Source organism: Leptosomus discolor, chromosome 5 (genome assembly GCF_034619465.1).
Source record: "Leptosomus discolor isolate bLepDis1 chromosome 5, bLepDis1.hap2, whole genome shotgun sequence".
Taxonomy (NCBI): domain Eukaryota; kingdom Metazoa; phylum Chordata; class Aves; order Leptosomiformes; family Leptosomidae; genus Leptosomus; species Leptosomus discolor.
In genome coordinates, this window is record NC_141395.1 from 69,333,977 (window position 1) to 69,385,254 (window position 51,278).

General features: G+C 44.2%; 2 protein-coding genes across 2 annotated transcripts; both read right to left on the reverse strand.

Annotated features, from left to right (window-relative positions):
* Positions 1-8,006: 8,006 nt before the first annotated feature.
* KLHL38 (kelch like family member 38) lies at positions 8,007-13,153 on the reverse strand. The gene is made up of 3 exons (XM_009950493.2): positions 11,804-13,153; positions 10,272-10,377; positions 8,007-8,293 (listed from the first exon to the last, which is right to left on the reverse strand). Exons 1-3 carry the CDS (start codon positions 13,151-13,153, stop codon positions 8,007-8,009), a joined length of 1,743 nt encoding a protein of 580 aa, XP_009948795.1.
* A 7,989-nt stretch (positions 13,154-21,142) lies between these two features.
* Positions 21,143-45,020, reverse strand: ANXA13 (annexin A13). The gene is made up of 12 exons (XM_086465718.1): positions 45,006-45,020; positions 43,233-43,307; positions 32,504-32,582; positions 30,222-30,316; positions 28,351-28,521; positions 27,672-27,705; positions 27,512-27,591; positions 25,738-25,806; positions 25,418-25,519; positions 23,416-23,491; positions 22,466-22,578; positions 21,143-21,262 (listed from the first exon to the last, which is right to left on the reverse strand). The coding sequence occupies exons 1-12, from the start codon at positions 45,018-45,020 to the stop codon at positions 21,143-21,145; spliced, it is 1,029 nt and encodes a 342-aa protein (XP_086321844.1).
* Positions 45,021-51,278: the final 6,258 nt, after the last annotated feature.

The following is a 51,278-nucleotide window of genomic DNA, read 5'->3' on the forward strand; positions in this document are numbered from 1 at the left end:
TCTTCAGATGTTCTCTGCTCCTACAGCTCCAGGGCAAATGACTCATGCTGTTTGCAAGTGCCATATCCCACTGAGCCTGGCAGTACCACGATTGTGCTAGCAGTGTGTCTGCAGATTTCTACTAAAACCTGGGCAGGGATCAACCTGATCAAGCTGAGCTCACCAACATCCTGCGGCCACAAAGCACTATGTTGTATTTACGTGAAAATCCATGTATTTGCATTAGTCCAGCCACAAATCAGCAGAGGAGAATGTATTCTAGAATCAAACAAATATGATAAGGGCAAAACCCTATTGATCCATGTATTAATTTCCCCAGCTGCATTTCCCTTCCCTGGTGACAGTCCTAGGAAGGTCAGTCTGCACTACCTATCATCTTTGAAATTGCTTTGGAAATATGAAAGGGAAATGCTGAAGTATTTTCGGATAATCTAAATGGCTTTTATAGTTTGTTCCTGGAAACCAGAGCCCTGAGCTGTCTGAATGTTCTCTCCTCATTCTATATATTCTGCTGTTTTTAAAAGCAGAAGGGATCCACTTTCCCATTTGTGTGCCCATTCCTGGTGTTGTCCCAAACCTTTTGCTATGTTTCCTGGGGAAGGGGAAAATTTAGATGTTGAAAACTAGGGAAAAACCTCTTCTCCTAGGTATGTTTTAGTATAATGATGCCCTTCTGGTTATAGGGCACCTGGGGACACAAGAGGTTGGTGTTAGACAGCTACTGCCCATCCACCACGTGTTGCCTGAGTTTCCAGGAAGCCCTGGGCCTTGGCACTTGTTTAATCGCATTTGTGTGCTGATCTGTGGGATGGACTGTGGACCAGGGAGCCCCAGGGAAGAGCTGATTTTTTTTTTTTTTTTTTGAGGTGTACTTCAGTTACCCAGGTTATGGTTTAAGGTGTTGCTCTTGCCTAGCAAACAAGCTGGATGCTTTGAAACTCCAGCTGATGATGCTCTGAGGGTCATCTGTGTCCTCTGCTCTGAATCTCTCATAAGCTCAGGACCCCTGTATTTTATGCTGCCATCACAAATGACGGACTCTCAGCTTGAAATTCATGATTGACTGTGCATGTCACATTTCATGCCATTAAAAACATAAGCTCAAGCTTGGAAGGGCAAACGTGCTTTTGGCTTCTCTGCCATTTGTATTTCAGTCTGCAGGCACCACTTCTTTCACTGTGTGTTGCTGTTTTTCTCTTGAGAAAATTTCCAGAGCCTGGAGAAGAAACAGATTCTATTTACTGACATTTGTTCCAAGTTATAATGAGCAGAAAGACAACTCTTGTAGGCTCTAAACAGGATCTCTCAGCTAGAAGCCTTCAGGACTTCAGCCAGCACCTCCCAAGCCCAAAGACTGCTTTCTTTTAAAAAGGTCTGAATTATCATTAAATATCACAGCATCTTAAATAATGTCCATAGGACCTCTCTGCTTTCCTCCTTGGTTAAGGCTTGAGCTGGTGCACAGTTAAGCTGCTGGGAGTCCTCTCCTTAGGATGCCATGGCTATGTGTGATTGCTTGCACAAGCATGGGTTAGTTCACGCCATGGGTAGGGGGGATTTGGGATCCCATTAATGGCTAATTCAGGTGCAAGCTCCACTGCAAGGGAGTCCCAGAGCTGAAACGTGGCCTGAAGCATATGGAGGAACCATTGACACAGCCTGGGTGATAAGGAGCCTCTCCATGCTTTTGCACAGGATGAACCCTGGGTCAACACCTCAGGGAGGAATCATCCTCTGCTGTCGGCTTCCTATCTGCAAACCTCAGATCATGGCAGGGGAGTCTCCTCTGGTGGCTCATTCCTTTGCACGTCTCAAAGGGATGCAGTCCTGCCAGGTGGCAGCAGGCAATAGCCCTGCATGCTCTGATCCCCTGGGCTGGCTTCCCATGCCACACTGGCTAATGGTCCTCATACCAGAGACAAAATTTTCTTAACAGGGGCCATATTCTGCGGTGCTCAGGCTGTCTCTAAGAGTAAGAGCCCTACCCAGGGAACAGATAAACAGAACAGTGTTTGAGCCTCTGGTACTCTTTAATGTCATTTTCAGGGAAACATATTTGTCATAACAACATAAAGCAGGCATAGTTCCCTTGCTTTCGTTCTGCCTGGTGCCAGGGTCCACGTCATTTCATCATCAAAACAGATCCAGCGAGTTTGTGGTAACTTTGCTCTCCCAAGAGCTGCTTCTTTTGCCCCCTTGGTTTGTACTTGTCTCTTGTCTTCCAGCGGCCTTCTTTGCCCCTGTCAGGGGATGTCACATACTGTTATGTTTAACATCTAATTTTCACTGGAAGCCCTTGGGAATTGGGCCCTTATCTCCACATACCATACACATCAAAATGGTTTAATCAACCCTATTAATTCCAGGGCTTGCTGCTGAACTGGATAAAACAATGCACTTTCCCAGCACTGAAGCTCTGTAGCCAAGTTTCATGTTGTGGCACTCTACATAGAGTTTGTTCTCTGCTCCTTGGGGCTGGACATGTTCCCCTGCAGTTCCTCAGTTCTTACAGAGAGGTGTCAGGGCTCTGCTTTAAGGCTCAGATTGGTTTTGGCTGATTTACCAGACCAGGAGCAGCTGCAGAGCACATCTGCCCAGTTGTTTGGCCTGAGAAGATGTCCCAGAGCAGGGAGAAACTTCAGTGACTCATCAAGACCAGCGGATGTCATTACAGCTGTGGCACTGGGGGACCTGAGGAAGGGGACATGCCTTTTCCCTTGTCCCAGCATGCCTACTTTAGGGAGGAGTGGAGGGACATGGCTTATCCATCAGAAGACACAGCCTGATTGAGAAACAAGCTTCAGAGGACTAGACATGGGAGAATTAGATATAGGATGATGGTTTATAGACATCTTCCTGACCAGCTGAAGAAGTGGACCAGATTCTGCCACCTTTTCCCACCTCCAGCAGTATTTTACCCCGTGGCTAAAGCCACATGTCTCCAACAGCTGTGGGGATGCCTCGTGTTTAAAGCAGCCACGAGACATCCACCTAATGATGCGGGGCTGCTGGAGACGTGCTGCTCCTTGCTTTTCTCGGAAAGTGTTCTTGCAACATGAAAGAAGTGCAGGCAAACAAAGAGCCCCAGGGAGAGAAGTGACAAGCAGCAGCTGGAGCCGGCGGGTGACTTGCCGAGTGACAGAGCAGTTGGGCTCCTCGCTACTCTGCTACTATTTTGGAAACGTCAATAAACAGAAGAGGCCAGATCAATCTCTCAGTGCTCCAGCACAAACCCTGAGGAGCCCCGTTGACTTCAGTGGCAATGGCAGCCTGAGACAGCAGTTCCTCTATATGCACTGTGCTTTGTTTGGACCTTGGGCAAACTCATCAGAAATAGCCACTGAAAACGTTATTAGCAGTCCACTAATTAGCAGGTCTCAGCTCCTTTCCTGGTGCGAGCTTGCACCAAGGAATTCATGCTCATTTGTGCCATGGAGATTATGACTGTTTAACTTCTGTGGGGGAGCTTTCAAGCAGCTGGAAAAAAAGTATGGATGTTTATATTTTTAAAAAGGGATTGTTTTTGCTGCTGTCAATTATTAATGGCTCTCAGGTCAGGGTAGGGAACAATGCCAGGGATAAATTACTCTGTATGCTATTCATATATCTGCTCTCCCCAATTGTTTCCTTCTCAGCTAGAGGATTCACCTCACAGTGAACTTTTTGGCGTTTGGAAAAAAAGGACTGACGAAGCAATGAACTCGGACTGCCCGTTCATTTATGCATCGACATCTTTCCTACTTTGTCAGGTGTGTTTAATCAAAAAGAAGCAGGAAATGCATTCTAATTATAAACATATTACCGCACAAGAAAAAGGCTGCCCTTGGAAAGTATTGTATTGTTTGATAAATGGTTACAGTGAAAAAACACAGGCTTAACCTACGAAGCTCTTTGCTAAGATCAAAGCAAAGCTGCCTGCCACCACAGGCTGCCTGTGCAGCAGGAGTCTGATTTTGCAGCAAGGGAAGTGGAAGAAAGTTAAAAAGAAAATGCAATCTCCTCCTTTCCCTTTTTTATTCCCTGAAACTTTTCCCCTAGTATAAAAAATGACTCAAACATTAAATATTTTCTGTTAAAATTAATGGAGTTAGTGATGAACCCAGCTGAGAACATAATCATTAGGGCCTAGTCCAAAGACCCTTGCTGAAGCCCATGGAGAGATTTATTGTTTTCAACGGGATCTGGCTCAGGATCCTGGTGAGCCAAAGCAAAGATGGAGTTACGGCACAACCCTGGGAGATCCTGGATCTCCTGCAGTCTTTCCATGTGACCTTCCCAAACTTCCAAGTATTCCTTAATCCCGAGCACAGCCGAACCTGTCAGTAATCTGCTGCTGCTCCAAAAAGCAAAAGTCCTTCTGGGCTGTGAGACTGGGAGTGCTGTAGGTAAGATGTAGAAGGGGTTTGTTGCCCTTCCCAGCACTGAAAGGCTGAGCCACGGCCCTGCACTCAAATACAAAAACAAGCTGGAAATTGTCCAGAGGAGAGCTACAAAAATTATCAGAGGTCTAGAAAACATGACTTACGAGGAAAGATTGAAAGGGCTGGGCTTGTTTAGTCTACACAATTTGAAACATACTAATAAACTTTCAAGATATAAAAAAAATATGGTATCAAAAAGGGTAATCGATTGCCCTTTAGCTCTGTGGGGATGGCAGAAAGTACAGCAAAGATTTAGGAGAGACAGTATTAAAAGCTGTGAGGTTAATAATACATACAAGTACCTTACTTAGGCAGGGAGCAGAGTGTCTCTTATGGGAGATATTCAATGTGTTGGACAAGTATGTGCCATGAGGGACTGGGTAACTCACTGTCTCCTGGAGCAGGCTGTTTTCAGCCATGTGGTCTTATGGTTTCTGTCTTGGGACACTCAAGAATGAGACCTTGGAGGTGATGAGCCTTCACAGCACTTCTTGATTTGAAAAAAGCAGCAGGTGCTCAGCCCTTCTAAAAGGTGACCCCCAAACCAATGACCCTTTCTTAAACCCCTCTTTTCCTTGGCTTCCATGGTTATTAAATAAAGAGCAACAAATTCCCACCTGTTCATGGGGCCGTCATTGTATTTGTGAAGTACTTTGCTGCTCTCCTATGGGGGATTCCCATCTAAGTGAGCACTCAAATGCTTGGATATTAGGATGATGATACCTCTGGAAAAGCATGTGGTGACTCAGAAAGTGTTCCAGTTAGTGGTAGCCTTGCAGATCCTGCTCAGGAAAGTCCCCTCCTGACACTGGAGAAAGGAGTACCTTGGTCAACCTTTGCTACAAGTGCTGTCATCCATAGCACCACTGGGTGCGACAATTGCAAAGCACTTGGGATGGTACTCGGTATTGCTCTCGGTGGGCTAGGTGGTGGCCAGCACCTGATTAGAAAGGAAGCATCACTTCTCCCCATAGTGTCTGCCGTGGGGCTGTGTATCCCCTGCCCTGAAGCTGCATGTGCTGCTGCCTCCCTGTGACTGAGTGACTGCCAGCCCTCGTCTGCCTCGGTAAGGCTCAACACTGTGCTCTGGTTTCAGCCCTTTTTGCAAAGGGCTCCAAAAGCTTTGGTCAGAGTTTGCATCAAAATTAACCGCAAGACAGAAGTCTGTCAGAAACCAGGCTTCATGTTTACTGTCCAGCAAACTCAAATTCCTCGAATTATGGGCATGAGGTGAGGAGTTTGTGAAGGGAAGGAGCACATGCTTGCAGCCAGAGCAGAGCTGGCCATAGCCCTTGGCATCTGCAAGGACTTGGGGGTGGTGTGAGGGCTCCCTGAGGACTGGGGGAAAGATGCTGTGCTCAATGCTGCTGCGACCATGTCTCTTCTCTGCACTCCCCATTTCCTGCCCAGCTACAGCAGTGCAAGGTACTGTTTGGTCCCTGAATGAATGCTGAGAAAATCACTAGTTATATGATACGGGAATTAAAAAAATCTGCTTCCAAGTGTAAACCAATGACTGTGGCAATGGTTTGCAAACATAGGGTTATGGCCCCAAGTCAGCTTTTTTTCCTCGGTTCTGGGTACAGTCACGAGCCTGGCAGGAATCCGTGTCAGCTAAAATGCATGGCAGCAACTGGCGTCTCCTGGAGTTTTGGAGCCGAGCAGGGTGACAACAGGAAGGAGTTTGGGAAGGCGGCACTGCGCGTTTAGGAATAAACATCTCCCTGGGGCAGACTTCCCATAACTGGCCATGACAAGGCTTCTTTCTCCAGAGAGCTGGAGCTGGCCTGTGAGAAAGCAGAATGAATCACTGCTCCGGTCCAATTTGGCAAATGCCATGATTTAGCCCTGCTTTGCACAGGGAGGAGATGATGATATAGACTGAAAGGCAGAAGAGAAATGTAGCCAAAGGCTTCCGAGCTGGGAGATGAGTTTGGGTTCCCACTCATTTTTTGCAGGTTTGCTCAGATCCTTAGAAGGAAACCCTGGCAAAAAACACTGGTACAAAACAAATTCCCTTTATCAACAATGCAGAGGGAACAATGGGGACTCCTCAACACAAAGCTCATACAAACAATAATAACTATTTTATTTCACATTGTTAAAACAGCAGTTGATAGGCAATTCTTCCTTCCAGCCCCCCACTTTGTTAACTATTTCTGTCACCCTTTTGCTTCCAGATACAGATTTATGGGAGGGGATCTTAGTGTTTGGAGTTGGTGTCCTGCAACATGGTGGTGAGCACATGGCTGTGCAGCCTTCTGTGAAGAGAAGGGTTGAGCGTGGTTTCCTCATGCCACCCTGTATCATTGGAGAAGTCCCACTTTCTTTCAAATATGAGGAAAAAGGGATATTTTTTCTGCCATCCTTCCTCTGGATGGGGGTCATCAGTGCTATCTTTAAAGCTCCTTGCTATCTCAGCAATCTTACCAAGCCTGGTGACCTGACAGCAGTTCACAGCCTGTTCAGTATCTGATGATTAATCCCCTCCCTTTAAAAATATGCACTTAGTGGCAGAACCCCACAAAAATATTGGTGGAGCCGGAGCTGCTTTGCCAAGTGGCAGACTGACTTGCTCTTCTTGGAAAGCTGGTTTCCTGTCACTGACTTTCTCTCATCACTGTTTTCCAGTGGTTTGGAGAGAGGAGAGAGGGAAAAAAAAATGTTCCGCCCAAATACCTCTTCTCTTTTACATCGCCTTTCCATGTGCCCTCTCTGCTATTCCAGATTTTAGGAATTCCATCAGCCAAAGGGCTTCCTAACTAACTCCAGTGCTATCACTGATGCAAAAGGAGAAGTAAGCTCCCTGCAAAACAAGATCCCTCAAGAAAGAAGAAGCAGACAATCTTCATTTCCATCCCACCTTCTCCTGCTCCTTCAGAGAGCAGGCACATGGAACAAAAATCTTTCCCTTCACTGTGAAAATGTGGTAGCTCGAAAAAGTCAAATCTGCATCTTGTCACAATGTGACAGTTCAGATCAAAGCATCAGTCTTTTGCTAATTTCTAATTTGATGTTAGAAACATTAAAAATTTATTCCTTATGAGATGAATACCATAGCTAATGCAGGCAGCTGCTGCCGGGCTGGCTACAAGACTAGAGCTTGGGGCTTCCCATTCTAAATGCTCCCACCACTCGAAATGGAAAGCTTGATCAGCCCGAGCAGCAAAGGGCCGTGGCGTGCAGCTGAGTTTGCGTGTTAGTAAATGCAGGTTCCCCAGATCCTGCTTTCCCTGGAGATACCAGCATTCCTATTCACCTTTCATTTTAAAGTCTGTACAAGGCCAAAACCCTCACCAAGTTCTTACCAAGCACCTTTTTCCTGTTTTCTGCTGCGACTCCTTGTAAGGCCTCCGGGCTGGACTTAGCAGCACCACATGCAATACTGGTCAGGCGAACACGGCATGAGTACAAAGCTCATGACCTTTCCGGCAGAGCGTTCAGGGAATATCTAATGCCGTTGGTGCTTTCAAGGTCAGGAGTTTGTAGGACCCCATGAGGACTCCCCATGTGCTCTCTGCAGAGCAAGGTGGGTCCTTTCTGAGAAGGAAACCACAAAATGTCCTGGGAAGTACCAAAGATCATTTAAAGAAGGTTAGAACAGGGGACACACTGGAGTGTAAGGCACCCATGGTCAAAGAGTTTGTGTGGCAGTTTTCCCTTTGATGTCCATGTGTCAGTCTCTGGATCATAACAGTCCAAGGAATCCAAGTCCTCAATGACATTGTCTGCAGTGAGACATCGTCCTCCTGTGACATACAGCTTGTTCTTGATGACTGTGGCCCCGTGATGCATTCGTCTGTCTTTCATGTCTGCACATTTAACAAACTTGTTGCCTTTTGTATCATAAGCAATTATTCTCCGTGTGTACCCTAAACGCAAAGCCAGAGGTGGAAGAGAGAGATGGGAATTAGAGCTTATGGCCAGCAGAAGGAATGATAATATATTTCCTGCCAGTCTTCAATAAAACCTATTATACTGGTACATAATTTGGCAGAATTAAGATATCTAAGCTGGGAAGTGTCACAAGAATGCCTGACTGCCTATCTTCCCTTCCTGTTTGTCCTCGCCCTGTCTCATAGCACCTTGGCAGCCAAGGCTCAATGAGCACCATAAAACCCATCAGATCAGGCAAGCAACCTGTCAAACACAGTTGGAACTTGCAGTTTTCTGCATGTGCCTTCAAACGTCCCAAAGTATTTCTTTTCACCTGGCAGACTCCTAGATCTTCACTCAGAAACCGATGGCACATAGGAAGGAAGCAACAATGCCTTGTTGGGTTGGAGTCGTAGCTGCCTACTGAATGGAGCTGGGTATTCAACAGCACAGTGGCACCTGTGCTCGCTCTGCTCCCAAAGTCCCCCACACCATGTCTGTGCTGCCCACCATACCAGTGACCCAATAGACTGCTTTTCCTCTGAGGAGTGATGTAATCTCACATCTGCTGAGAAGTAAGGGTGGTACCAGGCCCATTGCCCTGGAGCAATGAAGGCGTGGAAGCTTGGAACCCAGCAGTACCTTGCCGTGTATCCCTGTAGATAATCAAGAGTGCCCGTGGCAAACAAACTGTTTTGGGCTATGTTTTGCAGGCCTCGAAGCCATTTTCCCTAACAAAAATCAAGGCCTGTCTTGTTTAGGCCAACCCACTCCCCTTTGTTATGATGTGACCAGTCATGCAAAGAGGACCTGAAAAGCAATGATAGCTATTTTTAAGATAAAATGTTATTTTTGTGGGTTTTACTGTTGTTGATAAACTAAGAGTGTTTGGCCAATGTTTTGGCATGGAAGCTGGTAAATAAAATCTGACCATGGTGAATCTCTCTACTTTCAAGCAAAATGAAAGTTAACATGAATTTCTGTGGCTTTTGTTAGATAAATAAAAACTAAATTGAGAACTTAAGCTCAGCAGCAGCAGACTTGGGTCAATACAGGCTCTTCAAATTAATGCATTTGAAGATAAGAGAATTGAAAATACTGTATTTTGGGCACTGTGGTCTGAGGTCGGGGTAATCTGCCACACAGGAGCCCGATAGTCTTGGATCTTTTGACTCAGCTCTTCCCTGTTTTCACTGTAAGGGGTAGCAGTGGCCTCCTGCTGAGAGATGACACCACTTTTGAGTCCTGTGTGATTTGGGTTCAGTCCTCTACTCTGCTAAAGCTTCTCTATGTCTAATTTTTCCTTAAATAATCTAATGCATGCTTCTTCGTGCCAGTCTGTGGTCAGGGGAGCTGTATTAAGGACTGTAGAGTGCCAAACTACCAATGACATGTGATCCATCAAAGTGCCATGGGCAGAGGCTGATCCTCAGGTTGAAAAAGGCACTGAGAAGTTTCCCCTCTCAGAGTGTTTCATGCCCCTCTCAGGACATTTCACAATTACCTCCAGGAAGCAGCCACAGGAGTGATCGACTCCTCATAGCCCTGCAGCCCACCCATCCCAACAAGCCATCCATGGCCTTGTGCTAACCGTCCTCCCCACCCTTCCAAGAAGAGCCATCAGGGAGGGCCAGGCTGTGCGTCATCAGGGGAGGAGCATGACGCCCATGCCCTAGACTTCCTCCCTTCTTCTGCAGAGCAGAAACATTGGCTTTTCTCCGGTTTCCCCCCACCCAGGTCCTGCTACTTGGAGTAAGAAGGTGACTTGTGGAGAACTTGTCCCCACTTCCATGGCCATTAGACCCCATGAGAGATGTCTACCCCATGAGAGATGTGTATGGAGGGTGGACACACTCCTCCTTCCCTTCTCAAGCTCCATATGATTTTGAGGGAGTGCCTCAAGCAGGAGGGCTGCAAAATCCTGCGGGAGCTGGGCAGGGGGAGGTGGGAGGGATGGTGAAACAGAGCCCTTACCACCTACGATGATAATCTGTTCTCCAATCATGACAGCTGGTGCACAGACGTTCTTCACCACCCTGGTCTCCATCCGAAACCACGTATTCCTGGAGACATGGTAAACCTGACAAATAAATAAAGATACACATGCAGCTGTTTATGTTGCATTTTAACTGGCAATTGTAATTACAGAGGAACTTATGGTTTTTATTTTGTCCTAATGAATACAATCCTTTGGCTTGAACTGCTGGAAATCCAAGAATTTACCCACTCTTTTTTCCTAATATGTCCCCTTGGAAAGCATTCTCCAGGCTTGTCTGCTGAGGAGATGCTAGCACACGCACTAAGGCGGAGCATTTCTGCCATATGCAAGCTTCTCAGCTGTAAATCTTTGCATGGCCATTAAATTACTGTAAATCCTGGATAATGCTCTCCCAAAGTGCAAGCTGTTTAATTTCATTTTCCAGTTATTTTGCGTATTCCTGCCTTAGCCTTAGCAATTTCCTGAGCAAACAAACCTCAACTTCACCTAGGTCTGCTGGCAGCCACCGTGTTTGCCCAGCTGCTATATTTGTGCTGGTGGCTGGTATGCACTCAGACTGGCAAAGGGACTTGTTGATGGGACTTAGAGTGGTATCTAAGTCATCAATTTATGTGAGAAAAAGAGCTGTTGCCAGATGGTGATCATTCAGTCATCTGTAACTGGGAGACACAAACCTTTATGTCACGTCATCTGCTTCTTAATATAGCAAATATCTCCAGTACATCTCCCCACTAACTGATAAATACATTTCCTTCCCCTTGATAATCAAGTAGTGTTATTACCGTAAAGACGTATTGCTCATGTCCTGGCTGGTGTCTTAGCCTTTAATGATCCTTCTCAGCTAGAACACCTAAACCAGTGTAAAGCAGTCATGGGGAAAGTAACTCTACAATGTTGCTAAAGCATCAAATCAGATAAAAAAGGATTTAATGTATTTTTTCCTCCTAATAGAGTGTAACCGCTGAAAGCAGGCAAAGAGCCAGCAACATGTGGCAGGAGCCACATTTTTAACACAACTGTTTGTACGAAATAACTGTCAGTTTAAGTACTGGACCTTTGATGAGTGAGAATCTAATCGCTCTAATGATCACGAATCTTTGCTTTTGCTGCGAGCAAGCAGGTGTGTGGCTGAGATCCCAGCTCAGCTGCCAAGTGGAAAGCGCTGATTTCGGTGAGATTGGCTACAGGCATGAAGCCAGACAGGGGGGTCGGCCGCTGCCTGTCATAGCATCACCTGCAGCAGCCCTGGCCCCAGTGCCCATCAGTGGCAGAGCTGACTGACGCCCAAAGTAGTACCTTGGGGCTTGTGCCTGAAACACTCAAAGGGGAAGATGAAAGAGTTGCAATGCCCCTTGCAGACAAGACTTCCCTGAAGCTGTGTGCCAACTCATCCTGCTTCTTGCTGTAACAAAAAAGCTTTTTTTGGGGGGTTGGTGTCCTCAGGAAGATGATGAACTGCTGAATACCTTAGATCAAACTGCCTATGGCAAGCAGGTCTGACCATTACCTGGATCAGCCGGACGGGGTTTTGCATAATGTCTTCTCCCCCAAACAGGTAGACCCTCTGATCTTTGGCAGCAACAGCAGGGTGAAGGACAGCAACAGGCATGTTTGCCATGCTCTCACAGGTGTTGTAGACGCTATCATATCTTTCCACAGAATTCAGGATTTCCTGGTTTTTGCCAATTCCACCGAATGATAAAATATAATTTTTATATGCCAAGCTTCTGTGGGAGTAACGTGGAACTAACATGTGCTCAACCAACCTCCACTGATTGAGTTTGAGGGAGTAAATGTAAATATTATCACTGACCAGGCTTTTCTTATTGCTAACAGGCATCCCTCCAAGCACATAAATATTGCTGTGTAAGCTCACTGCAGAGGATTTGTACAGGCGCATGGGAAGTTTGGCCAGGCTTAGCCATTGGCTCGTCTTGTCATCATAGAGCAGGACATCCCTCGTCGTCTGCTGGCTGTCCTTCCTGCCGCCAATGATGATGAGGAACTCTTGGTTGGAGTACCTGCGAGGAACATGCAGCATGGGCTTGATGTCAGGTGCGTTGGTGCTGTACAAGGAAAACATATGTCTCCGGGCTGACTCAAGGATGCTCCTGCAAGTGGGTGAGGACTGAACAAGGGAGTCATTGGCAATGAAGTGGAAGAGGAAAGTTGGATGGACGTACTGAAGCCGGACCTTCTTGAACAACTCTTGGATGTAGCCTTGTCTTGCCTGGAGGTCATGCCGGATCCAGACCATCAGTGTCTCAAAGACCTGCTCCTCCTCCCCACAGAGCTCATCGTCCCCAAGGTAATCGATGAGCTCCAAGGGACAAAGATCCTTCAGGTCCTCAGAAGAGGCCACCTCAGGAAAGCATTTCAAAGCCATAGCCTTGGCTTTCTTATTCAGGCTTTGGCAGTTCAAGACCTTTGCCAGTCTGATCATGCTCAGACAGTTGTCAGGAGTCAGCTTGTCTTGGAGGTAGGCAGAGCAGGCCTCAAACAGCTTAGCGTACTGCAGCATGGAGGCCGTCTCCAACAGGAACAGAACATTCTCAGTGGATATAAGAATCTCACCTGTGTAAATGTAAAGGATAATCTGATCCAAAATCTCAGCATTGATGCCCTTCAGGACAACTTTAGCCTGGTGACTCTCTCTGAAATCATTACAGAACATCGCCTTGAAGTATGGACTGCTGGAAGCCAGCACGTTTCGGTGGCAGGGGATTTCAAAGCCCCCGGAGCAGAGGGTAACATCAGTCAGCATCCCGCTCTGCCGCAGAGCATTCAGCTGCCTCAACAGTTCAGAGGAGAAGTCCTGGTCTTTGAAGAGAAACTCCTCAGTGGATCCCTTTTCCATAGCAAAACAGGAGGGAGATGAATTTGGCACTTGGCAGAAAAATGCAAATTCTTAGCAGCTTTTATTGAAATATCCAGCTCCAAAGGAACAAATTGGGACTTTGATGTTCCTCTAAATATCCGTTCACTGTTATGCATAAAAATGGAACATGGGTTAATCACAGTGGGAAAATAATAAAGAAGCTAAAAGGTCGCTAAGACCCTTTAAAATTTTCATGAAGCTATCAGATAGGTTGCAGCTCTGAGGTCAGCACTGCCTGTGTCCCTGGCAAGAAGCAAAAGCACCGAAGTTATCTCACTGATTTGGGATGAAAGCTGGACAGCTGAAGCAATTGGTTTGTTCATTTTAATCACATTTAATAAATGCACTTAGGCATTTATTCACTATTTTAAAGTATTAGCAGTTTAGTAGCTTGCGTCTCTTTCCCCTAGAGTTAGTCACTCCCAAAGAATGTAAATCTGGCAGAGCTGAACTCTGCAGCAGGGCAAACCAAACCCTAGAGACTGGGAATCTGCATTAAAATGGTTATTTATTAACTCTGCTTAGCTGTGGTTTGGTTTTTTTTTTTTAATGTTAATCAGACACACAATGACTAAATTAAGTGCCAGGCAGAACAATATGATGAGTATCTATTGTCATGGCTAACTGCTCAACCTGCAGTGAAATGGTAGGGTAGAAATGTTTACCTTCTGTGGTCCTTCACTGCATGCACTTACTCTCTGTCGGTTATTCTCTGCTGAGATTTTCCATAGCTACAGCCTGGATAAAAACCTATAAACCCACAGGACGTTTCTTTCAGTAGGTAAGTGATTCATAGAGGGTGATTTCTGGATGTGTTTATTCTGAAGTCACTTTTGCCGCTCTCGGGAGCTGTGCGCAGGAGCGGCGAGGCAGTGGGGCATTGTATACATTCCAGCGCTAAGAATAGGCGCACACGGGCTTCTCGCTGTTATCACATGTGACGCCGCCGTTGCCTTTTGCAATGACCTGGCCGGTACTGAGCATGCTCGAGTGGTGTTTTCCTGGCAAATGCTTACATATAATAAATAGACACGGAGAGGAAAGTTCACTTATAAAAGTCCTGGCCGTCCGTTTGGAAACAGCGGCAGGACCCTGTCCTAAAGCGCCTGGGAACTCTAGAAGGCTGTAAACAGTCTGCAACACCTCGCATACGTAATGCACTGTCACTGTAGTTTCATGGAGAGAGAGGGAGAGAGAAGGGCTTCCAGGGACCCTGGTGGGATGGACCGTGTCTCCACCTTATGGAGAGATCTGGTGAGCATTGGCCCGTTGCAGTCTGGTGGGAAATGCTGGTGCACTGGGATCTCTGTGCCCAGGGCTGCCCCAAGGTGGGCAGGGAGAGCCCAGCTACCTCTGCTAAGCAGAGGGTGAAGTTCACTCTTGAAGCGGTTTATCGTTATGATGCTGCTTGATATTTCATACAGAAGATATCAGGTTGTGGCCTTTTATATAAGGATCTCAGCTCTCTGAAACCCTTAGCAAAGAACTTCTCAAGCAGGTGGCTTGAGGAAGCTCAGCATTACGGGTGGAAGGACTGGAGCTGATCGCTAAAGTGAGTGCAGTGAAACCAGAGTTCCAGGGTGGGAGGTCCCATGGTGGCACTTAGCTCCCCAGGGCAGACGCCTCAGTGGGGTCCCTAACTGCAGATGCCTGCACATGAACAAGATGTCTGAGTTCCTTTTGCAGCCAGGGAGGTCTAGTCAATACAACCAAGTCTGCCAAGTTATTCAGGTCACCAGTTAGTACCACCTATATTTGGGTAGGTGAACAGTCCTCCAGGCACTGCTAGGTCTCCACAGGTACTCAGCTGCCTCAGTCACGTGTAGGTGTCCACATTTAACACTCTCATGTAGGTATCTGTGATGCTGTGCCTAAATCCATCCCCAGGGCTGGGATCAGTTAGGTGCCTCGTGCCAGTGGAGGATACTCCATAACCCCAGCTGGCCCCCATCTGGGGTGTCCGGCAGCTCCAGTGTGATGTGTCCCAGCTCTGTGCCAATTTCCTGGGTGTTTCAAGAAACATGGCATTGGCTGCCCATGCCTGGGTAACCAGATTGGACCCCTCATCTGTGCTGAAATTCCTCCCTTTGTTCTGGGATGGGATTGAATCCAAAATGTTGTTTCTAAGCATCGCAGGGAAACACAAGGTTAAAGTAAAACTCCTTCTCATACTTTCAAAGCCAAAGCTCACGGGTGAGTCATGTCTGCGTCTAGTCACAGCAAGGCAGATGAGCGAAAATTGTTGGGAGCCACAGTGCCCTTATGTCAACTCCTGTGCTGTGCTGGTGTTTGCAGTCCTCCATATGTTCCTGCCCCCACGTCCCACAGCCCAGCAGATTGCAGGGATGGGGGCAGACTGTTCCTCTAAAAACAGCAGCTTTGCATCATGGGTCGTGCCGTATGTGGCCTTTCCCAGAGACTTTTCAATGCAGCATAACAACATGGTGAAATGCCTGAAGGCTAGACAAAACTCTGAAGGCCCAGACTCGTGTTAAAGACAGGGTGGAGTCGGGCTGGCATAGCTTTTTGGAGGCTGTGATATCTTCCCTTCCTGCACAATCTGAGTATTGTGTGCACACGGGTATGTGAGCAGCCAGGCGAGGTGAGGGAGGGGAAGGGCAGGAGCCACTGGACTTCACTCCTGTAGATGAGTCACTTTGAGGGTAAACGTGGCAATACGCAGCCTTTTTCCTCTCCTTGAGTAAAGACACGACCCGGAGGATGATGTTGGGACACTGGGGAAAATGTACCCTCCCCTCCCTACACTGCGCCGCCACTGCCTCACCAGCTGGCCATGATCTTGCTATAAATATTTAGAGTGGCATTAAAAACCCAAAGGAGAATTTCTCTCTCCTTGTCCAGAGAACATTAGCTACCCAAACAAAACGCCTTCTCGCTTTCTTTCTTGATCTGTATGTATATACTCTCATTGTGGTCCCTTTTGATGATTGATTTAGCTTTATATCTCTGTTCTGGCTCTAACTCTTTGCTGCCTGTTTAGTTCTGCCTCTTCCTGGCAGTATCTGTGGATTATTTTGTTAACCCTTAAAGAAACAAATGACGCTATCTGACTTCACTAATGACACTGTTTTATGGGGTCAGGGAAGGGTAGGTGGGATGTTCCTCTGCTTTAGATAATGAAAAATGTGGCATTTATTTAGAAGATCCCAGGCTCGAGGGCTTTGCATGATTATGCAAACTCCTGCTAACCCAGAGTACAGTGTGTGCTGTTCAAATAGCTTATTGCTCTCGGGGGGGTTGCTGCTCCCTGCTGAGTCCCCACACAGGTCCCTGCCAATTTGGGGCAAGGCTCCTGAGCAATGAAGCTCCTGCTGCCTGCTTTACAGCACTCTCTTCTTTCTTTCCCAGAGATTACAGTTTCAGACACATCCCCAACCAAGTGGTCACATCAGTACTGCTTAGTTAGGATATCCTTTGTAAATAAACTAGAAATAATTTTTCATGGCATATCCTAGAACAGTATGTCCTATATGGCCACTACTGCTGCAGCATGACCCCCTGTGAGAGGAAAGAGCTGTTTCTTCTGTGGGACGGTGTAAATTGTCTGAGAAACTCTGTTTCTGAATGAGTTCGTGAGGCAGGTTTCCTAGGTTGGCATGCTGTTGACCGAACCAGGCCTGAGCGGTCTTTTTTGAGAGGACAGGATATCACATTAACCACAGGAGTGGGATGTTGCACAGATAACCAGCTGGTCTGAACACCATATGCAAGTGGGAAAGTGGGCTCCTTCACACGTTATGTGACCTAGCAGCACTGTAGGACATGATGCTGCAGGTCCCCCATAGCCCTTGAGGGAGGCTGGAGCCATTGGGGGCTATAAAAAACAGTGACCCTCTGCAACTGCTGCTGTATGAACTCCATCAATGGCCAGTTCCTAGCAAATGGAAATGTCTACCAAAGAATGACCGCTTTGCTGCAATGCTGTATACTCACCCTGCTCCTTCTGCTCTCTCTCCTCAAGTGTTTGGGATTGCTTAGGTTTGGAATCAGGATGGTTGAACCTTTGATCTGACACAGAGCAGCTCTTCTTATGTTTTAGTGTAATGGGATGATGAAATGTCTGTTATCATGCACCACGCAACAAAGTGGAAAAAAGCTGTAATCTAATCAGCCAGCAGACAGGTGCACAGAGAAGATTGGTGATGTCAGACAACTTCTGAAACTCATACACTGATCCTATTACAATTCAGGTGAAAATGAACAAATATGGATAAGTAAAAAGGAGTATTCATTTGCAGAGACTTCACTGAGCTTATTCAGCGTTATGTGCACTGCCTCGATGATTACCAGCCCCCACAGTTATCAAGAGATAGATCATCCCTTTCCCCAAATTTGCACTCTAAATAGACAGGGGGACAAGAAAAAATATTCCTTATTATGGTCTTTATAAAACTGGGAGAGGGAACAAAACCCGGGATTAACATTCCTTACTGTAAAAAGAGACGATTACAGGGATCACATTTAATCAGATGCTATGAGTTGGAGAGGATGAGAAGATGCCCCAAGCAGCAGTGGTGGCTGGCTGGGTTGACAGCCTTCAGCCCAGGCTGGGAGAGCAGCCAGCACTGCCTGGGATGCTGTGTGCCCTGGCACTGTGGAGCTTGGTCAATGGTGCCTGACCAGGGTAAGATGGGCACGTGACACCCTTTTGCTTATTATAAGCTGGAGGGGAGATATGGGAGCAGAAAGGAAGACTAATACGTTGGGGAATTATTAGATTTATGTATCACATATGTACACACGCATGTAAACGTATATAATGACTATATGCATTGAAACAGCAAAGATATGTCTATACTAGCAAATTACTACCAAGCGAGAGCATGGATAGAGACCTTTCTACTCAACATGTTGCTTGTATCTCACCCAGCTGATAACACCAGGAGACCTAACTCCACATGTGATGCCTCGGCCAGACTTGTGAAGAAAATATTTCCCCACATCCAGCACCCGGTTTTGGACTCAGCCTGATAATCCCTGCTGAAGCAGCCTCTCCGAGTCCTGTCCATGCTCAGCCAGAGCCCCATGTGGATTTACTATTTGCTTCACTGGATTGGGATGACAAATGACAGATCTTTGACCCTGTCCTCTAGCTCCCTGGTTGACATCTCAGGTTCACTGAAGGCAATAAAACTCCCCAAGCTAGGAAGTAGCAGAGAAGACATTGAAAAGTAAACAGAATTGAGTGTGAATATGGGACATCGATGGACAATCATATGTGACAATAAGATTAAGTCCTTCCTGTTACTTCAAGCAACAGAAATACAATGACTATTCCACACGGCACTGCCAGGTGTGGTCTCCTGCTCATACCTGCTTCTCCGAGAGCCATGGAAGATTGGGTTGGGGAGCCCCTGGGAGCTCACCTAGTGCAAGCTCCTGCTCACAGCAGGGCTAACCTCAGAGTTAGATCAGGTTGCTCAGGGACTTGTCCGGTTGAATTTTTGAAATCTTGAAAGATTAAGATTTCACAACCTCTCTGGACAACCTGCTCCAGTCCTGAATCACTCTCCTGGTGAAGATTTTTTTCTGTATGTCCAACAGGAATTTCCTTTGTCCCAACTTGTGAATGCTGCCTCTTGCCCACAGAGAAGTCTGTTAACTTCCTTCTGCCGCTACTAATTGCCAACTATCTGGCCTTCTTCCTGTTCTTTAAGTCCAGATACCCTTATGATCCTGCTCTCTCATTCTTCTGTAACTATTGCATTACCCATTTTCTATTTAGCTGCTCAGCAAACATAGTTTCCCTGAGTACACTCTCACCACAGCTGTCATTCACATTGTTATGATAATCAATTTTAGTTTAAGACTTGATCGAACGTGGGTTTGGTTCAGATTTTGTAGGCAAGGTAACAGACTACATCTGTAGACACTGGTCTTGAAATCTGAACTTGAATTTTGAACCTCTGACCTAAACTTTTGTTATAGAGGCATAAGGACCAGTTTTACACTTACAGCATTGGAGGCACAGAGCAACTTCACAAGTGTCCTGCCATCACTGTATGTATTGTGTACAGATAGAGAGATATAACAGGTAATTCAATAATGACTTTGGCCCAGTATGTGTGGGTGTGAAGATGTGTGGGCTTCTGGCTTGGTTCCAGGCCAATCTCTAATTAAAGAGTGAAAGATTAAGATGAAAGCAATTGTACTCTTCTTTAGTCAGAATGACCTATTAGCATTAATTAAAACAGTCTTCAGGCAAAAATAAATTTGGCTGCCAAAGTTATGTGCTTCACATTAAATAAGGACACAGCTGGGTTTAGAGTGTGCTGAGCTTCTAGAGGTTTTACAGAAACCACTCATATAGCTTTGGGCACTCTTGTTGGAATATTTTAAAACAAACCCTTTGCCTAAAACAGCTTCTTCATGGGCATTTCAGACACCCGCTGGCTTTTTCTTCGAACTACATCATTTGAGAATGGGTACCTGCCAGCTTATCTTGGACTGAACGTACAGTGTGGTCTCTGGAGGATAAAATATCACAAGGAACACTGGACACCTAAGTAGATTATTCATCTATCCTTTCTATAGTCTCTAGTTACAAGAGCCCTATAGCAACAGCAACAAGACAACAGGCAGATCCTGCACTGCTCTGCTCTTTCTGAGTCTGATAAAGGCAAATCCAGAATCAGATGGTTCATTTCAGGTTCAGGATCTACCCCTGATATTTTTACATTGCTAGAAATGTTGCCAAAGGAGGATCAGGACTCTAAAGCACCAGAACATCCTGTTACACCTGTGTGACATACAGATCATCATTCTTAAAAGCCCTTTATCTTTCACATCTCCCATTTATTTTGCCCCATCTTTACCAACTATAACTAGACGGCCGGGTACTATTGCTGTGGCGTTGATACAAGCAGGGAGAAACAGGTCCAGTGCTTCAGAAATATTATTTTCAATGAGAATTAGGTGCCAGAAGCCATCACATCTCAGAGGACCTAGGTCTGAAAGACCTTTCCCCTTGCAGAGCGATACACTCAAACAAAGAAATGCTCACAAGTCCATCTCCTTGACCCAGATTCTTCTTTCTCTCCTCTTATTTGTCAGGGCCCATCATGTTATTTTCATTTACATCTTCTCTCATGCGATTATAGGAGTTCAGGGTAATTCAAGGAGGAAGGGACCTCTGGTGGTCTCTAGTTCAACCTCCTTCTCAAAGCAGGGTGAGCCATGAGATCAGACCAGGTTGCTCAGGGTTTTGTCCAGTCAGATCTTGGAAACCTCCAAGGATGGAGACCATGCAGCTGTCCTGAGGCCCATGTCTGCCTCTGTGGGAACAGCATTTCCCTGCCTGACAGATCCACCTCATGAAGGCCCTTTCCCAGCTATGCTCCTGCACCATATCCCAGGAGGTGCTGCCGTTGCAGACTGCAAGTCCTTATCTCCTTCAAAGGATAACTTAGCAGGTGACTATGCTGAAAGGGCAACTCACAGACAGGGAAATCACTCCGACCTTCCCTGTTGATAGCAGGATTTTAATCAGGGCCTGTCTTAAGTCATTAATTCACAGCCCTCAGGTTGTTTAAAGAGCTGTGATAACGGGCTGAGAAGAAATTACTATCCATTTTCTCTTGGCAGGACTGTAACAGCATGACATGGCACCCATCAAATTAGGGAAAGAACAGGGATAATCTTCAGAATGAGAGCAAGATAGAAAATCTACCCAGAAGAAACAATGACAGAAGATTCCTTCACATATGCAAACACAGAGAGGTCAGTTTAGATATAGGTTTTTTAACATGTCTTTATTGCTTAAGGACATTTGGCAAGATAGCCATAACATAAACCTCATGTCCAGCATTACTTGGCAACACATTTCCCAGCTGGAAAGAAAATAAATTGGATTTTTTTCTTTGTGCTAATGCCACATTTTTTGGACGCTATTTTGGAAACTAATCAAGAGGTGGCTGCTCAGCATGCCTCTTCATTCTTGATGGCTTTTTAGTGCAAAAGAGCCAGCAGCAGCTTTCTGAAGTCCCCAGAGGTATCAGATCGGACAGCTTCAGCTAACGACTTCTTGTACATTTGCTGGAACTTCTCCTTTATTGCTGGCAGGTCGTTCTGAGGAGACACCAAGAGCCTCTTTAGAAGAGTGGGACGTGCTTTGAGTAGTATGCCCTGCTCCTACCAGGACCCCTGGGGTCTGATCCAAGGTCCACTGCACCCGGTGGGAAGAGGAGAGGAGAAAGCAGGAGGTCTACAAATCTTGCAGACTTTCAGATTAACATTTGGATTTGAGGTAAGCCCACGTCAAATGGTGCGGTGAGAGGGCACTAGCTGCGAAGCGGGGTATGGGCCTGTGTGGAAAGTTGTGCTGGGGCAGCTGGGGGCGCCTCTGCCCGGCACTCAGCAGTGCTGTGCAGGTACAGCCTTGGTACTGGACAAACTTGCACAGGTCGCTGCGAGCTCCTGAGGCCACTCCATGATGGCAAGCAGAGAAGCAGGCACTTCCAGGAGTGTGGCTAAAAGAGTTTTGTTCCACCCACAGAAGTAATTTTCTGGTTACTGCGGGGCGGTGGAGGAGAATTCAATGCTTTGTCTTCAGCTTTCCTGTGACAAGGCACCCACGGCATGGGCCTGATCTTTATCACTGCGGTTTTAAATGTTATCATGATTGGACGTGTCTTAACAGAGAGCCTAGCCTGGAGCCTGGAGCCTAATTTCTCACACTGCTGATCATTGAGAAATACCCTCTCCTTGGCCCTGTGAACGACTTCTCCTCTATGTGAAGACTGAAACAGCTCCAGGGTTACAACCTATACAGCTTACAAGGAAGGAAAACTCAAAGACTGTTTAGGATCTCAAATGGCTTGTGCAGTTTTGTGCTTTTTAAAATGACAATTATCTCCTTTGGCTCTTTATTTCTCTTCCCTCCTCCCCATCTGTTTTTCCCAGCTGGAATTAGACAGAATTGGCAACATATGTTTATATGCACTTCTCAATTTGGGAACTGCTGCTTTATCATTACTTAACTAGGAATTTACTTTTATACATCCTATTGGGGCCAGACCTCCCCATGAGTTAGTTTTAACCAGGTACAGTTGACTCCACTTGAAATTGCCTGCATGCTTTCTGGTTTAGTTCTTTTGAAAACAGAAATAGATGCAATGTCAAAATTAGAGTTGCCTCAGTACAAAAGCAGAGTGTGACCACTGATGTCATTGGGCTGAAATGGGTTGACTGAGCACATGATCTGCCAGGACTCACTCCATTTGTATTTCTCCCAGAGCTGATGCGAGTATTATAGGTCGCAGGGTACCCTACCTCAGCCCTGGTCACAAGGATGCGAATCAAGGTCTCTTCATCAGTCCCAGATCCTTTCATCGACTTGTGCAGAAGTGTAGCGAAGTAACCTGGGCAGTCTTTGGCACAGCTGACTGGAGAAAACAGTAAGAGACTTCATTATAGTTGTATATTTATACTTCGTGATACATCTTCAAGGAGAAGGAAATAAACAAGGAAGAAATGAAGGAAACTCTCTAGGGTTTATGCTCAGACATATGAGCTGGTAGGGCTTTCATTCTGTGACTGGTCCCCTATCAGTATGCAAGGAGAAGTCTTGGAGTCTGAATGGGGACGTATATTTCTCCACAGGGAAAGGATGTTGCACAGTGAGATGGTCAGCACTGCGTACTCTACCGTTCCACAGTGAAAACAAAATGAATGAGAAAGAGAATTTGCCCCTCTGGAGTTCCTCTTGCCCATCTACTCTTGGGGTAGCTGCTCACTCCGCAGCTCACAGGAGCAAGGTTTGAGAGAGCCCAGATCCAGACAGATAACAGCAATACCACTAAGCTAACCAGAGCCAGGGCACAGGCTTAAATACCGGTCAGTCATCCCCAGCGCTAAATTGCTGTCAAGGCCTCTGTACATTTTTGTGGTGGCTGGCTAGCATTATTCTGATCATGCCCAGGCATCCACTGGAAGTTATCAACAGCCATGGCCTCAGGGGCAGCTTGGAGGTGGCTGCCCTGTGTTAGAGGGCAAATAATTTAGCTGTGTGGAGCGGAGTTGTGTCTAGCAAGTTTTATTTCTAAAACCAAGGTATCCAAATCACTACTGAAAACTGTTTCTTCTTTTCCTGGCAGATATGTCAGCTGAGTTTAGAGCTATCTTGATGGCTGTCTCCAGGCTGTACACAGACCCCCAACACACAATGTCAGATGATGGCAAGAACTGGAAAAGAAAGCTCTTGACCCTTTTTTATTTTTTACCAAGAGTGAGATAAGCCTTCTCCAGATCTCCAGATGTTTCACTTTTAATGGATTCTTCTATGTCCTTCCCACACACCTACGAGGACAACAAAAAGGAGCCATAAGAGCTGCTGTCTGTACATATCGTTCCACTGCCATAAAACCAGCATCAGATTTAGGATCCAATGGCAAAAGGCCAATTCAGATCCTTTAGAGACTTTCCAAGGGAGTAATTCCAGGGGAAATTAAGTTCTCCTCTGGTGTAAGTGCTCACGGATCCACTGGCACCAAGAGAAGAAGGTCTATGCAGCCAGGCAAGGCATGATGGTTAAGAGATGGATAATCTACATCAAACGATTGCATGTATCTGAGGGCTTCTAGGACAAAGAAGCTGCAGCTTCTTCTTGAGTGACCCCTAGTCAGGAGAAACTGTTCAAGCTTCCTCTAACCCCTCTATCAAAGGGTCTGGATGGCTCCCACACAAATAAGATAATTTTTGGAGCTTTACCAGTTCTATGAAGTTTTGTTACTTATTGTCTTTGGCTTCCCAGGGAAAGTTTACAAGCACTGCAGTTGTTCCCAAGTTTTCGTATTATTCTGTAGGAAAGGGGAAAAACAGGCTGCCACTTCAAAAGAGAGCTTATCCTGACTTGTGAACTTCACGAACCTCAAAGGCTTTTACTTTGCTCTGTTTGCCTATCAGGATGGCCCTGCATGTTTCAAGACTCTAGTGGACTTTCAGGTCAGAGCTGGGAGACCATTTGTACAAGGCAGCAAGGGGTACTTTCTGAGGATTTAGGCTTCAGTTCTGCAAACCCCCAACCTGGTTTAGATCTTGCCCTATTTATCTTTCCAACTGCAGAGGAGGACTGATGTTTGCATGGCTTTAATCTTGGCCCACTTCTACTTTAAGTACAGCCAGGCAGGATGTGGTGGACTGGTTTGGGCGACCTGATCTGCTTGTCTTTAGGAATCAAAAAGCCAAGGTAGCTTGGCTATCAGAGCACTTAACTGAACCCCCAGGGTTTGGGCCACTTTGAGGGAGAGAGTATCAGTTAGTGACTGGGTTTGTTCTCCTGCCAGCAACAAACCAAAACCTGGATTAAGCTGCAAACGTGTTTCCAGCTATGGGTTCCTTACTATGCTGACACTGAAACTGGGCCTTGACTGAAGGTTTTTGCATCTTCAGTGCCTAGGGTTACAGTTTTCTGATGAACCCGGAGTCATCCTAGGGAAGTTCAGGACTGTGCACCAGTGACTGGAGGGGTGACCCTCCCCTGAAAATAAATGTCACTGATGAGCTTCTACCTCGCTGCCAGGGGAAGAACCTTGGATCTCCCATTGCTTTGACTTTCTTGGGTCATTTCCAGGTGAGAGGTCTCAGTAGAAGTCAGCTCCAGGCCCAGGCATGAGTAAAATGTCCCTGGTGGGTGACACAGGCACAAGTACCAGACAGCTGGGATCCTGCTGCCTACTTTGCCTTATGTCTGGATACAGAGGGAAGTGCAGCAAAGTATCTGCACAGGCTGGCTGCCCAGCATGGGCAGAGAGGAAGAGGCTGGAGGTGTGCCTCTGCCCAGCCAACATAAGCGTGTGAAGCAGGGGGATCAGGAAGAGAGACCTTGCCAGGCTCTGCTTTGGAGGAGAGGAAAAGATCAGAAAAGAAAAACCCTACTTCAGGGCAGGAGTTTTTAAACCTGTCCCTCTTCTGGTCCTCTTGCAGGAGTGGGGACACCCACCATCATGCAGCTGTGGGAAGGAAACGACATTGTGACATTTATTTGGCTGGATGTTGTGTAGGTTATGAAGGGGAATAGGTTCTTCACTGGCAGAAAATACAGCTTTTGTCCCCTACTTCCATAAGATTGGTATCCAGTTGTATAAAAAATGTGTTCCAAGGTTCTTAAAGCATTCAAAAAGTTTTAAAATGGCAAAGAAAGGATCACCTGCTCTAGATGTCGTTGTAGGGTCTACAAACAACATGTCAGGCCCCTTGCAACCCACATCACAGAAGAGAACTCACCTTTTCGTACGCTTGAAAAGTAGCTCTCAGCTGACTATAGCTTCTCTTTGCTAAGACCACATTGAAAGCCAGCTCCTCTGTTCCCCAGCGGCCTTCTCCTGCCTTAAAGATTACATATTATTTTTTGGAAACACTTGTTTACTCACAGTAGAAACAAAATGTCAGCCAGAGCCCTTGATCCACCAAACTCCAGCCTGTGCCCTCCTTGCTTATCTCCTTACACTGCCATCGAACCCATGCTTCGTGCATTTAGACACCCCTGAGGCAGCCCTTGCTGTGCAGCACGGGGCAAACGGGGATTCTTCCACAATTGCACTTACTTTATACAGCTCTGTGGCATCCTGCTCAGCGAGCTCTGCATTGACCTGTTGGGTCTCGTCTCGGGTTGCCTACAGAAAAGGACATGACCGTAAAAAACCCCAGACCAAGTGCTGGTTAAATTTCGTAGTGGAATCAAAGATTGTCAGCCTGTGGCCCTCACAAATATTTTGGTTATAGTTTTGCTGCCATCTGCTGACAAATGCCTAGTAACGGGGCATGGTGGGACTTGGTGGTACAGCTTTCAACAGTCTGTTCACATTTACCACAGCCCCTGGCTTTGCTGACTTTAGGGGTGAAGCCTGTATGGTAGGGTTTATTGCCCAGTTTTATTTGCTATGTGCTGGGACCCTAATGAGATTGCAACTTGGATGCCTCTGGAGCTGGAAGGGACTATCAGAGGTGGGCAGCTGCATGGCATTAGACTACACCCTGTGGATGCTCCCCTGTGGCAGGGTGGCCCACTAGTCCTGCTTGTCCCCAGACTCCTTACCGTCCCATGGGTGTTCCCTCTCCCTTCCCCCCTCCAGCATGTGTCTAGAGCAGAAAACAAAATCAGAGGAAAGCCTGATCTGAGTTTGGAGTTAGTCTTGCTCTGAGGAGGGCTGGACTAGAGTAGCTCCAGAGGTCCCTTCCCACCTGGCTTGCTCTTTGGTTCTGCTTCCTACCATTTTTTGCGGTTATTTTTCCACTGGTGAGAAGTGGTAGCGTGTGTGGCCAGATATTGAGGCGGGAGTGGGGCTAAGATGTGCAGACAGAGCTGGGGCAGAATGGCCCCAGCACGGCCTTTGGCTTTCACTCCCAGAGGGCTGAGCTGCTGGGTACGTACGGCACCCTGGGCTCAAACTGCAAAGTTTCTTAGGAAAGCAGCTGGTGTATCTGTCATTATGCCCTGATAACTGCAAAATATTTTCCTGATTAAACTATATCCGCTGAGCATTCACTAACACTGTAATTCCTGGTAGAAATAATGAAGGATTAATTTATGAAAAAAAATCTATGAAAAAAAATAAATCAATGAATAATATGTGTTTGTCACTCCTGAAAATATACCCCAAGAAGCTGAAGAGAGCTATATCAATGGGAATCTAACTGTGATATATTTAGTGATGTGACTGTTCGGTCTTTAAAGCTTCTTCTATTTATTGAATCTTCACATTTCTCAGGGCTGTCCAATCAGACTGGCCACCATGTTGTATTTCTAGGTGTGATCCTACTGTTCTTAAATATACTTGTGTATATTTGTGACACATGAAATTGTGTCTTTAATTTCATGTAAGTGGTTTAAAATAAAGTGTGTTCTAACGGAAAATATGCTTTTTTGGTGAATGGAAAACTAACATAACACCAATATTTTTCTTCTGTTCTGTATCTACCTGAATTGTGAAATCCTCAGCTGAGATGGAAATCAGATTTTGCTGGGTTTGGGCAGAATTCATCACAAGGTAGCTATGACCCTGAATGGGTATTGTAGCCATCAATCTGGTATAAATAATAATGGAACAATGCTGTTGTCTTTGAAGTATTGGAATTTATAAAATTACTTCTGATTTTATAAATTAAAATTTTGTATATTAAAAGCTATACATATAGAAGGCTCTTATACTGAAGAATGCCTTTTGCTTACTGTAATTACCTCATTATTATATTACATATCACAATTACATTATTATAAATACCAGTTAATACTTAGTACGATTATGCAGGGTAGACAGGATAGAGAAAAGGAAATATCTCTGTCAGGTAGCTGTATAAGAGGAAAGCCCCCAGCCTTACCTCCAGCAGAGTGACTAATATCTTCTGTAGGGAGCCACTTGTGTCACTTTTGACATCAGACTCTAGATCCCTATCAAAGACTGTGGAGAAGAAAATCTGTGAGGGTTCACCCAGTGATAAAGGCTTTAAAAGAAGGTGTTTGAAAGATGATACTACTTACGCCGTTTGTATGCCTCCTTTATGTTTACAATTTCCTAGGCAAATAAATCAAATAAATAAATCAGGAAAAAATATTTAGAAATAACTAACTAACTAAAATTAACTAATAAATAAATCAGCAAACAAAACACCAGCAAGTCAGTACCATGTTTATGTTGCCTGAGGCGCAGCAGGCATGGAGTGGGAGAAGCCGAATTCCCTTTCCTGGCTAGTGCTGGGACTCACTGCAGTGCAGAGACACAGCTCAAACCCAGCCCGGTTCAGGACAGCATTTCAAGAGACACCTTCTGCAGGCATCCCTCTAGTTTCACTTGTGTTTAGGCATAAGCTAAAGGGCATTTTGAAGATGATTGTGTTCCCATATCTGGTGGGAGCCCCCTCTGAACGGTCAGAGCAGCGCCAAAGCTGCCTTTAACAGGCACCCGGGGATTTCTCTATCATCAGTGTTGCCTCTGTGCCATCCATGGGAAATATGACTAGGACCAAGGAAGGAATTTGAATTATATTGCTCCTAACTAACTCCTGAAGAATTTCAGCCCTGGTATGGCAGCCTTACTACTGCAACCACTGACAACAGGCATTTCAGCTGTGGAAGGTGGCCTGATCCCTCCTCTCAGGGAGATGCTTTCGGCGAGCTCTTTGCCCTGCTACCCAAGGAAGGTCAGGCATGGTGTCCCAACCTTATTGTTTCGTGTGCAGAGAATCTCAATCAGCAGCGACTCATCCGTCCCAGCGCCCTTCATCGCCTTCTGAAGCTCTCGGGCCTCATACTGGCAGGGCAGGTCCAGCAGAGCCAGCACAGCCTTTTCAAAATTCCCACTCAGGTCTCCTTTCAGGACCTCTTCCAAATCCTGCAGGGATAGTTGGAAGGGTTAGCACAAAAGCTGAGGTGGGATTAGGAGGTTTCTTAATTTGTTTTGGGGATTTTCATGATTTCAAAGCTGCTTCTGTACCAAAAAGGGACAAAAACATAAAAAAGCCTTTAAATATGTGGATTGTTTTTTTGCAAAATAAATTCCCCCAAAATTTTTATTTCAGATTGAATGAGATGATTATCCCATCTACCAATACCAGCTGATATCAGTCCACTTGACTCTTACATGGTTAAACAAATGAAAACTAGCATTTTTAAAAGCTTATCAGGAGACTTTATTCTGAAACACAACACAGAAACTTCCTGCTTCGAAAGAGCTGCAACAGAAGGGATCAAACTCACCAAATTTCTCTTCCAGTTTTGGTTAAAATTGACTTTGGAAAAAGCAATAAATTTCTACAAAGTGCTTTGGTGCCAAGCAATCAGCATTTTCACCACCAAAAAAAAATAATCAGCCTTCTGTGATGTGATCTACTTAATTCAAAATTTAGTAAGACCCTGGAGAAGAACTAGCTAGTGTATGTATGCTGAGAAAGATGCCTACGGATGATTTATATGAAGCCCTATCTGCAGTTAACATTTCCTGTAGTACTTTCGAGGAAGTACTCGACAAGTTTAGAACAACGAACGAGAAGCCCAGCTCTAAAGCTATTGTTCCTAAATACCCTCTCACACAATCACGAGTGAACACTCAAGCTATCCAAGTCAGAGGCTGACATCCGTGTTGGAGCAGATTCAACGCATGCACAGTGAACATTGCTTCCTGGAGCAGCAGCAGAGCGAAATGGTGCAACTTGCGGCTCCCTCTCGAGAGATTCAGGCTGCCCAGGCAAGCGAGAAGGGTTGCTACGTGCTGATGTAACTGGGATGTCTCATGGCATTCGCTCCTTTCTAATGCCTATTTTTATTAATCCTCATTATAGAACTAAATCTATAGTATTTAGGTAACCAAAATCTTTATCATGTTTGCTGTAAGTTTTACATATAGAAGGCTTTCAGGTTCAGTGCTGCTTGTCTTATTAATATTGATTAATGATTAGTGAGTAAGCAGACCTTAAGAAAATACCAGTTTAATAATAAGATCTGCAGGATTCAGCTGTTTACCTAAATAATATATTGGAAGCTTTATTTTTCTTACATGCAAGGCAGTAAGGCAGTCTACATTTCCTCCTCCAGGTATCAAGTGCCCAATGAGAATTCTTAGTTTTACAAAGCGTATTCTGCTTCATTACTGGAAGAAATCAATACTACATCTATTAAATTCAACAAAAATATATGTAAGATATATAAGGTCAAATAGTTCCTCTGAATTTTCATCTGGTCTGAGAGAGATTCTGACTTAAAATTTCCCTTTTACATTAATTCCTTTTTCTGAATGTGCTGAAGATTAACACAAGCTGAAATATTTTTTATTTCAGTTATGAATTATTTTCTACCTCTCCCATCTTTGATTAAAATGCTCTGATCTGGTTAAGGCTGATTTCAAGAAGACTCTGAGGCCTAAGATTAGAAATATAATTGCTATTTTAGGAGATAAAATAAATTGCTGAATCAGAAACTAACTGGTGTCCTCCTTAAATCCACTGTGCCCTTGATTTTTTCAAAAGCAAAGGCCCGTAGGCTGTATTTCTAGCAGGCATGTGGTTTGAAACAGAGAGGCCATTTATTTTGAAATACCTTGTTATACAGAGCCTTGTACTTCTGTTTTATTTGTTGTCTCTGCTCTGATGTTCGACTTGACAAGACTTCAATAATTTTCTTTTCATCGGTTCCTGAAAAAGAAGTTGTGCATAGGAATTATTTAATCAGGAATCTAATGCAGAGGGAAGAAAACATGATCTCTAAAGAGAAAAAAATGGCTATATAACCCCACTGGTGCCAGCTTTAGGATTCGTAACATCTAAGATTCTTTGGAGGATATATTTAACTGTAGTCAGCTACAATGTTCAGACCATACAATACAATTTCACCATCTCGTGCCGCTCATATTTTATCAGGGAAATTAAGTCCTCTGTTTGAGATGGTCAGACACTGCTTCTAAAATCAGGGTTATGCCAGTGCCCGTAGGCTGACATACACGTTTTTGGTGGCAACGCTTGTTTGAGTAGTCCCGAGGGATCAGCCACCAGATCCAGTTCATTAAGTGTGCAAACGCTTGTGCCGGCACAACAGAACGAACGGCGTGGGGCAAGAGGCTGCGGCAGGTGAGGATCTGTTTAAATCAGCTTCATGAACCCACAGCCTGTACAAAGGGTTGTGCTTTGCGGTAAATGGTCAAGAAAAGGAGCAGGAACCAGCCTTTGTGGTCTGAGTCTCTGCTGTTGCTGTTTCTTGGCAAAAGTAGCATGGGCATCACAGCAGCTGCATCTCTGGGGAACCGAGGGGGAACTGAACATGCAGAACGCCTCCAGGAGAAAGCCCTCAGGCAGCTTTGAGCTGTAACTTATGCAATGGATGGAAGCAGCTTACTGAAGGCAATGACCTTGTTCTGGTACTTTTCTTGCCCTCAGCCATTTAAACAGATGTTTGCACTAAACAAAGCTGCTGGAAAGCATCCATTATGTTTGTGGCTAAAGGGACAGGACTGCAGTGATGTTATAGTGATGCCCAAAAGACACAATAGTGTGGCTATTGCACGTGTCCTGGTGCACTTCCGTCCAAGGCCCAGCAGCTTGCCTCAGGCATTATTTCTTCTAGACACGTAGCGAAATGGAGAATGTGTATCAGGAGAGACCTATGACTCTGCATGTGATGGGCACTGCCAAAATGCCCACTTTAGATGGCAGATCAAAGGCATCAAGCCATATGCCAAGTCTGCTGATGCATGCATGTCACACCAGTGGATACTGCTCCATGATCTCCTTGTGCTTTTCCATCTGCTGCATCTACCTACTGGGCTTTGTGCCGTGCCTCATCTCAGGTTCTTGGGAGCAGGGACCAACAAGGGTTTCCAAGGAGCTACCAGTACAAAGGATAAAAATACAAGTGGCACTGGCATCCATCAGCAGCTGATGTGTTTTCATCCCTGTATATCACCACCAGGTACATACAGGACAAGTTTAGGGCATCTTGTCCAGTTCTTCCTGCTTAGAAGCGAAGCAGAAGGCATGGTTCAATTTTAGAAGGAAAAGCACTCCTATATGACAATGTGAGATGAAACCTTCAGTAGGAGGGTCCTCTGGGGAACTTTCTTGAGGGGGATCAGTTGACATGACAGGAACAGTTGCTCAAATTCAGCACTTCACTAGCTGATTCTGAGTGCCAGTGCTATACCAGGAAGAAATGCTTATATACGTGTTTACTGTGCAAATGCCTCGAGCGAGTTACTGCTCTCATTTGCTGCCTGGCTGCTCTTCTGCTGGACATTGTCACCTCCACGGACCTGAGGATCCCATTAATACTGTGCATTCCTCATTCACAACAGTGCACAGTCAGCCAGCTTACTTCAAACTACCTTTGAAGATGGTGAGACACAGTATTTTTGATTAAAAATCACTGATGCAGGTTGAGAGCACTGTATATTCCTTTCAGCTGATGGAGCTGTGGTGGGCTCTGATGAACGTATGGAGGTGGTGATTTTTTTTACTGGTCCTGGAAGGCCTGGGGAAGGACATATAACCATGACCTTAATCCAACCTGACTAGCTGGACCCCATGACTATCATATCAGTCTTGATAGCTTGCTGTTCCTATCACAGGGAGCAAATATCATGTTTATCCCAATCGCCTGGAGCCAAGTAATTAACAAACTAGATCTTGCCAGTCATTGAGGAACAAGCTGGCTTCCCTTCTCATTTATCTTAATCGTACAAAACTTCATGAGTGTGCATGTTCTTCGAGTCAGTAAGTGACAGAAACCATAAAGATTCCTGGCTGGAACAGCTGTTTTGCCTTAAGTGTATGTATAAGCTGTTTATAATATTGAATCGCCCTTTGTATAAAAAACAAGAGCTTTCTTACCGGCTCCTTTGCAGGCACTATGTATTTTCTTGGCGTCTCGGTCTGCATCAAAACCATGATGATGGTGTTTATTGGTTGACTAGGAAGACAGAGGCACAACAGATACATGGGAAACAATTTTGCATTAGTCTCTCTGGATGACAGCAGTTTGGGCCAGGTTCTTGCTTGATCTTTGTTCATACCACCTAAACTGTGAAGTTCACTCTGGGCTTTGCTGAAATACTGTATCTACCCCTTGGGCTTCTGCAGTGGATCTACAAATAGCTGTCACCACATGACACATAGTGCTGACCCTATAGAACTTTGTTCTGCCAGTTCAGGCTTATTCAAATAATTTAAAGGTAATAACTTCATACTAGGCATCTTCATGCCAGATCAAATATTATTTGTTTGTACCACTTTAACAATAGGCCAATATAAATGCCTTATCAGCTGCATACAGAACTAGGCCCTGTCTCTGCAGCACGTTTGTAAGTACCAGGATCTTATAGTCCAAATCAGCTGAATAAAAACTGGTCCTGCAAACCTTTCTTGCGTTGATGCATTCATGCCAACAAGATAACTGGTGATATATAACGTGATAAAGCTGGTGTTTTTTTCATTTTGGCAAAATAGTACATGTGGTTACCTTGAGCTAAATCTATCAGGGATAATAACTCAAAGTCCACAGCTGCAGCAGCAGTTTACAGCCTGCCATATCAATGGCAACAGAAAACCATGCCTGTTCCTACTAATCTGACGAGCGATGAATTACAAGGGCTGAAATGCTGGTGCACCCTCTATTCTGCTGTTTCTCAGACAATGGTAGAAGTATCTGAGACCTGGTCAGCAGCGTTTTCAACCCCTGTAATATCATGAATCAGATATTTTAAAGGCCTAAACTCTAAAGTAACACTGGAAAAAAAGCTCTGGGCTCCTAAATCAAGTAGAACTATATGCACACCATGGACTTGGGGGTCTAATTGGGCACTGCAAGTGCTTTGGCATTTCCATTCAAATAGCAGCATGTGGATCACGCTACTCGCTTTGCAGGGCTGTCAGGCACTAGCACCACCACCGTTAATTAAGGGTTATGACACCCCAGGGCATGGCAGTCTGATTTTAAGCCCTTCTGAAAATGCCACCAGCCAACTGAAGAGCAGAAGAGGCTAAATGGCTGATTAACCTCCTTGTCTTTGGGGACAGCACAGGGCAGAGATGATTCCTGAAAGACATTAGGCACAAGATCATTCGGCTTGTGGGATAAAGAGATTTTAGCCATATGGCTGTGGGCCATGCTCTGCCACATACCCATCTGGCCAGAGAACAACCAGTTTTATTTACAAGTATAGATACAGCCTGGAAGTCTGTTTGTTGCTGTTCTTTGAAAGTTTCATGCTGTGATCTACTAGTTCCAGTGGAAGAACTACAGCTCTGGATAAAGGAGTCCTCTGTCAAAAGACAAAGGGTCTTTTCTTGAGGAGAAAACCCAAATCCAGTCCTATGCTGCTTTACCAATGTACCCTTGTAACAGACTAAAGACCATTTAGGTACCTAGCTTTTCTGATGCAGTTAGCAGCTAGGTTACAACGTCCTGCTAACGGTAGCTGCTGTACTGCAGCCATCTCACTGAAATTGAAAGTTATTTTTACAACAACAGCACTTAGTAAGGTACAATAACAATGCAATAATTTCTCTTGGTCTCTACAGCACAAGGTAACACTTTCATTGCCACATCATTAACACAAATGTTGCTTGTAAATGTGTATCCTACTCTCTGCTCTGACACACACATGTGCTTCTCTAAACCTTTCAAACAAGGTGGAAACAGATGCATATAAGAAGTATTTTTCTAGTGGGAAAATATTTAATGGTCATCAAATTTCTCGGGAATTTTGTCCAAAAGGAAAGGGAAAAGCACAAAGTTAGAAAACAGATGCACTGATCACTGTCTATCCAAAATGAATTGCATTCACATTTTCTATTATGATACAGTGTACGTGCTTCTCCTTTCGTGGAATCATGTACAGAAAACATCTTTTTGCACAACATGTTTGAAAATTAAGCAGCTCTAATTTCTTTCTTTTCTGATGCTACACCCTCATGTTCATTCTTGTGAGAATAAAATTCACCTTTGTTCTCAATAATACCAAAACAAACAACGACAGCTAACCAGACTTACTGGGTGATGAATTTGGGGGAACACAATAATGGGATCGCACAATACAAGAAATGTTTGTTCTGGATATACAGCCCTAGGATGCAAATGCTGCATGCACAATGGGCCTCTTTGCTGGAGAGGCATACAGGCACAGTGTTGACATAAGGACTGTGGTCCAGGTGCTCCTCAACGCATGGCGGATTCAATGAGCATCAGCAGTAGCATTTCGGAGGATGCTCTGCTGCCTGTTCCATTCAGTGTGTCCCGCAGACAGCAGCGTGTGGTGCCAGTATGGTTTCGCCCTGTCCAAACCTGTCCATAATATCAAGTTTAACATGCAAATTGCCTTTAAACACTTCAGACCATACTTTTAACATACGATTGGTAGTATTGTCAGAGTTATCATTATGTTGGGTAATGCGCTCCTAATTACTTCTTGCATCTGTGTCACGCACCCTGGAGCAATCCCAAAGAACACTGTAAGCCGCAAAGACAGTATCCTTGCCGTTCCCCTGTGCAAAGCTGTTTGTAGGAACAGGGTGCAATATCTGAATAAAGTAAATGATCGTGACATTAAGCTATTATTATTTTGGCTCTATAGTGTTAGTATGCTTTTCAGATTATGTTCACAGTTGATCCTGTTGTCTGTGTTAGGCAGCCAGTACTGAAATTATTCTAGAGTTGTTTGCAAAGCACTTCTTCGTGAGGGTAAGGACCAGGAAAGCAGCTGAAAAATCAGCAAAAAAGGTACAGTTCTGGAGGAAAAAATACAGAGAAAAGTGCTACCATATTGAATGCATAGATTTGACTACTTCGTAGTATCTAAGTGCTATTCTAATTTATAGACCCCCAAATTCACTCCAACAATATGAGTCAAGAACTGTTGCTCCACATTCACTTCCTCCTGACCTGGGACAGAAGATGCACAGGTGAGAAGTGAGAGGAAAAGGGCTTCATCTGGCATTCACTCCCACTTTCAGTCATTCAGCCTGGACAGAAACACCTACACAAACACCCGAAGGCAAGGTGCTGGTTTGTACTTTGCTTTGCCTTACCCACCAGCGGTGGGTAAGTTTTTCCTACTGTAAATTACATTTGACTTTAAGGAGATGTAAGATGAGTTTATAGTTGAAGATGGTCTGCAATGCTTAGAGAAGCATTTAGAGACTATTCTTTGATATTTCAGCATGTGGGAGCCCTTATGCTGCACGAATTTAACAAAAAGGCCAGCAAAACCAAGAAAGACATGCGGTGGTGGGGGCAAGAGGGGGAGTGGGGAATAAGAACTCTGGTGGATTGAAGACATCAGTAGTTAGAATTGGTGGGATGTTGCAATACATTGCAGACATTTCTGAAGACAAAATCTAATATATTCCTTGAGCTAAAGACAATTAAGCTCACAGTAGATACAATGTGCTTATCTGTCAGTAGACAAGAACAAGAAACGCTGCCATGAGCATGCCAGGTACCTTCCTGTATTGCAAAAGAGAGGCAACGTACCCTACCTGAAAACAGCTGATAATACAGCTGAGCAATCACAACTACTTTTCCATTTCCATCATCTCAAGTAGATGCCACAACCATGCTCAGGAAGAGAAGTTTATGGAGGAATACTGTCAAAACAACAGAAAGGGTAGCTGCTTGGGATGCTGCTGGCAGTGCTAACCCACTGGTGCTTTAACAGATCGATACTGATAATGTACATGGATAAATGCAGATGCAGATCCTTACAAGAAAATTGGTAGGAAGAGCCAGCAGAAATGTGGCTGACGACAAGAGCAGTTGAGATGCAGGTCTAACAGCTACGGGCAGAGATCTAAACAGGGCTGGATTGACCCAGGGATGTTGAGTCCAGTCTTCATTTTTGTCAGGTCTAATTTATGTGCTTTATTTAGTGGATGCCTAATTTCAAGCTTATTTTTGCTTGCTGTCTTCATTTTTCTTTGGCTTAATGGAAATAAAAATTAAATCTCAAAATGGCAGCACACAGAAAGGGCAGACTAACCCATGGTCTTTATAGCACCGACTCCTGCAAGTGAGTGGGATCTGGAATAAAATTTAGGGCAGTATTCAGTTGTCTAAACTTAGGTATCTGGCACCATTAGAGATGCCCCAGGGTAAGCTGCCCACTGCCTGTCAGAAATGAGTGGTCTCCTGCAGGACCTGCATCTGTCAACCTGGTACAGATGTCTCACATACCTGAGGGCACCACCAATGGTTACTGGAAGTGGGCAACAGAATCATGCTATTTCATCAGTTTTCTTATTCTTCACATATATTTAATTACGTTCACAAAAGCGCATTGGAGAAAACCAAGGTTTTAAAAAGAATGACACAAACCAGTTCCATATGCAACAATCTGAGCTTTCCTTTCTACCAAAAGAGTGAGAACCAGAAACCCCTCTGCCTGGTTTCCCACAGATTTACATCTCCTGTCTGGCTGATTTTCCCACAACGGGCACAGGCATAATCATTGTGTGGATTCTCTGGTGTCTTATAAGGGTTGATCTCATGCCTCAGTCTTTTGTTCAGGGGATTTCTAACACAGTCTCTCTCATCTCAAGATTTTCAAGAAATGTAACAGGCACCTAATAATTTTGAGACTAACAGCCTGCTGGTAATGAATCTAAAAGTTGTCCAGTGGGTTCAAATATTTTTAGCTATGGTAACAGATACATACATATTGCAGTGTCGTGCATCCTGTTTCTTTAGGAAGCCAAGCCTCAAACAATCCATAATACCCCAAAGGCGAGCACAGGAATGCCCGAAAAGAAACAGACAATCCAAAACAATTGAAAACCCATCACAGATAGGAAACTGTGGACCCTGTTAAGATTTCTCCGTTCTCACCATGCACAGCCACTAAGTCACGAGTTCAAAGACCTTCGGGGAGCCTTGTCTCCAACTAATGAACCAGTTCTCCTCCAGCTCAGGACTGCTAGAGCTGTCAGGACTGGTTTGCGCAGAGCTGATATTGCTATAGGCAATGGGTAAGTGAGCTGACATCTCAAGGTGCCTTCCAATTCTATGACTTTCTGTATTCCTCTTTTGTGTGGAGAGGAAAATTCCTTTTCTCTGTCCACCAAGAAATGTCCCAAATCATCTAGTCATCTTGTTAGCATAATAAACCACAGGACTGGAGTGTTCATCTCATTAGTTAAACTGTGAGATGTGAAACTAATTATTGTGAAATTAATAAATAGTTAAATTAGTTACAATCATGGAACACAGCTTTTGGCAAATCAGCACCTACATGATTAATTTTTTATCAACACACATATACTCATGATTAATTATTTATCCTGGCAGAAACCTTTAATGAGCTATAATGCAACTGGAATCCAAGGTTAACTAGATTAACAGTACTGGATAGGAAAAAGAAAAGGCATGTTATCTTAGATCTTGTGGTTTTAGTCTTCTAGTACATCACACGTTGTTAGGATAACATCCTGTTAGCAGAACAAACTCTCAGCTCCCACCCAAAGGGACAGTCTTAGTGACAAACCGCCCAAATCTCATCATTCATTTCCAAGCATTTCCGTGTGTTAAGAATAAAACGCAAGAACAAACATGGGAGTAGGCTGCTGTATTTTGATTCTGATCCACTTCCAAAGACAGACTGAAAACATGATGCTACATTTGTACTTCATCAGCACTGTGATTTACTAGAACAGACCTTTCCAGTCATAAATATATTTTTCAATACTTAATGCTATTTGAACTGGATCAATTTTTGGATCATAGCAGAAGGTATGAGCATAACAGGAACAATCACAGCCTTCTACTCCTCTGTAAGGTATATTATTCTTTTATAATATTGTCACCTTATTTTAAACCTATGCATCCTAATAGAAAATATATCTGCCTACTTGTGTCAGTTAAAAATGCAGTTGAGACTGGAAGGAACATCAAAAGAGAGGAGGATAAGCCATTTCAGTGCTAGCATCCAACCTGCCTGACAAGCAACATACTTCCCTCACCCATGTCAGAGAGCCTGGAGACACATATCCCACATCTCAGAGCTGTGGGTGGGAGAGCCCTTGGAGCTGGCAAGCAGAGGATTGCCCCTCCATCGGCAGCCTCCAGCTTTGCCATGGGAGGGACAATGGCCCTGGGCCAAGCTGGCAATGGAGTCTGGCGGCCTGTGGCTGCTTCCTGCGAGGCCCTGGGACACCGGCACAGCCCTGCTCCTAGCCATGTCAGCCAGCTTGGCACGGGGCTGCAAATATTCCTGGGGGATAAAAGGGTGACTTGCTCAGAAAGCTCCAGACCATCAATCAGAAAGGGCAGAAAAGCAGATAAAGCCCATTTCGTTTCAGTGTATAGGTACTTCCATGAGACAAACTTCCAAATATTAGAGCTTTCTAATATAGTGGTGAAGCAAAAGAAACAAAGACCAATTACTGGTAGGCAACGTCGGGTCTTATCTAACTGGGAAAGGCTGTTTACGGGTGAGGATATCTGGTCATTAGCAGATGGTGGGGTCACCATCTCCTATCATCCTTGCATCAAAGAAAGATGTTTTTCTGCAAGCACTTCAGTGAAATTCAAATAATTTGGCTCAATTATTCAGGTAGGAATTTATGTGAAAAGTAAAGGCTTTTAGCACACAGGTCAGAGTAGATGGGCACTGATGTTTAAAAACAAGCAGAAGTAAATGGCTGCAGCATGTTGGCAGTGGGACAGTATCAGCACGCAGCAGGGATTGTGCTGTGGTAACTGAAAGGTGGGGTTGATATAAACACCTTTTTGACATATGTCAATTGGCAAGTGCTACCTTAAGGACTATGTGTGTCCTTTTTACCTCAAGGTTTCTTCCTCTGCTGTTTTATAGGATGTACCTATCATTTTTGTTTGTTTGAGCAATTTTCTCAGTCAACCACAATATGTAACTGGAAAATTGCCATCTGCCTCCTTGACTGCTCAGAGAATGGTATCAGCATCTCTGAATGTCATCCGCCATCTGCCAGGCGGGCTGTCACTCTCCCAAATCCTTACGGTTGTTTTAGGTCTAACAGCTGTACAACAGCAACATGCACTGCCAGGCTAGCTCGTTGCTGACTGCTGCTATCAAGAACAAACCAATTTCTATATGAAGTCTATATGGATAACACAATATATGTAAGTCACGTAGATTAGACTTCATTACTCAACAGCCTTTGCAAAGACTCAGTGACTCTTTCCAAACTGACAATGCAAATAATCTTATTTTCTACATCTGAGACTAAAACTACAGTGACAAGATCCTAACAGAATGAGTCGCATTTACTTTTTCATATTACAAACAAGTGTCAACAGTGAAGGTAATTGCTCTGACAGTTATCTAAACTGCAAAATTAAACCCATCTCTCTCCTACAATGTCCCTCCTGTTTCTAAGTATCTGTTAATATATCATCTCATAATAGCTTATGGCTAACTTTTTATCCATTCCGTTTTTTCATGCTCATGATCATGATAGGGAAGTTCACAACAAAGAGAAAAAAATTGTGTGGAGGGGGTTGTCTCACGGCTGAATTTTACATCATCCAGTTTTAATGTTTCCAGATCTTCTTGTGGCTGGTGGAACTTCTTAACACAGATTACATTTAAAATCAGTTAGCTACCAGGGTACCATGCAGTAGGAGTGCCAAAGCTGCCGAACTGCAGCTTTTATTTGTAGAGGGCTCAATTCATCTGCTTAAATAGAGACACTTTTGAGATGTGCCAGAGCACCCGGCACTTGCATGGGGCTGGCAGAGGTGACTCACGGCTGACAGGGACCTGACTCCCCTGGTGTGGCAGCTGAAGCCGAGGCAGGCAATGATGCTAGAAATCTCCAGAGGCGTCATGCCTGCGTTTAGCCATGAGTCGCACCTCACATCACTTCCTTTTAATACTTCTCTTGGAAATGGAAGCCACAAAAAAAATGGCAAACAGATGGCTTTATTCATCTAAGACAAATCTAGAATTCCAAGTCTGGAATAATTCTCTGTTATGCTGGGGTGGACTTGTCTACTTTTATTTTATTGACCATAACACCTGGTTGGAAAACACTTTGTATGCTGGGCCATTAGGGATAATGATAACTAAAATTATTGGAAACTGACTTATTCTGCCTCTTTTTCAGCTGAGATACCAAATCTCTGACTTGCATACTGATACAGAGATGGTTCAAGTGTTCTTATGTCTTATTAAAAATTTTATGCTTGTTACTTCAACTAAGACTTGCAATAACTTTTGGTAAGTTAACACTGATGAAACTGAAGTAAATTCTTGTGTATGCCAGCATGAAAGCTAACATGACTTAAGCATACCCATGCAGGGCTGAAAACCATAGACACAGCCTTTGGGAACATCATGCTGATTCTTTCATGTACTCTAAAGTCAGATTATTTAAAAAGAGAAGAACTGGAAGGATGTTGGACCCCATCAGGGAAGCCCCAAGATTACATGTTTCTCCCCTTGGTCCCTTCATCGTTTTTAAAGCATTCCTCTGCAAGATGCATGATCTAAACACCATCTATATATTCATACACAAGCAGAAGGACTGTTGCTATACAGACATTGCATGTTTAGTGTCCGACAAACCAACTATGTCTACTGAACTTGGACGTTTCTGTGTCTAACTCCTTTCCACCTCACAGGGTGGAGGAAGTCTCAGGATACTCCCAGGTCAGCTGAATCACACAGACCAGCAGTAATCAGTCCATTGCTTCAGTGAGTAGTCACAGTCAACAATAAAGGCAGAGTAATTTTTCTGGATAGTAACAACAGAACTTGGTAGAATATACTCAAAAATGTTGTACACAAAGAACATTAGAGTCCAGATATTTTGGAATTTTTAATGTGTTTGTGAAATATAATTGTTTGACCTGTTTACATTATGTAAAACATAAATATAATGACCCTTTGATACTTCAGATGTTTTTTTTTTTTTTTTGCCAGAAACAAATAAATTTTTCATGGGTAAATGCTTGTTAACCACAAGCTGCACTCACAGGACAGCCTCAGACCTAAAAGGAACAGCAAATATCCTGGATAAAAGGGGCCATGGAAACGAAAAGAATCTGCCACAGCTCCCCCCCAGTGTGGGGCGACTGAACAAGAAGGTATTTCTGTCTTCTGCTGACTATGGGCTTATGGCCAAGGACTGAACAAGAATCGACTGTCACTGAATATTGGTCTGCCAAGGAAGCAACAAATAGCAATTGTTGAGCTTTGTGATGAGATAATAAAATCACACTGTGGTAAGTAATACTTGTAGTACGGGAACATTTCTACAAGGATAGAAATGTCCGTAGGCAACACAGAGTCCCTTGTGATGTTTGTGAGCTTATCCCCAAGAGAACTCCTCAGGCAAGTGTGTTCTCCAGGTTATACTTACTTTTTTACCTTCAGGTTCTCAAACCATCTGGCCCCTGACAACCTACCACCCCCTTCTTACAATATAGAGTCCTCCCTTGCAGAAAGTTTGGGCTGCTTTACAATGAGAAGATGAAACTCAAGGGCATCCCAGAGAAAATTAAAATTAAATTTAAATTTAAATAAAATTTAAATTAAAACCAAAGAAATAGCACACCCCTCAGATTAATTCAAGTCACAAATGTCACAGAGAACAACAGAATAATGCATAGAGAGTCTTCTTGGATTCTTGAGAGATAGGTTAAAAAACAATCACACAATTTCACAAAAGTCAAAATCCATCAAACATTTCAAACCACCGTATCAACAAAGCCATTGCTGCTATTCCCAAAACATCCCCAAAGCACCTCGCTTACAGCAGAGCAGTAACCCAGATTTTCAGGTGGATTGATTCTACTTGTGGTAATTTTGAGGACAGCAGAAGTACAGATAAGCTTGATGCAGGACCACAAACAGAAAACAATTAGAGACTTTAAATCTCTATGAACGTGCAGTCAAAAACTTTGTTTGACTGTAGAAAAAGGGTCTGGATTGAGTTCAGAGAGCAAAAAGCATGTAGCAATATGCAGATTTGGAGCAGTAATGTTGCATCAGGTACAGCTCTTAATCGAGAGCTCAGTTTCTAAGAGAAAGATACACTTCAGAGCTGTTGGAAAGTTTTTGTTGAAAGTTTTTTTTCAGTAAAATCTGTTGCTTTTGTTCAAATCAACATGCTCAGGAAGATATTAGTTTTGATGAAAGCTCCATTTTAAAATGAGACATTTTGATATAGCTGAAAAGTTCCATTTTAACATCCACATAATGGAACCTTTTCTTTGACCATGCTTAGCTTTCAGTGAAAACTTGATTTAATAATGACATTTTAATAAAGAAGGTTTAAAACCTAAATCCATTTAACCAAATAAAATACCTCATTTGACACAGAGGATTAACTTGATATTTCTCCCAGCAGAATTTGAGCTATTAAAAAAAAAATTCACTTCTGAAATTTCAAAGCAGACAAAATTTTGGAAAGATGCAGTCCTCAACAGAGTGAAACAACCCAGTTTTACCCAGCTTTCTAGCGCTGCCCATGAAAGAGAAGTTGCCCCTGTCCACTGCAGTGCTCCCACAGCCACCATAAACCACAGCAACAGGTGCTGCAACACCACAGTGCCCCTTTCATCCTTCATAAAGGAAGTGCTTACTGGCTCATCTGCTGACAAACTGGTAGTCCCTACGGTTGGTTTCCGTATATCCTCTGTGAGTCTGTAAGACTTGCTCTGGAGGTTTAAAAAAACACAATACACAAGACACTCATGAACCTATGGTTGCAAAACATGAGATTAGAGAATGAACAAACTGCAGCTGAAAAGCTCTGTTAAGAACTGAGTATTTCCAGGCTGTTCCAGAAGCGGTTCTCCAAAACAGATGCAGGCATTTCTTCAACATTACCTGTGATTTCCTAGGGACAAACACAGAATGATGCAATTCCCAGATGCGTCGTGGGCTGAATCATGGAATTCTCTTCCAATAGGGGCTCACACCTCTTCCCACTGAAGCCTACAGCACAACTCCGGTGTACTGCACCTACATCCAGGCTACCTGGTCCAGCACGGAGGTCATAAAACTGCTAAAACTCCCTAAGATGCAGTGCTGTGATCTCTCTTGCCATAGATGGACCCCAGTGACTAGTTTAAATCTAAATTGAGCATGCTTGCTCTATGCTGCACTCAATGCACTGCCCAGTGAAAGGCTCTCTGGGGTCAGGACCCTCAGGCAGATGCCTGCCGACAACCCTACGACGTGTGCTTAAGTGGACACATGGGGCTGTGCAGCAGGAGCCTTCTTGGCCTTGTTCCCTATGTCAGTTTAGGCTGCTGAACTGCTTGCTTCTCTCCCCTTATGCAAGCAGCCAGTCTACAAAAGGACAGTGTGGAGATGGGACCATCCACCCTTTCACAGGGAGACAAAAAGCTCCTTGGCTTACTAACTGGAACTTTGTTCAAATGGTAAGGGCTCTCTTGCTCAGTCTGACAAAGAAAATGCCCTGGAGAGATGGTCCAAAAGCAGCAGATGCTTGGCATCTCTCAAGTCTTTGCTGAATTTGAAGTAAAGAAATAATCACTTAATAAAATAATATCAGTCATAGATAACGTAACATTAGCCTGTATCAGCAAACAGGCTGTCTTCTATTTGATACGTACTGTAAAACTGCGGGTTTTCAGCATTCAAGGACAAAATGAGCTGCTGAACAAATATTGCCTTTTATCCATTAGTTTTAAAATTGGAGCTAAAACCCCCCAACTTCTTCAGCAGAAGCTACTTAACTTTCAGAAGGACCAATCATGCAGACCCACCACCCACAAACTTTTGACAATCAGGTTGTTCTGAGATTAAACATCTTTATACAGATTATTAAACATGCAAATGTTAGCCAAAATTGTCTCACTCAAAACTCATACAGTAATTTGATGTAGTAAGTCCTGACACCTGGATTTTAATCAGGCCCTTCTGTGAGCACCACACTTTCAGATTACTCTTGTCCCTACTATTCAGTGATAAACAGCCAAATTTTGAAAGTCTTGGCCTTTGGGACAGGAGGTTTTTCAAACATCTTTAGGCAACTATTTTAGTGCCCGGAATGTTCCAACACAAATTTGCTAGACTAACTAAAATTAGCTTTCCCATGACATCATATGCATAATTTCTTTTTCTCCAAATTAAAGTGCTGCTCTTTTTAACTAAGCCCCAATCAGTGTTAAAAAACTCAGAACCAGTGTGTTACAGTGATAGTTTCATTATTCGTGTACTGCAATTAAGCAATGTTATCAGCTACATACAAGTTTCCCATCCACACTTAAAGTAGATTTTGAGGTTAAATCTTCATTTGCAGCTGTATTAATGCTATTTAAAGTGAAAATGGACAAAAATAAAACCAGGAAATTGTTGCATTCTTGACAAATTAAGTAACTACTTACATGTGAACTGCCCATTTTTGCTTAGCCTGAGTGTGGAAGATGCAACTCTTCTGCTCTTCAATAAAAAAGCATTCAGATGGAGCAGTCAGCTTTTACTAGAGCAGTTAAATCCTACCCAACCCTGGGTTAATCAATAACTTCTGACATTATTTAAATTCTAGTCATTTCAAGGTGGGGCGTATTCATCATTACATGGTAGCTTTATTATCCCTACTATCTAATATCACATCCTGGTTGGGTCATGGAGCTGGCTGGTTTCTCCAAAGAAAATCAGGATTTCACAATATAAGCCTCAATATTATACATACTCATTTATCTAATTTTATTGCTAATACAATGATTTAAAACATAAATATGGTAGTGCCCAACATGAGCTGTCCACACATTTTAGAAAGAAGGATGCCTTCTCTGAGGAGTTTATACCAGATTTTATGGTATTCAGTGGTATTTAACATGCGATTGAGAACCCTCAGTTCCTACAAAATACTTTGAACAGAATCTCACTGCTTTTCTTCCGTTTATGTGGCAAGGTTTTAGTAGGGGCGAGGTTGCAGGGTGGCTTCTGGGTTGCGTGGTGGCTTCTGTGAGAAAAGATATGGGGTTGCCCCCACGCTAGACAAAGCCAGTGCCAGCTGACTCAAAAATGGACCCATCGCTGGAAAAGCTGAACCCCATCAGAGATGCTGGTGGTGCCTCTGTGATAACATATTCAAGAAAGGGTAAAAAATACTGCACAGAAGCTGCGAGAGAGGAATGAGAAAAAATTCATTCTTATTTTTGAGAGAGAAACACCCCTGTAGACACATAGGTCAGTGAGGAAGGAGAGGGAGGAGGTGCTCCAGGTGCTACAGCAGAGATGCCCCTGCAGCCAGTAGTGAAGACCATGGTGAGGCAGGTTGTCCCTCTGCAGCCCATGGAGGGCCACAGTGGGGCAGATATCCATCTGCAGCCCATGGAGGACCCCACGCTGGAGCAGGTGGTTGTGCCCTGAGGGAAGCTGCAGCCCATGGAGACCCCATGCTGGAGCAGGATCCTGGCAGGAACGGTGGCCTCTGGAGAGGGGCCCACGCAGGAGCAGGTTTTCTGGAAGGACCTGTGACCCTGTGAGGGATCCATGCTGGAGCAGGGGCAGAACATGAGGAGGAAGAAGCAGCAAAGTATTACGGACTGACTGCAACCCCCACTCCCTGTCCCCCTGCAGCACTCAGGGGAGGAGGTAGAAAAGCTGGGAACGAAGGAGTGAAGTTGAGCCTGGGAAGAAGCTGGGGAAGGGGGTGGGTTTAGTTTTGTCTTTGTTTCTCTCTGCCCTAGACACTATGCTACTACAAACCAATAGACCTACTCTAATTTTAATTTGCAATAAAGTAAATTATTTTCCCTAAGTCAAGCCTGTTTTGCCCGTGACAGTAACTGGTGAACAATGTCCCTGTCTTTTTCATCTTATTTTCTCCTCCTGTCCTTTTCAGGAGGGGGAGTGAGAGAGCAGCTGGGTAGGCACCTGGCAGTCAGCCAAGGTCCTTCCTTAGACCTTAGGTAAGACACCCAGAAAAAAATAAGAGAAAAAAACAAGTACACTTGGATTTATAGCATTCAGGGGGAAAAAAAAAAAATCTATGTGATTATCTAAACAGTAAGGAAAAGAAAATCACTGTGTTACTGCAGTGCAGTAATAATCTAGTTTTTAAATGGTTTGACAGACAGTACTTTCCTGTAAAGACCTCGCTAGCATTCAAACACACTTAAAAATAAAGGATCAGCTTTGATTATGCTATTCAAACACATGCAATGTAAAAATGTGAGCATGAAGAATTTTATCCAGAATTCAACGCTGTGTGGTAATACACTGTCTCAAAGGCATCTTCAAAGCCTTTACTGAGCTGGGAACTACCCACGTCTTTCATAATATTTTGGGGAATAAAGCTGTCCCAGCTGACATTAAAGGAAATACTGAAGCTGGAAAGAAAAAACCTGCAGTGTTCCTCTGGAATCTGTGAGGTCAGAGGGCACTCATAAACTCAAATACAGACTGGTAATCCTACTGCTTTTACTGGTTGTGAGTGAAATACAGCCGCCCAGAAGGCGCAACTCATTAAGGATTTAAAACAAACAGCAGATTGAGTCATACTATATCGTGCTGTGCATGCAAATGGTCAAGCTAAACATGCAAACAGGGTATCAGTAGCAAAACTATGTGCTACTCCCACTGATCAATTTGGTTGACTTAGCTTATGCACCGGGAGTTTAAAAATAAGTATAATTAACAAAAATTAAGGATTGTATGGTACTTTTCAGCTTTGTAAATAACAGGACTGACTCCCTGCAGAAGACCTGAGGACTGTACTCCTGCGGGTGACACATCCCAGGCAATGAGACAGGGGCATCTCTTCATATCCAGTGAATAGAGTCCGCCTCTATTTCTTCCTTCTTTTGCCAGCAGGATGGAAAACTGAGGGACAGGTGTTATGTCACAGCAAGATCAAGCAGGCTGGATGTAGAGGACAAGAAGGCACTATGAGCTTATCAAAAGGGTGCCTGTAAACATCCTTCTCTGAAAGATGGAGCAAGGAGAATTAAAAAAGTTGAAAAGCAGATGAAATATTATCCGTGGTAAGAAACACCACACACTGCAGCGCGTAACTGTTGGACTGATAACACCACTACTTTGGAGATTCTTGCTGGCTACCACCAAGAGTCTTTGCTCTAAAGGTAACCACAGAACTGGGCACAGCTGATGGGCCTTAACTGAGGCTAAATGGAAGAGGCAATGAAAATCTTCAGTCTAGTGAAGTAAATGAGATAATAAAGGACCAAGGCAGTAACAGGCAAGAATTAAGTAAACCGGAGCTTTGTGTTTTTTGCAGAGGATATTTGTGGTAGCAGCGTGCCCACACGGCTGGACAGGGAGGTGGTGCTTTGTCTGTCTGCAAGAAGAGGCAGAACTTTCCCTGGAGAGACAGGCACCTGGATTTCTGTGTGATGGAGAAATGTGGCTTGTGGATTACATCAGAGTCAACAGAATTAACGCCTTCACCAACCTTGACTGCAGCACTGGTATGAGCCGTGAAACGGCTCTTACAGTGGTAGTGGTGCCTGGCACTCCTGTTCAACTCTGCTGATTCCTGGTGAACCTGTGTGAGACAGAGACTTTGGAGAAAGTAAAGACAACCACAAGATTTATCCAGATCAGACAAAAAGGGCAGTGGGTTGACCAGAGACTGATCAGGCACTATCAGGGACCAGAAGATTTTTAGACTGGTTTACCAAGACATTCACTAACAGGGATAAGCTGCAGGAAGTACTGAAGCTTTCAAACATTCACTTTGGAGAGAAATTCAAGCGGTTGAAAACTGGAATGGAAGTCCTAAATAAACAATTCAGCCCATCAACAAACTTGGCTAGAACCAGGCATTTACAATGAACTCGTCTCCAGTTGGAAGTCAGTGTCCTTGAAGGAAGTCACTGTCCCATGCCTGGATAAGCAAAGCCCCATTATTTGTGAGAAAGAATTCCCTGCAAACTGCTTGGTCTTGAGATCTGATCACCAGTTGTCAATCTGAACAAGCAGCTCAGGGGTGCTGCACAAATCACTCCTGAGAAAGAGCCAAGAGTCATCTTGAAGCATAGGTATTCTTCACGCGTTGGTGAATGTGGCATGCAGCTGATCAGGCCAGCCAGGACTAGAAGGGATGTGAATAAGAGATCTCAGTGCAGGTGCTCAGTTCAGAGGCGAGCTGCACTGATTCAGCTCAGCTCGCTCTTTCAGAGCACTGTATTTCACTGTGTTGGTATCCCTCAGGTATCTGTCAGTGGGAAAAGCAAAATGGCAGGCCCCCACCAGTCCATCAAGCTTGTTGAGCACACTGGAATCAACTTCTGTCGCAGGAAATAGCGAAGTCACTAGAGGAAGCCAAGCTGCTACTTCTGATTTGAAACGAGGAGGAACTGGTTGAAAATCCAGAAAGGGAAGGGAGGTTGTTTGAAAGTGGTAATGACACATGAAGTTAACTTGTTGCAAGGAAAAAGCACAAAAGACTTGGAATGAGGAAAAATGCAGATTTTTGAAAAGTCAGTGAACCAAAAGGTAATGTGTTTTGAGAAGCTGATCTCAAGAATTAAGGCTGCTGAGAATAACTGGAAGCAAATATATTAAAACCCCAAAAGCAAATTTTCTGTATAGGAAGGAAAGAAAGGAAGCATAGTAAGAAAAACATGTAGCAATAAATCTGCAATGAGTGCTCTTTAAGAAAATGAAACTCCAAAAGACAATTAACCATAACTGAGGCTGGAAGTAGATAGAGAGAACAAGAACACGGGAGTCAATTTGGGAAAGCAAATGGACAGCTTGAGTTATGAACAGCAGGAGACATCAAAGGCAAAAAGAAGATGGTCTAAAAATATCGCAGAAGTAAGGGATAAACAAAGTGGAGATTTATTACAGAATGTGGAAGGAAATCGGCTAATGGACGATACACACCAGGCTAAAGTGTTCAATCCTTGTTTTGCTTGTCCTCACAGAGGAAGACTGTTCCTGCCAGAAGTGAGCGCATTTAAGTAAGCAGTCATGTGCACCAATCAGAATAGGAAAAAAAAAAAAGTAACGAATATTCAGTATATATAGCCCGCAGCACAGATCTACCGAGCATCAAACTAGGGGTAGCAACCTCTGAAGCAGAGCCAATTACCTGTGAGCGCTAACGCAGGCCAGGGAAAGTCATAAAGGACCAGAGAAGGGTACACACAGTGCCCGCGTTCCAGGGTAAATCTGTTCGTTGCTGCGACTGCCTGAAGGGTCAGCTGCAGAAACTGGGAACTGCGCAACATCCTACAGATACACATCCATCCTGAGGAGCAGAGCTGGGAGGGGGTGGATGGGGTTTTAATGATATTGGAGAAAATGATCAGGAGCCTGATCCTCAGTGCTCACTGTATTTTACGTGCATAATCTAAACCAATGTGATTGTAACTTCAGAGTTCAATGGCCTCAACTGAAGGTGCAGGAGTTCAGTGTTTTATCTATGACCTTCATTTAGAAAGTGAATTTGAATCAGTTGTCTGCAAATTCTCAAACTCACTAACAAACACAGAACAATTTTGTTGTATGGTATGCTTTCTGGTAATAAATTCACACCCAGTTAAAAACCAAGTACTTCCGGTATTGGCTTCTATACACAGCTCTGCTCAATTATTCTGCCTCTCTGAAGGTCTGCCCCATGTCAGTAATTTCCTTCTAATTGTCTTGCTTTTTCTTCCCTTTAGCTAGTGCTATCACTGAAAAGCCTGAGGCAGCTGATAGGGAAATAATTGAATAGGAATACTGCACACATTACTGTTACTCTGAGCACTTGAATTTTTAGCTTGTGGATTCTCACATCTGTGTCTTACTAAAAGTATTATTCAGGTGCTGGTGCCACTAACAAAACAATCTACCTCAGAACCATCCAAGAAAAAAATTTGTCCTGCCCTATTGAGGTGTGTCTAATTACTGATATCAAAAGCAAACAGACAGTACCAGTCAAAGGCCCGTACCATCTGGTTTATTTGGCAATGAGCAAGGCAAAAAGGGTTTCTTATTAATGTCTTTTCGTAGTTTATTTACAAACCATTGTAGGGTGTGACAGAGAAGGGCTCATGGGAAACCTGACAACTGGGGTTAAAAGCACTGAGTGCTGAGGTCAGATTCGCAGGCTGTGACTGTTCCTGGACTGAATCCTGCTGGCGATATGAGCAGGGAGCCTTATCTGAGACTCTGGAGATCATGTGAGCTGCTCACCACCTCCTCAGCTGCAGGGATCTGCGTGTCGGCACCAAGGGGCAGCTCTGCCGGCTGCAGCTCTGTGTCTCTGCAGTTACGCACAAGTGGGATCCTGAAGATACTGGCGACGCCAAAGAAAAACTGGGTCTGTAGTTCTCTGGGGACCTACTCAAAGATAACAGAGCACTGAGTTTCCTTCTATTGCTGTCAGTCCGCTTTCAGCTCTGTCACCACTGCTCCACGGTTATTACTGAGCATGCAGGACAACAGCCTTAAAAACTAAATGGCACAAGTGATCAGGCCCTCACTTGCTTTTGTTTATTCTACTTATACATCAATTCACTAAAATGTTGTCTGGTGTTAAAAATACAGAGCCCTTCCCCTGTAATTCCCTGACACTTAAAACAATCAGAAAATGCTTCTGTATGGGAAGTTGGCACTGATTTTGACACAGGTAAGACTTTAAGTGACTCACAAGAACCTACATCCTATGATAAGGACGGACACCTGCTGCTATTTTA

What these genes read in the sequence shown, in the direction of transcription:
- ANXA13 (XM_086465718.1), bottom strand. An exon ending in ACAAGGCTCTGTATAACAAG is followed by an intron (nt 28,522 to 30,221) that starts GTATTTCAAAAT and finishes CTATCCCTGCAG; the next exon opens with GATTTGGAAGAGGTCCTGAA. An exon ending in GAAGGCTTATCTCACTCTTG is followed by an intron (nt 22,579 to 23,415) that starts GTAAAAAATAAA and finishes TGTTTTCTCCAG; the next exon opens with TCAGCTGTGCCAAAGACTGC.
- KLHL38 (XM_009950493.2), bottom strand. Translation starts at nt 13,153, where the DNA reads ATGGAAAAGGGATCCACTGAGGAGTTTCTCTTCAAAGACCAGGACTTC. An exon ending in ACCCCGTCCGGCTGATCCAG is followed by an intron (nt 10,378 to 11,803) that starts GTAATGGTCAGA and finishes TTTATTTGTCAG; the next exon opens with GTTTACCATGTCTCCAGGAA. An exon ending in ACAGATTATCATCGTAGGTG is followed by an intron (nt 8,294 to 10,271) that starts GTAAGGGCTCTG and finishes CTTTGCGTTTAG; the next exon opens with GGTACACACGGAGAATAATT.